Source organism: Pristis pectinata, chromosome 6 (assembly GCF_009764475.1).
Source record: "Pristis pectinata isolate sPriPec2 chromosome 6, sPriPec2.1.pri, whole genome shotgun sequence".
NCBI classification, from domain to species: Eukaryota; Metazoa; Chordata; class Chondrichthyes; order Rhinopristiformes; family Pristidae; genus Pristis; species Pristis pectinata.
The window spans coordinates 18,130,438-18,201,092 of NC_067410.1; the positions used below are offsets into that span (position 1 = coordinate 18,130,438).

The window sequence follows — 70,655 nt, forward strand, 5'->3', positions numbered from 1 at the left end:
TCATCTGAGTTAGCTTTTGTTCGGCCTCTATCTTTAACTGGGTTTGCTCTCGTTCAGCCTCTAATTTCTTTTGTTCTCGTTCAGCTTCTATCTTTAACTGGGTTTGTTCTCGTTCAGCCTCTATCTTGCCAGCTGCACCTGTGCCTCAGAAATTGCTATTTCACTGCCAGGAAACTGTTTTAACACTTCCTTCTCAAACACCTTCTTTTCCACATAATGGCCAGCTATCAATCTCTGAATATCTGCCTTTCTCATAGACTGCTTTACTTCTGTAAGGTTTAGCCTGGTAGCAATCTTTATCAAATCATCCTTTTTCGCCACCTCCAATCCCTTTTGGGTTGGTGACTCCAAAATGCCTTAATATCCATTGCTGCTGGTTTCCACACACACAAGCCAATTAAAAAGAATTTATCAGACCTCCCTCAAAAATCTTTGGATTGAATCTCGAACAAATCTCGTCAATCTGGGGTACAATCCCAGACGACACTCGTTAACCTTGGGAACTATCCCGGACGAGCCCCCAATTTTGTCACGAACCAGCAACAAAAGAAACACACTGAGCATGATTCAGTGTTAAAAACTATTTTATTAATCACTACTTATGGTAATACGTAAAATAAAAGTAAAAAAAATGTTAGTATGTTAGAATTCAAGAATGTTAAACCTCGAACGTTAACCCCAAAACTAAACTCTTCGTGTGTGTGTGTGACAAAGTCCAAAACTCCCAGTTCCTGAATGGTTCTTAAAGTTCAGTTCCGCAAGCCATAAGGTGAAACATGAGCAAGGGCTTCTTCAACAACCACCGTTGTCTGAAGATAAGATGTAGATGTAGAAAAACATAGAGAGAGTACATACGAAATCCAAATGTTCCACGATGGAACCCAAACGACACTTCAGTGTTTACTCGGTAGTGACTTCCTCACCCCGAAAAGCATCCGAACCGTGGTCGTCCACACACAAATACCTGTTTCCTTCTACAGGTCAGCAACAAAGTGAACTCCACCGGATTACTTCCAACTTTTCCATACATGGATTTCAGTGGTAAACACAGTTATTGTTTCTCATCCATCGATAGAGAAAAACAAGCAGGCTGGTGTCTCTTTCCCTTCTCTCTCTCTCTTCTTCTTCTTCTGACCTCTTCAACAACGTCATTACGTCCTTTATCTTCTATTGACGTAAGCACGCCCCACACACACATACACACACACTCTCTATCTTAAAGGGACTTTCACTGAGTCCGTAACAGTTTTGTACAGAGCTCAAAGTGAATTGAACTGAACTGATGACCATTATCTGAGATTACTTTTGGTAATCCATGGACATGAATAGTAGGCTCTGTGTAGTACAGGACCCAACACGTTACACCTTGATCCATCTCAAGTGACTGTCAGTGAATACTAAGAAGTTAACAATCCCCCTTCTCACAATAATCAATGTGCACTCTTTGTAAAACTACCTTTGATTATTTCTAACTCTATACGGGTATCTTTGCTGACTTCACTCTGCGATCTTAGCAGAGAACACACTTGAATGCTAGCTTTTCAAGATGTTTATCCAATCCCAGTCAATTTAATAAGAGAACTTTCACGCTTGCAATACTAGAATGATCACTTCTAAAGCCTGTCTTTTTAGAACACTTGGTATGATATCACTCTGGCCCATTTGATACAACCTTATTCCATTGACAACTCATCAATATTATGGTCTGATGTCATTATCTGAACACCTGCTTGTTTCAGTTTGTTTTTTAAAGACTTTTTGTATACTTATTTTAGTTTGATTTCTTTTTGTGTCTTCTCAGTTATTACTGGAAAGCCATAATTTATTATCTCTAATTTGAAGATCATAATTTCACCCCCGATACCTGAATTCTCACACAGTAACCTTGACAACTATTCACAATTGCATTTGTTTTACACTTTTATGTCCAATCATGCAATCATCCTGAGATCCACCCACCTCAAAGGAGTCATTGATATTGCCAATTTACACCAAGGGCAGCTATCAACAGTTTATGACCTATGAAAGGTCTTCCCAATAGGAAATTGATGAAATGTCTCCACACCTGACCAACTGAGTATTACACACAAAATGCTGGAGGAAACCAACAGCATCTATGGAGGGAAATAAACAGTAGATGTTTCGGGTTGAGACCCTTCATCAGGACTGGAAAGGAAGAGGGCAGAAGCCAGAATAAGAGGGTCGGGGGAGGGGGAGGAGCACAGGCTGGCAGGTGACAGGTGAGTTCAGGAGAGAGGGGCAAGGTAGGTGGATGGGGCAGGAGGGATGAAAGGAAGTGATGTAAGAAGCTGAGAGGTGATAGGTAGAAGAGGCAAATGGCTGAAGAAGAAGGAATCCAGTAGGAGAGGAGAGTAGACCATGGAAAAAATGGGAGGGAGGTGGGGAATAGATGGGCAGGTCATGAGGGCAGGGGAGGGGTGAGGCGGCCACAAGGGAAAACAAAGGTGGTGGGGGGGGGGGAAGGGAAGGGTTACCAGAAGTTAGAGAAATTGATGTTGAGGCCATCAGGTTGGAGACTACCAAGGCAGAATATGAGGTGATGTTCTTCCAACCTACACAGGTAGTGCTACCCACCTATCTTCCCCCTCTCACCTGGACTCACCTATCACCTGGCAGCCTGTTCTCCTCCTCCTCCCCCACCCTTTTTCTGGCTTCTGCTCTCTTCCTTTCCAGTCCTGATGAAGGGTCTCAACCTGAAACATCGACTGTTTATTTCCCTCCACAGATGCTGACTGACCTGCTGAGTTCCTCCAGAATTTTGTGTGTGTTGCTCCAGATTCCAGCGTCTGCAGAATCTCTTGTGTCTCAACTGAATATTGCCACAATTTTCATTTTTTATCTCTGTTAGGGATTATTCCAGAGTTTTGAAATTATGGATAACAGATATTAATTAAAAATAAGAACCAGTCTTCAGGAAATAAAACTTGTTCACAATTCAATTTCCACTGACCATCAACAGCAATCATTGGGTGTGGGACATTCTGATTCTGTACCATTGTAACTATACAGGAGAAGACGATAGATGAATGTTCATGTTAATTGGCATTCATTAAAACCTTCATGATGAGATCAGGGAAGCCACTTAGTGGCCACCTCCAGCATTAACATATTTTTAACAACATTCCCTGCCACTTGATGTACAGGTCAGGACATTTTTTCTGTCACCTAATATTCTGGCCACCAGGGGACTAGATGGACCCGGACCTGCTTGAAGTGTACAATGCTATGCTTCTGTCTGGCAGCATGTCAGAATCCACGAGGAAGGGCATCATTACCCTCATCTACAAGCAGAAGGGGGAGAGGGCGGACATCAGAAATTGGAGACCCATCTCACTATTGAATGTGGATTATAAGATCCTGTTCAAGGCCATCGCCAACAGGGTCAAGTCTGCTCTGGGACATGTGATCCACCTGGACCAAACCTGTGCTGTACCTGGCAGGAAGATCTTTGACAGCCTTGTGCTGCTCAGGGATACCATCGCCTCCGTGCAGAACAGAGGGGTGAACACCTGCCTGGTCAGCTTGGACCAGGAGAAGGCCTTCAACAGGATATCACACACATACATGTTGGACGTGCTCTCCAAAATGGGCTTTGGGGAGGGAATCAGGAATTGGATCCAACTGCTCTACACAGACATCCGTAGCGCAGTCCAAGTCAATGGGTGGGAAACAGACAGCTTCCCCATCAAGTCTGGAGTCAGGCAGGGCTGCCCTCTCTCCCCTGTCTTGTTTGTGTGTTGTATAGAACCCTTTGCCGAATCCATCAGGAAGGATGAGAGCATCAGAGGGGTGACGTTGCCAGGCAGTGAGGTCACCCAGGTGTCTGCTCGGACCCGCCTTCTGCTCGGACCCAAGGTCAGTTCGCAGATTGATCAGCATCTGCGACCAATTTGAGTTGGCATCAGGGCCAGAGTTAACCGTGCGAAGAGCGAGGCCATGCTCTTCGGCAACTGGCCCGACCGATCCAACTGGCCTGATTACCCGAAGGTGCTGGGGATCTGATTCGGAGGAGCTGGGGCGTGCAACGAAAATTGGCGGGAGCAGATTGGGAAGGTGAAGCAGAAACTGAGACTGTGGGAACGGCGCTCCCTATCGATAACTGGGAAGAACTTGGTCATCAAGTGTGAGGTGCTCTCAGGGCTGCTGTACTTGGCACAGGTGTGGCCTGTTCCTCGTTCCTCTGGCTTGGAAATCACCCATGCCGTCTACCGGTTCATCTGGGGATCCAAGATGGAGCGGGTCTGACGGGTCACCATGCACATGTCCCTGGACAATGGGGGTAAAGGTGTCCCCAATGTCGCCCTCATCCTGACGACCACCTTCGTCTGTGGCTGCATCAGGCTGTGTGTGGAACCCAAGTATGTGAGCACCAAGTGCCACTACGTACCAAGGTTCTACCTGTCCCTGCTGTTGCAAAGGATAAGCCTGGCCCCATGGCCACACGGCGTCCCAGTCAGCTGGACGCTGCCGCATTATCTGTCCTTCATGGAAAAGTTCTTCCAGACCAACACCTTTGACCACAAGTCCATCAGGCAGTGGTCAGTACGGAACATCCTGCAGACACTGCAGGAGAAGGACTCAATGGATACTGTGGGGTGGTTCCCTGAGCAGACTGTCCAGACCATCTGGCAGAATGCCTCATCGCCAGAGCTCACCAACAAGCACCAAGACCTCACTTGGCTGGCGGTGAGAGGGGCCCTCCCAGTCAGATCCTTCCTGTATGGTTGGAACCTCACTCCCAGCGCGCTGCCCCCAGGGGGACTGCGCTGGGGATGAGACGGTCGTCCACCTCTTTGCGGGCTGTGGGTTTGCGAGGAGGGTGTGGCGAAAGATGCAGGGGTCCTTGTCACAGTTCATCCCCAGCAGCAGCGTAACAGAGGATTCTCTGATCTACGGGCTGTTCCTGGGGACACACACACAGACGGGCATCAACTGCTGCTGGAAGGTCATCAACTTGGTGAAAGGTGCCCTTTGATTGGCCCGAAACTTGTTGGTCTTCCAGCACTGCGAGATGTCCGTAGGGGAACGCTGTTGACTGGCACATTCCAGGCTGCAGGAGTACGTGCTGAGGGATGCACTGAAGCTAGGCGCAGCCAACGCAAGGGCTCGGTGGGGAAGGACTACAGTTTAGGGCTCTTCTGCCACTGGAGAGGGAGGGGCGGGTCAGGCGAAAGAGCCCCTAAATATTGTAAATACGGGACTGGGTAGCCCCCAGGGAGCCACACATGTGGCATTGGTGCTTCTTTTTATATAAAAAGGTAACACTAATGAATGATCTGTACAAGAATGTAAAGGCTTGCACTGTTTTATAATTGTATATAGTGTGTCTTTTATTATGAATAAAGTTTATTTTGAATAAAAAAAACTGGGATATTCAGGGAGCCATCCCTCAACACTGTAACAAGAGAGGTATTTTTTGGATGTGTTCAGAAACTCTCAGACCAGCCACCAGTATTTGAATATTCAAAGCGATTCTGGCAGTTGGGATGTGGTCCTATTGTAAAAATGTAATTCTGCAAAGCTACATTCAAAATGTTAAAGTTAAATAGGTAATTATAGCCATTGAAACGGTAAATCGTAAATTAATAATTTATAATTGTCTTTGTGTTTAAAAAGTATGAAACATTGTGTGGGGAGAGGAGAAATAGATTCTCCAGAAGATCTGCTGTGTTGAACATCTCTCAGCTTCTATGTGGCTCAGTTCAGTGGTCACAAAAACCTATTACATCTCTCAGCTTCTATGTGGCTCAGTTCAGTGGTCACAACAACCTCCATTGTTCATGTTTACGTCAATAGTATGTGAGACTTCCTTTGTGAAGAGGTGACACCTATTATTGCTTTGACACACTTTTGTTGGCTTTGGACTTGCGTATTGGTGATATGTGCCCTTCTCTCTGTCAGCTGAAATACCTTGCTGATGTAAACAATTAAATTGATAGTTAACAATCCTGATGAAGGGTCTCGGCCCGAAACTGCAGTCTTTCTTGTGGCTCTGAATTGACGTTTTTGCAAAGGGTGACTTTCATTGACAGCAATCTATGCCAGTCTTACCCACATCCTTTAAATCTGCTTTGGCACTCTAGTTATGATATAATCTGCAGTTGTACGTATACCTTACATTGAACTGAAATGGGGAAGAAAAGCAGGGGACACTTGGTGAATTGACATTCTATGTTTCAGCAGTGTATATCCGACAAGCAGGCTTTGGGGTGGTTAAGCAGACAGAATAAGGAACAAGAGGCACAGAGGGCCTCTGGAAGAATGTAGCTGAAGATCTGGGGACTGCTCCTGGGACAATCTGTATGGCAATTGAGGTCATGAATGAATCAAAGGGATATTTTAGCCACAAGGCCACCAGGCTCTGACCAGGGGCAGGAAGAGTGATGTCAGAAGCAGCTGATCACACAGCTTCTCATTTCAGGCTGGTTTAAAGGCGATAACTGAATTGTGGTACATTGTTGAAGTTATTGTACCCTATCTCCAAATTGGTATTGGTATTGGTTTATTACTGTCACTTGTACTGAGGTACAGTGAAAAACTTGTCTTGCATACCAATCGTACAGGTCAATTCATTACGCAGTGTAGTTACATTGAGTTAGTACAGAGTGCATTGATGTAGTACAGGTAAAAACAATAACAGTACAGAGTAGTGTCACAGCTACTGAGAAAGTGCAGTGCAATAAGGTGCAAGGTCACAACAAGGTAGATTGTGAGGTCAGAGTCCAATTCATTGTATAAGGGAACCATTCAATAGTCATGTTCAGTACAATTGGGGAAAGTGTATGGACCACACCTTGTAGATGAATAGGCCCTCTTCTCCTCCAGGGGAAGAATCAATCAAATAAATACATTTCTGCTTAATCAGAGGACGCCATCTACAAATTCACTGATGACACCAGAATCACAGATGGTGGCGAGGAGGTGTACAGGAGTGAAATGGGTCAGCTGGCTGAGTGGTGTCATAAGAACAACCTTGCACTCAACATCAGCAAAACCAAGGAACTGACTGTGGACTTTAGGAAGAGGAAGTCAGGCAAACACGCACCAGTCCTCATTGAAGGATCGGCAGTGGAAAGGGTAAGCAGCTTCAAATTCCTGGGTGTCAATATCTCAGAGGATCTATCCTGGGCCCAGCACCTAGATGAAACCATGAAGAAGGCGCGCCAATGTCTCCACTTTCTTAGAAGTTTAAGGAGATTCAGAGTGTCATTGAAGACCCTGATAAACATCTACACATGTACGGTGGAAAGCATTGTATCACAGCCTGGTATGGAAACGCCAATGCACGGGAATACAAGAGGCTACAATATTGTGGTACGTTGTTGAAGTTATTGTACCCTATCCCCAAATTTCTATAAAAATGTCATTTTTATAGTAGTGGACTCAGTCAGTTCCATCACGGGTGCAGCTCTCCCCACCATCAAAGATGTCTACAAGAGGTGATGTCTCAGGAAGGCAACATTCATCATTAAGGTCCCCCACCATCTGGGCCATGCCCTCTTCTTGATACTGCCATCAGGCAGGAAGTACAGGAGCCTGAAGCCCCACACCTCAAGATTCAACAACAGCTTCCTCCCCACTGCCATTGGGTTCTTGAACCGAACTGAAAAACCCTGACACTACCTTGGACTATATTTCTATTTTTTTCTCACCTTGCACAAATGTCATTATCTTTATTTTAGTTTATTTTGTCATGTAAGTTATGTATAATTCATGTCAATTTAATTCTATGTTAACTTTTATTTGTCCTCGTCTTGTAATGTACTGTGCTGCTGCTGCGAAAAGCTAACTTTCATGGCATTTATACCTTGGCATATATGCGTATGACAATAAACCTAAACTTGAACATGAGTAATTCTTCTGTTCCAAATCAGACCAAATTCTTAAGCATTCTTTGTTGCGTTGTTTATAGGTGTTTGCAATTTTTCATGATGGATGACATGTGAAATTGTGTCTGTTTAATAACTTTGAATAATTGATTAAACCACAGTCTAACTTGCTAAGGTGCCCACAGCCAAAGTTGTAGTGTTGAGATAGGTCCTTCAATGAGGCAATATTCTCCTTGATGATCTCACCTGACTTCTGATTCCAAAACCAAAATCAGTAGTGTTCTACAATTTCTGATAGTTTACGGCTGATATAGTCCTGTAACTTTTATATTACTTTGTTAAAAAAGACACCTATTGCTTTCTGTGTTATCATAAGATTTGCTAACGCAATGTGTATTTCAGAATCCATTTCAGTTCGGATTTTGCCTCAGCCACACTCTTCAGAAGGCTCTCTGTGTCTCTTACTACCTGTTCTGTTGGCTTAACCATCCCAATGCCTGCCTGCTTTGAGAGCCAATAATATATCAATTAATTGTACAATGTTCATTTGCACAGGCACATCCTCACCACCACCACCACATCACCACCACCAATTTCCACTGTGGTAAATTGGTAATTTAAATTGGTTTATTATTGTCACATGTACTGAGGTACAATGAAAAAATTGTCTTGCATACTGTCCATACAGATCATTTCATTACAACAGTGCATTGAGGTAGTACAAGGTAAAACAATAACAGAATTTAGAGTCATAGAGTCACACAGCATGGATGCAGAATAAAGTCTAACAGTTACGGATAAAGTGCAGTCCAGGTAGACAGTAAGGTGCAAGGTCATAACAAGGTAGATTGTGAGCTCAAGAGTCTATCTTATCGTACTGGGGGACCCTTCAATTGTCTTATAACAGCGGGATAGAAGCTGTCTTTGAGCCTGGTGGCATGTGCTACCTGATGGGAGGGGGGGGGAGAAGAGAGAATGTCCCAGGTGTGTGGGGTTTTTGATGCTGCTTTACTGAGGCAGCAAGAAGTGTAGACAGTGTTCATGGAGGGGAGGCTGGTTTCCATGATGTGCTGAGCTGTGTCCACAACTCTCTGTAGTTTCATGCAGTCATGGGCAGAGCAGTTGCCATACCAAGCTGTGGTGCATCTGGATAGGATGCTTTCTATGGTGCATCAATGAAAATTGGTGAGAGTCAAATTTGCTTTAAAAAAATTTCCATTCATTTTATGTACAAACTGAAAGGAGTTGATAACCAGTTCTATGCTCCAAAGTTTCCAGTTTGCCTGAGCATCTGCCATGTCATGTTCCTGTTTTTTCAAGGAGAATTGTACATTGCAACAACGCTTGATCTCCTGCACTTTGTATCTGATTATCATTATTTTTCACAGCAATATTTGCTATGGTTTTAGACTAATCCTTGCTCAAGGTTACAGTTAACGTAAGTGGTTACAGATTTCCACACTCTGAACTGGTTACTCATTCTTGTTCACAGACTCCTGGGCATCACTATATTTTTTGTTGACATTCTCTCCTCATCATCAGTTTGTAAAGCATGTGCATGTGCACACAATCCTTACTTTGCACTCAAGGAACACATGATATGGAGAGAAACATAAGCAGCCACAGGGAGCTGCTAGAACAAGTGTAATTGGTTTATTCAACTCTGTAATGTAGCCAGAACTGCAGAAAGAAAGCATTTAACTCCGAATAAGCCAGCATTAGAGGGGTCAGCTGGCTGTAATGGAAAGAAAGTTTTTGCAGCTTCCACACATAAAAATTAACCAAGCTTCAAATCCCACCATGACATGAGAAGCTAAGGGGCTTTTAAATGAACTTTTAAAAACAGACTGCGGACTGAAAGAAGTGCTGGTGGAATTATTCACACAGAGACACAAGTAGGATGTTGGAATTTAACTGTTTAATTTTCCAATCCCTTTGGGTCTGGCTATCTACAAGACTTACAAATCCACAGAGAAGTAGCAATGTTGATTCCCCCAAGTCTAGATTCATTCCCAAAAGCTTTTAGAAATGTTAATGTTTGTATTGTTGCTGGAATGAGACCCATTCAGGAGCCCTTCAAAATGCTGATAAACCCAGAACCTTGCCTATCAAACATCTTTGCATGACAATGTTAAAAACATCAAACAGGATGACATTGCTCTCAGAGGACAATAAACTAATACACTGAAACTGGAGTGAGAGGGAACCATTTCACAGATTTACAGAAATGAGACAAGATGCACGGTAGTGTAGCAGTTAGTGTAACATTTTATAGCGCCAGCGACCTGAATTCAAATCTGGCCACTGTCTGTAAGGGGTTTGTACGTTCTCCCCGTGACTGCTTGGGTTTCCTCTGGGTGCTCTGGTTTCCTCCCACATTCCAAAGACGTACAGGTTACGAAGTTGTGGGCATGCTATGTTGGCGCCAGAAGCGTGGCGACACTTGCAGGCTGCCCCCAGAACACTATACAAAAAGATGTATTTCACTGTGTCTGTTTCGATGTACAGGTGACTAATAAGGATATCTTATCTTATCTTATAAAGATGGTACCGTCAAAGTGAGGGTTAGGTCAACCAAGTCATGATTTTTGTATCACCAAAAAAAATTAGGGTTCGGGTCAAACTTTGACAACTTGCAAGGAAGTGGCAGATAGGACTGATCCACTGTACAAATGGGAACAGACTTCTCTGAGTGATTGCCATAACAAGTCGTGTTCAAACTTGCACTGCTGGAAGATCACCAGCTCACTGAAAGATGCTCTTTGGTCCACCCGAAACTTGTTGGTCTTCCAGTCCAATCAGATATCCGTAAGGGAATACTTCCGACTGGCACATTCCAGGCTACAGGAGTATGCACTGAATCTCAGTGCAGCCAATGCAAAGGCTTTGTGGGGAAGCATTGTAGTCTAGGGACCTTCTGCCACTGGATATTGGCGGGCTGGAGCTGCTGTAGAAGCCTCTCAAACACCTGAAGTGTTTGAGCATGGCAGTGGTGTTCTGTACACAAATTGTGCAAACACTACCAACGTGTAGAACCAATAACACTGTGAGTGTATAAATGGAACGACACTGCGAATGTAAAGAGAACCACACACTGCATATTTTGTACTTACATATGTTTTTATGAATAAAGTTTATCTTTGGAAAAGAACTTATCTGAAGAGAATTGTACATGTGAATAATATTAAAATTTAAGGGAACAGTGTGTTATAGGGAAGAGTACACTAATTAGTATTTTATATAATATTTGTAAGACTGACAAACTATTAAGGGAACATTGGGATGTATTGCTTTGTACCCATGGATACAGGTTGAAGTCAGAAATGCTAGTATCAGAGTCATAGGATCATACAACGTGGCCCAACTCATCCATTCTGTCCAAGATGCCCATTTAAGCTCGTCCCATTTGCCCGGGTTTTGCCCATATCCCTCTAAACCTTTCCTATCCATGTACAGTCCAAATGTCTTTTAAATGTTGTCATTGTACCTGCCCCAACCACTTAGGGGAGGAGAGGATCACCGTGGATAAGTAGTCATCACACATGTACATGATACATTTGCAGACACAACGAATATTAGCTCAGTATTATTTTTAAACACATTAGGGCAGATTTTACCCTGCACCATCTGGCCTGATGACAGATTGGGTGACTTACTGCCACCATTATATTGCGGAGGCAGCCACCTCTGTCTTTGGTCCTATGCTAGCTATAGGTTCTGGCCTGTTACTGTTAGGAGAAGAGCTCCACAGGGGATTCAGTTTGGAATTTTGAGGTATTTTTACAAGATGTAGAGTCATCAAGCCCAGGTAAAGTATATCCCAGGATATTGAGAGAAATGAAGCATGAGGAAGTAAAGGCTCCGATCCATCAGTTTCCAGTGCTCTTTGACTGCAGGAGGGAACTGGAAGTCTTTCAAAATGTCATTGGTTATCTAACAGGGGAGAAAAGATCTATTTGATTAGTTTACCATCATTGGCAAATCATTGTTGGACATTATATTTTCTTATTTGGTAACGTATAGATTAACCAAAGCAAGTCAGTGTAGATTTATTAAAGGAAAGTTGTCTAAAGTGTCCAATGAGCAGCTGAATTTATTTGACAAAGTAACCAGGTGAGGATAGGGGATGGGGTGGTGAATGTCAGGTGGGGGGAGGGGTCAATGTAGGTGGTGAACTTGATCCTGTCTACATGGATCTTAGCAAGACTCTTGACACGGTCTATGCAATAAACGTGAAATCCAAAGGAAAGTCGTAAGTCGGATCCAAAATTAGCTTCCTTCCAGGAAGCAAAGGTCAACAGTTGATGGATGTTTCAGTGACCGGAAGACTGTTACTTCACCCACTTCAGTTCCACATCCCACTCCCATACCGACATGTCTATCCATGGCCTCCCCTACTGCCACGTTGAGGCCAGATGCAGGTTGGAGGAACAACACCTCATATTCCGCCCTGGGAGTCTCCAACATGAAGGCCTCAACATCAATATCTTTAACTTCTGGTAACCTCACCCCCTCTTTCTCTTCCTCCCCACTCCTTTGTCTTCCCTTATTCCTGTGGCTCCCTTCCCCTTGATGACCTGTCCATCTCCTCTCCTCTCCTCTCCTCTCCTCTCCTCTCCTCTCCTCTCCTCTCCTCTCCTCTCCTCTCCTCATCCTCTATTCCATGGTCCACTGCCCTCTCCTACTGGATTCATTCTTCTTCAGCCCTTTGCCTCTTTTACCTATCACCTCTCAGCTTATTACATCTTCACCCCCCTCCCCCACCCACCTACCTTCCCCCTCTCACTTGGACTCGCCTATCACCTGAACTCACCTATCCCCTGCCTGCATGTACTCCTCCCCCTCCCCCCACCTTCTTATTCTGGCTTCTGCCCTCTTCCTTTCCAGTCCTGATGAAGGGTCTCAGCCCGAAATGTCAGCTGTTTGTTTCCCTCCATGGATGCTGCCTGACTTGCTGAGTTCCTCCAGCACTTTTTGTGTATTGCTCCAGATTCCAGCACTTTTTGTGTATTGCTCCAGATTCCAGCATTTGCAGAATTTCTTGTGTCTACCATTGGGATTCGGCAGGTCTTAGGCTGTTTGGTTGTTGTGCTGTAGGTCGTGGATGTAGATTTAAATCTACTGCGTATAATTAAGAGGTTTTCCCACTTGGTTAGCAGTGAGCAGATAAATAGCAAAATGAATTCAATCTTATACATCTTCTCTAATGCATTTGGACGAGGCAAACCAAAGCAAGGGTTTGCACAATATGTGATAGAACAGTGATAGATGTAGAAGAGAGACCTTGGAGTGCATGTCCTCAGGTCCTTGAGGGTAACAGGACAGGCAGATAAGGTAGTTAGGAGGACAAACAGGATAATTACATTTTATGGCCCTATCATGGCATCGAGAAAGATGGAGGTTATGCAAAAATTGTGTAAAATGCAGATTAGGCCACAGCTAGAGGACTATGTTCTGGACTACAAGAAGGATGTGATAGCACTGGAAAGGGTGCAGAAAAAATTTATGAGGATGTTGCCACATTAGAGAAGTATAGGTGTGAGGAGAAATGAACTAGTTAGTTTAGACTTGTTTTCTTCCTGCTGTGTTAATGCCAGTGGCTTTTCCACCCATGCCACTGGATAAAGCAGCAGTCATGATACAGTGTTGTCATTGGAACCCAGAAGGACCACATTGCCTCCTGACAGGTGTCCCTCTACCCTTCAAAGAACATCAAGTTTAAAGCTCTTTCAAATTGTGGGAAGAGACAGAATTATAGCAGGGCTATTTCCAGGAGCAATTCTATCAGGATTTTAAATCACATCCTTTAACTTCACTCTTTCTCCAAATAAACTTTCTCCACTCTTTCTCCAATGAACATTTCTGTTAATTGCTTTGAAGCTATTTATGAACAAGGTGATAACGTTCATGAACAAGGACCAGGATATTAAAAATCACAGTAGGAGTGATGTTAGTTTGATCTGATTGTCCAGTATGATGGATAATTGTGGAAGTTTTATGGGACAGGTGCAAATTCCACACTTTTGGACCTGTTGGAATTAATGGAGGGTGGACAGTGCAAGGTCAGTACGAGTCATATTTAATGATGGTAACGACTTGTATGTGCGATTCACTGATAGAGTGGCAGAGTTAGAGGCAAAGGCAGACAATGCTGTAGATGTGGGAATAAGCAGTCTTCAGGAGAGATCAAGTAGGGAAATTAAAGTTGAAGCAGATGCTTCAGGGTCTGGATCGGCACAAAATGATGACTGAGGTGGAGTTTTGGAATCAATCATAATGGAACAGGGGTTGTGTAGAGAAGAGGGGTTTATAGGAGATGGGGAAGTCAAGCTGGAAGGCAACAACTCATTCAATTGAGGAAATCGGCTGTAATCAGAATGGATGAATGGGTTGTGCTTGGCCTAGGAAGTGGGGATTCCACAGTTCATAATTCCTCTCACAATTGTTATCCAGTTACTTTTACTGGATAACCAATTTGTGCAGATATTAATCAGGAAGAGGATGAGGGCAATAATTGTTCATAGGGCAATTAGTGAAAATGCTTTCATTTTCAAGACAAGATGAATAAATCCCACAACAACCTGTCAGTGTGAAGAAGAGGAACCAGGGTCAGAGGTAGGTGTGAAATACCTGGCTGAAACAGTTCAACCTCCCAGTGAAAATGGAACAACACCTGTCCATGTTGGACTGGGGAGGAAGGCCAGCATGAATCCCATTTTCTCAGTCTCACCATTAGTACCAAGAGCTGTTACGGAACTGGGGGAGGCAGATGATAGAAGGACGAAGAGTGCTGCACATAAAAGTTCTGGATCCATCACAAAGAAGTATTGACTGAGGTCAGTTTGACTTTCACTTGTTTACCTTTGGCCTCAATCTTCTAACTTATTGGATGGATGACACTGTTCTGCTATGAAATTTCTTTGATAATGATTGACTGTTGTAGACACTGTCACCATGATACTAAGAATAATAGCCATAGAGTGTGTACAGCACAGAGAAAAGGCACTTCAGCCCAAAGGTGTCTATGCCGACCAAGATGTATATTCAAGCTAATCTCATTTCCCAGCACTTGGCCCATATCCCTTTAAACTTTTGTCATCCACATATCTGTCCACATACTTCGTAAATGCATCTAATGTACCTACCTCAACCACTTCCTCTGGCAGCTGGTTCCATATGTCTACCACCCACTGTGTAAAAAGGTTGCCCCTCAGGTTCCAATTAAACCCTTCACCTCTAACCTTAAAACTATGTCCTCTAGTTTTCGATTCCTCAACCCTGGAAAAAAGACCGCTCACCCTATCTGTGCCCCTCATGATTTTATACATCTCTATGAGCTCACCCTTCAGTCTCCTACATTCTGAGGAGTGAAGGCCCATCCTGTCTAACCTCTCCCTATAACTCAGTCCCTTGAGTGCTGGCAACATCCTTGTAAATCTCTTTTGCACTCTTTCCAGTTTAATCGTGTCCTTGCTATAACAGGGTGACCAAAACTGAACACAATTCTCCAAGTGTGGCCTCACCAATATCTCGTTCAATCGCAACATGACCCCCCAATTTCTATATTCAATGCCCTAACTGATGAAGGCCAGCAAGCAAAAAGCCTTCTTCTCTGCCCTGTCTACCTGTGACTACACTTTAAGGGAACTATTCATCTGTACTCCAAGGTCCCTCTGTTCTACAACAGCAATCAGGGCCCTTCCGTTCAACGTAGAAGTGCTACCTTGATTTGTCCTTCCAAAACGTAACACTTCTCACTTTATCTGAATTAAATTCCATTTACCATTCCTCAACCCACTTACCCAGGCGATCAAGATCTTGCTGTAATCCTTAATACTCCTCTTTACTGTCTACACCACCTATTTCAATGTCATCTGCAAACTTACTAACTATTCCTCGTATATTCTCAACCAAATAACAATAAGCTCAGCACCAACCCTTGGGGCACACCACTAGTCACAGACCTCCAGTCTGAGAAACATCCTTCCACTATCACCCTCTGTTTCCTACCATCCAGCCAATTTTGTATCCAGTTTGCTACTTGGATGCCATGCGATCTAACCTTCCAGAGCAGTCTACCATGCGGAGCCTTGTCAAAGGCCTTACTGAGATCCATATATACTACATCTACTACCCTCCTTTCATCAACCTTCCACGTCACTTCCTCAAAAAACCTGATCAAATATGTAAGACAAGATCTCCCATGCATGAAACCATGCTGGCTACCCCTAATCAATCCCTGCCTTTCCGAATGTAAGTGTAACTTATCCCTCAGAATGCTTTCCAGCAACTTAGTTAGGCTAACTAGTCTATAATTACCAGGTCCATCCTTGCAGCCTTTCTTAAATAAAGGCACACCAATTACTATCCTTCAGTCTTCTGGCACCTTGCCAGAGGATAGCGATGTTACAAATACCTCAGCGAGGGCTCCCGCAATTTCTTCTCCAGTGTTCCATAGTATTCTTGGATATACAACAAACACAACAACACGCACAAAATGCTGGAGGAACTCAGCAGGTCAGGCAGCATCTATGGAGGGAAATGAACAGTTGATGTTTCAGGCTGAGACTCTTCATCAGGACTGTAAAGGAAGAGGGCAGAAGCCAGAATAAAAGGGTAGGAGAAGGGGGAGGAACACGAGCTGACAGGTGATAGGTGAGTCCGGGTGAGAGGGGGAAGGTAGGTAGTTGTGGGGGGGGGGGGGGGTTAAATGGAATGATGTAAGAAGCTGGGAGGTGATAGGTGGAAGAGGCAAAGGGCAGAAGAGGGAATCTGACAGGAGAGGGCAGTGGACCATGGAATAAAGGGAAGGAGGTGAGCAGGTTGTGAGGGCAGGGGAGGGGAAAGAGAAGATATACCTTGTCCAGACCTGGGAATTTGTCTACCTTCATACATCCTAACACATGTAACACGTCTTCTACTGTAATATGAAAACACCTCCATTAACTTTGCCAGGTTCCCAAGTCTTCACATCTTTCTCCATGGTAAAAACAGGGGAGAAATAATCCTTGAGAACTCTGCCCATCTCCAGTGGTTCCACATACAGACTTCCATCTTGGTCTTTGAGGGGCCCTATTCTCTCCCTTGTCACTCTTTTTCCTAGTCACTAGTCACTCTTTTTCCCTAATATACTTACAAAATTTCTTAAGATTCTCCTTAATTTTCTCTGCCAAAGCCATCTCATGTCCCGTCTCGTCCCTCCTAATTTCCTTCTTGACTATACTCTGGCATCCTCTATATACCTCCAGTGATTCGCTTGATCCCAGCTGCCTGTATCTGACCCAAGCCTCCTTTTTCTTGACCAGAGTCACAACACCCCTTGACATTCAGGGTACCCAACTCACAAGATCACAACATCACAAGACAAGGGAGCAGAAGTAGGCCATTCGGCCCATCAGGTCTGCTCCAAGGAAAAGGGAAAAAAGAAAAAGAAATGGGGGGGGGGGGGTAGAAGAGAAAAAAAATCTATTCTAATCCCAATTTCCGGCTTTATCCCCATATCCCTTGATACCTCGACTATTTAGATATCTATCTATCTCTTCCTTAAACGCCTCCAATGATCTGGCCTCCACTGCTTTACCTGGCAAGAAATTCCACAAATTAACCACCCCCTGGCTAAAGAAATTTCTCCTCATCTCTGTTTTGAAACTGTACCCTTTAATTCTAAGATTGTGCCCTCTGGTCCTGGACTCACCCACCAAGGGAAACAGCCTAGCCACATCTACCCTGTCCAGTCCTTTCAACATTTTAAATGTCTCTATGAGGTCCCCTCTCATTCTTCTGTACTCCAGTGAGTACAGTCCAAGAGCCGACAAACGCTCATCATACGTAAGCCCTTTCATTCCGGGAATCATCCTCGTAAATCTCCTCTGAACCCTCTCCAACGTCAGCACATCCTTCCTAAGACATGGGGCCTATATATAACTGCTATTGTTGTCCTTTTACCCTTGCTATTTCTTAGCTCCATCCATAAGGATTCCACCTCTTCTGACCCAATGTCCTTCCTTTCTATTGATTTTATGTCACTACTAACCATCATGGCCACACCTCCCCCCCCATCCTTCCTGTACACTGTGTACCCCTGGACATTCAGTTCCCAATCACATCCATCATAAAGCCATGACTTGGTGATTGCCACAATGTCGCATTTATTAACCTGTAGTTGTGCCACTAGGTCATCTACTTTATTCCTAATGCTACGTGCATTTAAATATAGTACATTTAGTCCAGTATCTGCTATTGATTTTGTTGTACTTCTATTGTTCAGCAAATTATCCTGACTTTTCACCTGCCTATCCTTCTTACCATCCTCACTACACACTATCTTAGACATGTTTCTATATACCTCATCCTCTATCTTAACATCCTGTATCCTAACATCCTGATTTGTTGTAATTCTATTGTTCAGCTGTCACGAACCAGCAACAAAAGAAACACACTGAGCATGATTCAGAGTTAAAAACTATTTTGTTAATCACTACTTATGATAATACGTAAAATAAAAATAAAAATGTTAGTATGTTAGAATTCAAAAATGTTAAACCTCGAACGTTAACCCCAAAACTAAACTCCTCGTGTGTGTGTGTGTGTGTGGCAAAATCCAAAACTCCCAGTTCCGGAATGGTTCTTAAAGTTCACTTCCGCAAGCCATAAAGTGAAACATGAGCAAGGGCTTCTTCAACAACCACCGTTGTCTTAAGATAAGACGTAGATGTAGAAAAACAGAGAGAGAGTAAATACGAAATCCAAATGTTCCACAATGGAACCCAAACGACACTCCAGTGTTTACTCGGCAGTGACTTCCTCACCCCGAAAAGCATCCTAATCGTGGTCGTCCACACACACAAATACCTGTTTCCTTCTACAGGTCAGCAACAAAGTGAACTCCACCGGATTACTTCCAACTTCCATACATGGATTTCAGTGGCAGACACAGTTATTGTTTCTCATCCATCGATAGAGAAAACTAGCAGGCTGGTGTCTCTCTCCCTTCTCTCTCTCTCTCTCCTTCTTCTAACTTCTTCAACAACGTCATTACGTCCTTTACCTTCTATTGACGTAAGCACGCCCCACACACACATACACACACACTCTCTATCTTAAAGGGACTTTCACTGAGTCCGTAACACAGCAAATTATCCTGACTTCTCACCCGTCTGTCCCTCTTGCCATCCTCACTGCACACTGTCTTGGACACTGTCTTGACTCCCAACAGTTTTGCCTTTTACTTTATCAGGGACATGTAGTTCTTGAACTCTTGCTATCTTACATTTAAATACCTCCCACCTGCTGGAGGTCCTTTTGCCCACAAACAACCTGGCCCAATCAACCTTTGCATAATGTCCAGTTCGTGTGCACCTCTCATTGTGGAATACTATGTGAATTCAAAATTTATACAGGGGTATATTATGGAGAAGGTTGTCTGATGTAGAAAAAGGCCATGTGCCCCTTTCAGTCCATGCTGTTGTTTTTCTCCTCCACTGAGCAGTGGCCTTTATCCCGTGTGTTACCCTGTTTCCTCATTAAGGAGTCATAGAAGAAAACTGCACAAAAGTGCGCCATTCTTCCCATTTTGCCTGTGCCAGCTCTTTGAGAAAACTGTCCAAGTGGTTCCCTTCCCCTGCATTTTTCCCAAGCCCTTTAAGTGTTTTCCCTTCACATATTTATACAATTGGAAGTTTCTATTAATCTGCGTCCAGCACCCTTTCACATTTCATATGGCAGGGGAGACCATTCAGCCCATCAAGTCTATGTCAGCTTTCAGAGCAAACCCATTTGTCCCATTCCTTAATTTTTTATTTCCCTTGGTCTATTCTCTCTGTCATGCTCATCAAATCTCCCCTGATTCCCCTGCCACTCACCTACATTGGGGGCAATTTAAACTGGCCAATTAACCGATCAGCACACCTTTGGGCTGTGGAAGGAAATTCGTGCATATGGTCAAAGGGTGAATGAGCAAACTCCAAGCAAACAGCATCCAAGGACAGAGTTGAAGTCGGATCAGTGGAACTGTGTGGCAACAGCACTACCTGCTGCACCACCGTGCCGTACTTTCAGGTAGTGCATCTCAGATCAGAACAAGCAGCTACAAAAAGCAAATTCTTGCCTATCACCTTCATTCTGCCACTGAAGAGTTTCTCCATGAGAAGCAAAGGACTGCATATGCTGGAATCTAGATGAAAAACACGATAGTGCTGGAGGAACTCAGCAGGCCAGGCAGCATCCGTGGAGAAAAGTAGGCAGAAGCAGTCCTTAAGAAGGGTCCTGACCCAAAACATTGACCGCCTGCTTTTCTCCATGGATGCTGCCTGGCCTGCTGAGTTCCTCCAGCATCATTGTGTTTTTCATCAGAATTTCTCCATCTTTACTCTATTAGAGCTATCTATAATTTTGAACATCTCCATCAAACCTCCTCTTAACCTTCTGTATAATGAGAAAAGCCTTAGTTTCTCCCACTTCAGTCACACAATTCTAGTCCCTTTAAAGCTTTCCGAATCAGAATCAGGTTTATTATCTCTGACATATGTCGTGAAATTTGTTGTTTTGCGGTAGAAGTACAGTGCAAGATAGAAAGACATAAAAATTACTGTAAGTTACAAAAATAAATAAACAAAACAGTGCAAAGGAGGAATAATGAGGTAGTGTTCATGGGTTCATGGACTGTTCAGAAATCTGATGGTGGAGGGGAAGAAACTGTTCCCGAAACATTGAGTGTGGGTCTTCAGGCTCCTGTACTTCCTCCCCGAAGGTGGTAATGCGAAGAGGACATGTCCCGGGTGGTGAGGGTCCTTAATGATGGATGCTGCCTTCTTGAGGCACCACCTCTTGAAGATGTCCTCAATGGCTGGGATGGTTGTGTCCGTGATGGAGCTGGCTGAGTCTATAACCCTCTGCAGCCTCTTTCTATCCTGCGCATTGGAGCCTCCATACCAGGCGGTGATGCAACTAGTCAGAATGCTCTCCACTGTACATCTGTAGAAATTTGCAAGAGTCTTTGATGACATACCAAATCTCCTCAAACTCCTAATGAAGTAGAGCCGCTGGTTTGCCTTCTTCGTGATTGCATCAATGTGTTGGGCCCAGGATAGATCCTCTGAGATGTTGACACCCAGGAACTTGAAGCTGCTTACTCTTTCCACCACTGACCTCTCAATAAGGACTGGTGTGTGTTCTCCTGACTTCCCCTTCCTGAAGTCCACAATCAGTTCCTTGGTCTTGCTGACAATGAGTATGAGGTTGTTGTTGCAACACTGCCATCTGAGATTCTGCCAACAACAGTGGTGTCATTGGTGAATTTATAGATGGCGCTTGAGCTGTGCCTAGCCACACAGTTATGAGAGTAGAGAGAGTAGAGCAGTGGGCTAAGTACACATCCTTGAGGTGTGCCTGTGTTGATTGTCAGCGAGGAGATGTTCCTACCGATCTACACTGACTGTGGTCTCCCAATGAGGAAGTCGAGGATCCAGTTGCAGAGGGAGGTACAGAGGCCCAGGATTTGAAGCTTGTTGATTAGTACTGAGGGGATGATGGTGTTAAATGCTGAGCTGCAATCGATAAACAGCAGCCTGATGTATGCTTTGCTGTTGTCTAGCTGCTCCAAAGCAGAGTGGAGAGACAGCGAGATTGCATCTACTGTAGACCTGTTGTGGTGGTAGGCAAATTGCAGCAGGTCTAGGCCCTTGCTCAGGCAGGAGTTAATTCTAGCCGTGACCAACCTTTCAAAGCACTTCATCACAGTAGATATGAATGCTAGTGGGCAATAGTCATTGAAGCAGCTCATCCCTGCTCTTCTTGGGCATCAGTATGATTGATGCCCTTTTGAAGCAGATGGGAACCTCAGACTGCAGCAGTGAGAGTTCGAAGATGTCCTTGAACACTCCAGCCAGTTAGTCAGCACAGGCTTTCAGTACCCGGCCAGGTACACTGTCAGGGCCTGATGCCTTGCAAGGGTTCACCCTTTTGAAGGATGTTCTTATGTCGGCCTCTGAGACAGAGATCACAGGGTTGCCAAATGCTGTGGGGATTTGCACAGGCGTAGTCTTATTCTCCCTTTCAAAGCGTGCATAAAAGGTGTTGAGCTTTGCTGGTAGTTTCTCTAATGGTAACTATAACACTCTATTCTGCATTCTGTTATTGCCTTTCCCTTTGTACTACCTCAATGTATTATGTTCTGGAAAGATCTGTATGGGTGGCATGCAAAACAAAGTTTTTCACTGTAGCTCAGTTGCATGAAGCCTAAACAATGTTTTATAAAATGTTTACTTTGTCGTGATTGCATTCCTCTCATCATTAATAAACCCAAAAATATATATACTTCAACAGCTTTCTAAAGTTGATTTCTGATTTTCATCTGCATATTGCAGTGCGACCACTGAGTCTCAGATGACCTTGGTTCTGAGGTGAAGCTGGTAGAGTGAATGGTTTCCTGTTAGTTTTGAATATTAGTTCCTCTTCCCCCTTGCAGCAGTGTGGTGAGTGAGAGTGAAAAGGTGTCAGGTTCAGAAGTGCTATTGATTGTGAGAACTGAGTAATCCCAAACAAATGTGAAACCCTGTTATTGTGCTGTCTAAACATCTATGGAGGCAGAGGCTGTTAATGTCCTTTGCTGCTACCTGTTACTACAGTAATTTACCAGGCTCTCACTACGTCAGCTGCTTCAGAGTCAGAAAGTTATGGTTTCAAGCACCAGTCCAGAGACCAAAGGTCTAAATTGAAATTGGATGAGAGTTCCACCTTGTGTGAGGCACTGTCCTCTGGATGAGACATCAAACTGAGACCCTCTGTCTCCGTAAGCTTCTATGGTACAGTTTCAAAGAGGAACAGAGGTTTCCTGGTGTCCTGGGCTAATATTAATCCCCTGAATAACACACTGAAAAAAAACATTATATGGTCATACAGAATCAAAGGCCTGCAGATGCAGGAATCTAGATGAAAAACACGATGATGCTGGAGGAACTCAGCAGGCCAGGCAGCATCCGTGGAGAAAAGTAGGTGGTCAACGTTTCAGGTCAGGACTCAAAACATCGACCGCCTGCTTTTCTTCACGGATGCTGCCTGGCCTGCTGAGTTCCTCCAGCATCATATGAGTTTTTCATTATATGGTTATATATCTCATAACTTTTTGTAGGACTGTGTTTTGTGTTGCAGGTTATAAAGTTTCCCACAATACAATAAAGAGAGCATGTTAGTTTATTAACTATGAAGGACTCCAGGACATCCTGCGGTTGTGAATAGCGCTAAATCAATCATAGTTTTAGTTCCTCTTTTTTTCTTGGACAGCTGTTTTTTTTCATATCTCTGTTGTGGAGAAAATCTGCACTATTCGCAGAGATACTTACAATAGAAACATAGAAAACCTACAGCACAATTCAGGCCCTTCGGCCCACAAAGCTGTGCCGAATATGTCCCTACCTTAGAAATTACTAGACTTACCCATAGCCCTCTATTTTTCTCAGCTCCATGTACCTATCCAAAAGTCTCTTAAAAGACCCTATCGTATCCGCCTCCACCACTGTTGCCGGCAGCCCATTCCACGCACTCACCACTCTCTGAGTAAAAAACTTACCCCTGACGTCTCCTCTGTACCTACTCCCCAGCACCTTAAACCTATGTCCTCTTGTGGCAACCATTTCAGCCCTGGGGAAAAGCCTCTATCTACCCGATCAATGCCTCTCATCATCTTATACACCTCTATCAGGTACCCCCCCCCCCCCACCATCCTCCGTCACTCCAAGGAGAAAAGGCCAAGTTCCCTCAACTTGCTTTCATAAGGCATGCCCTGCATTCCAGGCAGCATCCTTGTAAATCTCCTCTGCACCCTCTCTATGGCTTCCACATCCTTCCTGTAGTGAGGCAACCAGAACTGAGCACAATACTCCAAGTGGGGTCTGACCAGGGACCTATATAGCTGCAACAATACCTCTCGGCTCCTAAATTCAATTCCACGATTGATGAAGGACAATACACCATATGCCTTCTTAACCACAGAGTCAACCTGTGCAGCTTCTTTGAGCGTCCTATGGACTCGGACCCCAAGATCCCTCTGATCCTCCACACTGCCAAGAGTCCTACCATTAATACTATACTCTGCCATCATATTTGACCTACCAAAATGAACCACTTCGCACTTATCTGGGTTGAACTGCATCTGCCAATTCTCAGCCCAACTTTGCATCCTATCTATGTCCCGCTGTAACCTCTGACAGCCCTCTATACTATCCACAACACATCCAACCTTTGTGTCATCCACAAACTAACTAACACATCCCTCCACTTTCTCATCCAGGTCATTTATAAAAATCACAAAGAGTAAGGGCCCCAGAACAGATCCCTGAGGTAAACCGCTGGTCACTGACCTCCATGCAGAATACGACCCTTCAACAACCACTCTTTGCCTTCTGTGGGCCAGCCAGTTCTGGATCCACATTGCAATGTCCCCTTGGATCCCATGCCTCCTTACTTTCTCAATAAGCCTTGCATGGGGTACCTAATCAAATGCCTTGCTGAAATCCATATACACTACGGCTACTGCTCTCCCTTCATCGATGTGTTTAGTCACATCCTCAAAAAATTCAATCAGGCTCGTAAGGCAGGACCTGCCCTTGACAAGCCATGCTGATTATTCCTAATCATATTATACCTCTCCAAATGTTCATAAATCCTGCCTCTCAGGATCTTCTCCATCAGTTTACCAACCACTGAGGTAAGACTCACTGGTATACTTTCCTGGGCTATCTCTACTCCCTTTCTTGAATAAGGGAACAACATCCATAACCCTCCAATCTTCTGGAACCTCTCCTGTCTCCAGTGATGATGCAAAGATCATCGTCAGAGGCTCCACAATCTCCTCCCTCGCCTCCCACAGCAACCTGGGATACATCTCATGCGGTCCTGGTGACTTATCCAACTTGATGCTTTCCAAAAGTTTCAGCACCTCCTCTTTCCTAATATCTACATGGTCAAGCTTTTCAGCCCGCTGCAAGTCCTCACTAGAATTGTTGTCCCGATTTTGAGTTCCCACTTCTGTCCGCTGCAAAGTAACACAGTGCCACAAGGTTGATTCGATAAAGCACGTTTATTAGCAGTATACTGCGGGAGAATTCTCCTCAAACTCTCATGCAGAGTCTTTATTGGAGTTCTCTGCAGTCCAAAGCAGCAGATATTGTCACACACACTTAATGAATTCGGCTCCACAAGTTTCGGTCAGACCTCAGAGAACCAAAGACAGATATCGCACCTATTATCCAACATAACTGAGTTATAATCAAGAGATTCAAAGACAAGTATCACCCTCATTGTTTAAAACAAGCTTCCTGCAGTCTGTTTATTACACCCACCACCCTTATCGTCTAGTATATTTGCCTGCCACCAAGGTCCCGGACACAGCAATTAACACCTTGAGTCAGCAGCTTGCATGCCCTTGCTCGCGAGGTACTTTCTTCTATCAGCTATAGGTACGGTTACAGTTTTTAACCCTTTACTTCCTCACAATCACCCAGATCTTTTTCTGTAGTGAATACTGATGTAAAGTATTCATTAAGTACCTCCGCTATTTCTTCTGGATCCATACACACTTTCCTACTGCTGCACTTGATAGGCCCTATTCTTTCGCATCTTATCCTCTTGCTCTTAGCGCAGCAGTTAGCGCAACGCTATTACAGTGACAACGATTGGGTTTCGATTCCCGCCGCTGTCTGTAAGGAGTTTGTACGTTCTCCTGTGTCTGCGTGGGTTTCCTCTGGGTGCTCCGGTTTCCTCCCACATTCCACAGACGTACAGGCAAGTTAATTTGGGTTTAAAATGGGCGGCGCAGACTCGTTGGGCTGGAAGGGCCTGTTACCATGCTGTAAATAAAATTTTAAAAATTTAGATACTTGTTGAATGCCTTGGGGTTTTCCTTAATCCTGCCCACCAAGGCCTTCTCATGTCCCCTTCTGGCTCTCCTAATTTCCTTCTTAAGCTCCTTCCTGTTAGCCTTATACTCTTCCAGATCTCTAACATTACCTAGCTCTCAAAACCTCTTGTAAGCTTTTCTTCTTCTTTTGACTAGATTTATTATAGCTTTTGTACACCACAGTTCCTGTATCCTCTCGTGACTCCCGTCTCATTGGAACATGCCTATGCAGAACTCCGCACAAATATCCCCTGAATATTTGCCACATTTCTTCTGTACTTTTCGCTGAGAACATTTGTTCCCAATTTAAGCTTCCAATTTCCTGCCTGAGAGCCTAATTCCCTTTACTCCAAGTAAATGCCTTTCTAGTCTGTCTCTTCTTATCTCTCTCCAATGCTATTGTAAAGGAGATAGAATTATGATCACTACCTCCAAAATGCTCTCCCACTGAAAGATCTGACACCTGACCAGGTTCATTTCCCAATACCAAATCAAGCACAGCCTCTCCTCTTGTAGGCTTATCTACATATTGTGTCAAGAATCGTTCCTGAACACACTTAACAAACTCCACCCCATCTAAACCCCTCACTGTATGGAGATGCCAATTGATGTTTGGGAAATTAAAATCTCCCATCACAACTCTGTTATTATCACACCTTTCTAGGATCTGCTTCCCTATCTGCTCCTCGGTATCCCTGTTACTATTGGGCAGCCTATAAAAAACACCCAGTTAAGTTATTGACCCTTTCCTGTTCCTAACCTCCATCCACAGAGACTCCGTAGATAGTCTCTCTATGACGTCCACCTTTTCTGCAGCTGTGACACTATCTCTGATCAACAGTGCCACTCCCCCACCTCTTCTGCCTCCCTCCCTGTCCTTTCTGAAACATCTAAAACCCGGCACTTGAAGTAACCATTCCAGTCCCTGAGCCATCCAAGTCTCTGTTATGGCCACCACATTGTAGCTCCAAATATTTATCCAAGCTTTAAGCTCATCCGCCTTGTTCACAATACTCCTTGCGTTAAAATAGACACATCTCAAACCGGTCTGAGCACATCCCTTCTCTATCACCTGCCTATCCTCCCCCTCGTACCTACAAGCTTTCTCTATTTGAGAGCCAAAACACCTCTTCCCCAGTCTCTCCAATTCGATCCCACCCCCCAACAATTCTAGTTTAAACTCCCCCCAGTAGCCTTAGCAAACCTCCCCGCCAGGATATTGGTCCCCCTGGGATTCAAGTGCAACCCATCCTCTTTGTACAGGTCATACCTGCCCCAAAAGAGGCCCCAATGATCCAGAAATATGAATCCCTGCTCCTGACTCCAATCCCTCAGCCACACATTTATCCTCCACCTCATTCTATTCCTATACTCACTGTCGCATGGCACAGGCAGTAATCCTGAAATTACTACCTTTGAGGTCCTGCTTCTCAGCTTCCTTCCCAGCTCCCTATAGTCTTTTTTCAGGACCTCATCCCTTTTCCTACCTATGTCATTGGTACCAATATGTACCATGACCTCTGGCTGTTCTCCCTCCCTCTGCAGGATATCTTGGACACAACCTGAAACATCCCGGACCCTGGCACCTGGGAGGCAAACTACCTTCCGAGTTTCTTTCCTGCGTCCACAGAATCGCCTGTCTGCCCCCCCAAACTATAGAGTCCCCTATCACAAATATTACAAATGTTTCTCAAGATTATTAATTGCCACACGAAAGTTATTTGTTCTGTGTTTTAATATCATTCACAAGCAAATCAGCTCTGGAAAACATTACAAAACCCAAAGTACAAAACAAGGTCTGAATAAAAATAAAGTAACAAGTTTATTGAAAAAGCATAAATCTGAAAAAAATCAGTTTCCAGAACAGACTTTAAATTTGCAAGAACAAAAATAAAATCATGTAAACTAAAGCAACATATATAGTGTCACCACTCTGTCACTGAAGCTCACAGACTAAATCCAGTTTACTCACTTATCCTAAACGCGCCACAATTTCCTTTGCTTGTGGCATGTCAAAAAGCTAGGAAATGGCAAGCAATATTCACATTGAAATAAAGACTTATAAGGAAGGTAAAAAGCCTTATTATTGGAAAATTAACATGGTAGCTTGAAAATAAGGTGGAAATTTTTACCATTCATTTGTCCAAATAAATCATTCCTTTACCTCAGTTCCTTTGTGTGTTGAAGTCTTCCCTTAATTAATTTAGTAGGCCCATTGCCTACATATGTACATGTCAGAGGAATGGTCTGTGACTTCTCAGCTCCAAGTTCTTTGGTTTGCTCTGCTATTGCATTTTCATTGCACGTAAAGAGGCAATAGGGCAGCTGACCAAAAGTATGGCTAAGGAGGTGGATTTTAAGGAGCATTTTAAAAAAGGAAAAAGAGAAAGATGGTCAAGTCGAAGTGGTCAGGCCCAGTCCTGAAATGATGCAGCAAGTAAATTCAAGAGGCTAGAATTGAAGGGAAGTGGAAATGTCAAAGAAGGGCTGGAGGAAGCCACAGATGCAGGGAAAAGAAGAGCCCAGGGGATTTGAAACCAAGGATGAGAAGTTTAGGTTTGAGTCACCAGAGTTACAGATGCTCAACTTCATGGAGGCTGTGTGGTTGGAGGTTGGCCAGGAGTACTTTGAAACAGCCAAGTCTAAGGATAACAAACAAAATGAACGAAGGTCCCTGAAGGAACACAGTTGGTGCTAAGGACCGAAGACCTTTGCTTCAGTCTGGAAACTAGTAGGAAAATACTTCTGCTTACTTGTAATGGATTTTGGAACTACATGGCAGAGACAGGCAAATTTGTTCAACTGGGTAACTTATAAAGACTTTTTTCTGACTATATTTTCCCCCAACTGCTTCTGGCACGTTCATCTGTTTAGATTTTCACCAAAACCTCCCACCACGCACACACCCTAGGTCACCTAGTAGAAAACTATTGCGAAGAATGAAAGCAAACAGAAGGATTTTAGTGTGTAGCTGGTGGTATTTTCACATTCCGGGTTGCACTACGTCGACAAAGGTTGGATTATCATTAGCAGTTCTGGCAGAAATGTATGAAGGATGCCCCATAGTGTGACATAAAGGTTGTTCAGCTATAACAATAGAAGAAAAGTAAATTATTGTTAGCATTGGATGATGGTCAAAATAGGCTGTAAAGTTGCTGTGCTATTTAAGTTTGCATGCAAAAGTGAAAGGATTCAACTTACTCCAAATCCTTCACTGTATATTGAACCAATCAAAGCCTTATTTTAAATCATGCTTTCAGGCCATGTTATCTCATGGAAAATAAGTGTAAACTAAGGACCTGCCCATCCCTTCCCCTGCCCTCATGACCTGCCCATCTATCCCCTACCTCCTTCCCTTTATTCCATGGTGCACTGCCCTCTCCTACCAGATTCCTTCTTCTTCAGCCTTTTGCCTCTTCTACCTATCACCTCTCAGCTTTACATCTCCCCCCTCTCCCACCCTCCTACCTTCCCCCATCACCTGGACTCACCTATCACCTGCCTGCATGTACTCCTCCCCCTCCCTTCTTATTCCAGCTTCTGCCCAGTTCTGATGAAGGGTCTCGACCCGAAATATCGACTGTTTATTTCTCTCCATAGATGCTGCCTGACCTGCTGAGTTCCTCCAGCATTTTGTGTGTGTCTTGCTCCAGATTCCAGCATTTGCAGAATCTCTTGTGTCTCTGAATTTGAGTTTATGTTGGTCCTTGAGGGTTCTTCAGTAGATGTTGAGTGGGGTAGCACCAGACTGCACAAATCCAGACTGGCTCACCAATACCCCAGCCCCTTCCATCTTCAGTAATGGGCTTCCCTGCCCCACCGCCCACAATGGTGGTTGCCACCTTCACTCAATGGGAAGCCGGCATAAGTGTGGGTGAATATTTCAGTGCACTGTCTCTCAGGGTGCCAGAATTTTGTCCACTGCCTGTTGTCCCAGTGCTCCCAAAGACTCCCAAAAGGACACATGCATCCAGCCACAATTAGATTACATGCTAACAGCCATGCCCAGATATATGTTCAGAAGTTAATTCACTCTTATATTTTGCTGAGTAAGTGTGGGAAATTAAGAAGATGCAGAGAGCAGTGGACTCAACCCATGGGCACACCCCTCCCCACTATTGATAGTATCTACATAAGGCTCTGCCTTAAGAAGGCAACATCTATTATCAAAGAGCCCCACCATCTGGGCCATGCCATCTTCTCGCAGCTACCATCGGGCAGGGGGTACAGAAGCCTGAAGTCCCAAACCACCAGGTTCAAGGACAGCTACTTCCCTTCAACCATTTGGTTCTTGAACTAACCTGCACAACCTTAATCAATACCTCAGTATAGCAACAGTTTTATCACTTTGGACTTTTTTTTGTTCTGTGTTCTTTCTTGTAAAAATTGTGTATAATTTTATGTTTAATTGATATTTTTCGAGTGCTGCCTGATGCTATGTGCCTGTGATGCTGCTGCAAGTATTTCATTGCACCTGTGCATACATGTACTCTACATTTCAAATTAGTATTCATTGAAATTCCTCATCTTCTCCCTTTTAATCAACTTTGTGGGGTGTGTTACATTGCTAATAACTTATCAATAGCAGTCACAATATAGGGGAAAAGATGTGGGATTCAGGATATTAAAAAATGTGACTTGGAACCAATACATGAATAAATTCTATATAAACTAATATCTAGGAGGTTTTAAGACTTTCCCCACACAACAAAGCACATTTTTTTATTTGTGGTTTCTCCACTTTGTGAGTAGATCCAAAAAACATCAATGCAGACCTTGTTATGCAAAGTTTATTTACCAGATGCAGCTTCTTGGTATGACGGTGGTTGTCCTTGATTTTGATTTGCCGGTGTATAAGGATTAGAGTAAGGAGCTGCAGTCATAGGCAGGTGTCCAGGAGGTAGATGAGCAGGCACAGGTTGGTACCCCTGGCAGACTGGATACGTCTGGATAGGTTGTGCATAGTTTACTGGCACCACAGTGGTGGCTGATGTGTTCAGAACAGCTTAAGGAACAAGAGGAGATACCAGAGGAGAGCATTGTTAATTAAGCAAAAGGAACTACATCTAATTCAAAGATTTCTAACAATGTTTGTTTACAATATGCAAGCATAATCTTGATTTCTCTCTTAATTAGACATTATGGATAATTTTAAGAGCCATATATTTTACAACATCAGCACATAAGTAAATAGGAACAGGAGTAGACCACTTGACCCCTCAAGCCTACCCTATTCAATACGATCATAGAGTCAAAGTATACTACAGCACAGAAACAGGCCCTTCAGCCCATTTAATCCATGCTGACCAGATCTTCTGCCAAGTCCCATCTTCCTGTACCTGGATCATATCCCTTCAAACCCCTCCCATCCATGTACCTGTCCAAACTTCTCTTAAATGTTATAATTGAACCTGCATCTACCACTTCTGCTGGCAGCTCGTTCCACACTCACACCACCCTCTGAGTGAAGGTTTCCCCTCAGAATTCCCTTAAATATTTCACCTTTCACCCTAAACCTATGACCTCTAATTGTAGTCTCACCCAACCTGAGGGGAAAAAGCCTGCATGCATTTACCCTATCTATACCCCTCATAATTTTGTAAACTTCTATAAGATCTCCCTTCATTCTTCTGTGCTCCAGGGAATAAAGTCCTAATCTAATCAACCTTTCCCTGTAGCTCAGGTCCTCAAGTCCCAGCAACATCCTTGTGAATGTTCTCTGCACTCTTTCAAGCTTATTGATATCTTTCCTGTAGGTAGGGCACACCGTACTCTAAATTCAGCCTCACCAACGTCTTGTACAACTTCAACATAACATCCCAACTCCTGTACTCAATGCCTTGATTTATGAAGGCCAATGTGCAACCTGTGATGCCACTTTCAAGGAATTATGGATCTGTATTCCCAGGTCCCTTTGTTCTACCGCACACCTGAGACCCCTACCATTCACTGTGTCTTACCCTGGTTTGTCCTCCTAAAGTGCAACACCTCACACTTACCTGCATTAAATTCTATCTGCCATTTTACAGCCCATTTTCCTAGCTGGTCAAAATCACGTTGCAAGCTTTGATAGCCTTCCTCGCTGTCCACTACACCTCCAATCTTGGTGTCATCTGCAAATTTGCTGATCCAGTTTACCAAATTATCATCTAAATCATTAATATAGATGATAAACAACAACAGACCCAGCACTGATCCCTGCAGCACACCACTAGTTACAGGCTTCCAGCCAGAGAGACAACCATCTACTACCATTCTCTGGCTTCTCTTGCTAAGCCAACATTGAATCCAATTGACTACTTCGTCCTGGCTGCCAAGTGACTTAACCTTCTGGACCAGTCTCCCATGCGGGACTTTGTCAAAGGCCTTGCTGAAGTCCATGTAGACAATGTCCACTGCCTTTCCCTCATCGACCTTCTTGGTAACCCCCTCAAAAAACTCCATAAGATTGGTTATACATGACCTACCACGCACAAAGCCATGTTGACTACCCCTAATCAGGCCCTGTCTATCCAAATACTTATATATCCTGTCCCTTAGAATACCTTCCAATAATTTCCCCACGACCAATGTCAGGCTCACAGCCCTATAATTTCCTAGTTCATTCTTAGAGCCTTTCTTGAACAATGGGACATTAGCTATCCTCCAGTCCTCTGGCACCTCACCCATGACTAAGGACGTTTTAAATATCTCTGCCAGGGCCCCTGCAATTTCCCACTAGGTCCAAGGGGACACCTTGTCAGGCCCTGGGGATTTATGCACCTTAATTTGCTTAAAGACAGCCAGCACCTCCTCTTCCATAATCCGGAGACGGTCCATGACCTCACTACTCTTTTGCCTCATTTCTATATTCTGTGTCTGTCTCCAGAGTAAATACAGATGCAAAAAAATTTAAAGATCTCCCCCATCTCTTTTGGCTCCATGCATAGATGACCACGCTGATCTTCAAAAGGACCAATTTTGTCCCTTGTTAGCCCTTTGCTCTTAATACAGCTCCAGAAACCCTTGGGATTCTCTTTCACCTTGTCTGCCAGAGCAACCTCATGTCCTCTTTTAGCCCTCCTGATTTCTCTCTTAAGTGTTCTCTTGCATTTCTTATACTCCTCAAGTGCCTCATTTGATCCTAACTGCCTATACCTGATATGCACCAACTTTTTCTGTACCAGGGCCTCAATATCCCTCCATAACTGAAGTTCCCTAAATCTGTTAGCCTTGCCTTTTATTTTAACAGGAATATACAGACTCTGTACTCTCAGTATTTCACTTTTGAAAGCCTCCCATTTATCAAGCATCTCTTCACCGGAAAACAACCTATCCCAATCCACGCCTGCCAGATCCCTTCTGATGCCATCAAAGTTGGCCTTACTCCAATTTAGAATTTCAACCCAAGGACCTTCTCCATGATTATCTTACAACTAATGGAATTATGATCACTGGATCCAAAGTGTTCCCCTCCACACACTTCTGTTACCTGCCCTGTCTCATACCCTAAGAGAAGATCTTCTGTGCCTGTTCTCCGTAGCACTCAGTTCTTCTGAATGTATCTACTTCCATTTTAAATACCTCCAATGGTCTGTACTCCACAACCCCCTCGCATAGCGAATTCTGGAGATTCACCACCCTCTGTGAGAAGAAGTTCTGATGCACGTCAGTTTAAAATGACTTTCCCCTTTCAGGGACATAGAAGTGTTTGAGGACACACTGAGCAATAGCAGAAGGCACTTTATCACTTGATAGGCAGCAAAAACCTCAAACTCTCTACATGAAAAACATTCCTAATCATTTCCTGCAGGCACAGTAGTGTAGCGGTTAGCGTAACGTTGTTACAGCACCAGCGACCCGGGTTCAATTCTAGCCGCTGTCTGTAAAGAGTTTCTACATTCTCCCCGTGTCTGTGTAGGTTTCCCCCAGGTCCTCCGGTTTCTTCTCACATTCCAAAAGGTGTACAGGTTAGGAAGTTGTGGGCATGCTATGTTGGCGACAGAAGCATGGTGACACTTGTGCGCTGCCCCAAAACACTCTACGCAAAAGATGTATTTCACTGTGTTTCGATGTACATGTGACTAATAAAGATATCTTATCTCTTATTCCCATGCAGATTCTGGATATCTGACAATGTGGAGTGCTCCATTACAAGTCCAGGTCTCTTTCAAGAGTTGAGCCTGGCTTGTCAATGTACTTGGAATGAACAAGGTGCCAAGGAAAGGCCTTATATCTCTTTTCCAAATGGAGGTACCTTGCTTGATTCCTTTTATATTGTTAGTTGCCATAAATAAGGGAAATCTGGAAAAAGGTCTTTGAAACTGTGAACAGTGCAGACGTGCAGGCAACTTATTCATGCAAGCATCTGTCCATCAGATCAACAGTTTTAAAAACATTCAAGGGATGTGGGCTTCACAGCAGAGCCAGTATTTGATTGCCCATCCCTAATTGCCCGTGAGAAGGTAGTGGAGTCTATCGTTGGTGGTGACTGACTACCATTGGTGGTGACAGTTTACTGTTGGTGGTCAGCTGCCTACCATTGGTGGTGACTGTAACATTGGTGGTGACTGCCTACCATTGCAGTCCTTGAGATGTTGCTATTAGGGAGGGAGTGGATCACAAAGTATGGAAGTTGCAATATACAAAATTATGAAGAAAACATTTTACACAGAAAATTCTTCTGTGGAAAAGAAGAAGCTAGAAAGGTGTACGATAACCGGATTACAATTGGAGAAACAAAGGACTGCAGATGCTGGAATCTAAATGAAAAAACAAGATGCCACAGGAACTCAGCAGGCCAGGCAGTATCCGTGGAGAAAAATAGATGGTCAACGTTTCAGGTCAGGACCCTTCTTCAGGACTGAAGATAGGAAAAGGGCAAGGCCAATATATGGGGGGGGGGGTGAAATGATTACAATTGGTGAACAATTTCATTCTGCCACTCTAATTTATTCATCCAGTATTTCCCAAATAATCCCAACCTCAGTATCCTGTACACGCTAGGATGGTGAAAGGATCTTCACCTTTACTACACCGATGAATCTATCCTGCCCATGGATTGATCCTTCATCCTTTACTAGTTTCTGTTTCAAGGTATCCATCTCTTGCAGTTAAATTCATAGCAGCTGCCACTAACCATCATTGGAGATGTGGGGGCACATCCCACTGTTACACTGGGACATTCTGAAACCGCTGTCATTTTATTTTTTAATGTAATGTAACTGCATACATCCTAGCAGTAAGTTTGAGAAGGCAATTCCAACAGAAGTTTTTTTCCCCTTGTTTCTTTGTCCACAGGATGTGGGTGTTGCTGGCAAGGCCAGGTTTTATTGTCCATCCCTCATTACTCCTTAGCTGAGTGGCTTGCCAGGGCAATTCAGAGAACAGTTTAGGGTCAACCACACTGGTGTGGCTGGGGTCACAATCAGTCAGACAGGAGAGGGAGAAGGCAAGGGGTTGAGACTTGGGGAGGGGTCAAGGGACACAAAACTTGGGGAGGGAAAAGGGAGTAAAGAATTAGGGAGGGGGCAAGGAAATTGAGATGGGATAGAAGGAAATGACAGGTTCGAGACTCAGAAGGGGATAAGGTATTCCAGACGTGGTGGATGGGATGAGGGCTCAAGTCGTGTGGGGAGGGGATGAGGGGCTTGATACTTGGGAAGGGGATGAAGGCTTCAGACAAATTTCCTTCCTTAAGTTACATCAGTGAACCTGCCGGGTTTTTATGACATCTGAAGTCTTTCCCTCTCTGAACACCGTGACGCTGCTCCCCTGCCCCTGACTCAAGGAAGAAGGCCCCTAACACCTCTCCGAGGGTCCCACCCCACCAGTCACAGCACAGAGCCGATGGGGTCTCCGGCCACCAGCTTGAGCCCTGTCCACCACAGACCTGGCCTGAGTATTACTGATTCTGGAACACACATTAGTCAATTTTGCAGCAGAGTCCATTGACTGAAACAGTTATTGGCACCCTGCTGAAATGCCTGTCCAGTGCACTCTTTGGCAACAGATCTTCTAGGCCAACATATTTATAGAAGATCACAAAGTGTTAAGATTAAACCTTCTTGCTACAGCTTCTTTACAATAGAGCAGCTTATCGTTCCTCCTGGTTGCTAACAGAATCCTCTGCACTGCTTCTATCTGTACTGTGTTGTATTGGTAATGAGATCAAAGAAACAGCAGGTGACACTCGCTATGATCATTTCAGTATTGATGTATCAAGTAGTGACACAACTAACTATTCATCTGGGCCAATCTTCTGGCAGTCTGAAGAGATTTAAGATGACGTGACATTCAAGCGTAAATAATAGGCATATTTCCCTATTGTTGTACAGATCTACATTCTGTACAAAAGCTGGAGCTCATTTGAATCAATTGGATAGCAGCTTAGAGAACTATATTGTTTATAATAGGCTGGTGTAGTTTAGATTATTCCTTTCTGTTATATTCCGGCAACTGGCTAACATACATTGTATCCCAGAGCTTTGTTAGTGTTCATTGGTTCATTGCCTCCTGCAGTTCAGTTTCTGTACATATATCTTGAGTTTTTGAATGTTCCCTCATGGCTGCACCCCACCCCCCCAACTATGACTCAACTCTGGAGTAGCTGGAAGTAATCAATGATGCACGCATGCTGTTGCCACAGTATGATCTTTTCCTCGGGGTCATGTGGAGAGGTGTTGATGTCAGAGACTAGCAAGGAGCACCAGTTTCCCATTTGTTCTGAAGCCACAGGTAAGACTTGAGGCTTTCGGGATGACAGTGTGTCAGAAACAGGAATTTAAGGTTGTCTCCTCCAGATTACAAATATCATAAGACACCAAAACCCTGAAATAAGAGAGGGAAGGGCTGGAAGTGGGCGAGATGAATGGAAACAGTAAATGGATTTTCTAATGGAAGTTCATCATCCTGAAACGTTAACTTTGTTTCTTCCTCTCTGACCTGCCAAGCATTTCCAGCATTTGCTGCCTTTGCTTCTGAAATACATTAAAATTATTGAAGCCTTTGCTATCAAATTGAATCATTCTGATATTTGTTAATTGTTTTTGAATTTTTCTGAATGTGACATAGCTTTTGACAGCTGGAACAGCTATCAATGTTTTTCTAGCTGTTTTGTGGTTAGGGCTGGTTCTGCCTCTCCCCCTCCCCCCAACTAACACAAAACAGCACATGTCATGGAAAGGTCCGTCAGAATGTAGGGTCCTTCTGCGATCAATCTAACTGACTTCTCAGCAAGCTCCCAGACGGGGTGTCATCAATGCAAATGTGATTTTTCTTTGCCGACTGCAAATACAAGGCCATGATCACATTGCTGTTTGTGGTGCTTGCTGTCTGCAAATTGGCTGCTCTTTTTCCTACATCACAGCAGTGACGTCCAAAATACTTCATTAGCTGTAAAGTGCTTTGCTTGATAAACAAAAACATGTTTTCTTCAGAAGAAGCATTCATAAGTTTTCTGAGAAACTGGCCAGGTCCCTTTAAGACTCAACCCTCAACGTTTAGTAACAGTGGAAGGAAGGTATCTGGGTGCAGCCTGTTCATTAACACATGGAAGTGGAGTTGTATCCTACATTATCAAATAACCAAGCTCAAACCTTGAAAGAAAGACACCCACTGGCTGAACAGTGGCTCAAGTCAAGATTTTGTCCTTAACTTCTCTGCAACAGCCATTTTCAGTGGGAGCTGGGCAGATACCCCATTGAATTTTAAGCGACTTTAATCACATTTGTTCCTTTACATCATGCAGTTACTCACTGGAATGGCGTGGTTCAGATCGGCAACAGGCACAGCAACCACAGCAGCAGCAGGACAGGACTGCACCAACCACTATGACAGAAAGGACCACTCCAACTCCAATTAATATCTTTTGACTGATGGAAAACAGAAGGGAAGATGTATTAAAATATGAAAAAAGACTGAAAAGTTGTTGCGGACATTGGGATTGGAAAGGTGTGGGTATGTAAATTCCCATGGTTTTGTTTCTCGGTTGAGAGCAACATTAAGGATAAAGTCCTTGGATTGACCTGTATGACCCTAATCCTACCTCAGCAACGGAACACTACAGACCACCTCTTGCACTCCCATGGACTTGTCTCTGATTGTTTTTTTTTGCACTGATGTCTTGTTTTGCAGTCTTTTCTTTCTCTTCACTGTCTTAAATAATTCATGTATATTTTATGTACAGTTTAGGTTTTGTGTGTTGTCTGAACCTACGTGCTGTGATGCTGCTGCAAGCAAGTTTTTCATTGTACCTGTACCTCACTGTGCACATGACAATAAACTCAACTTAACATGAAGTAAAGGGATGGTTGGTCCAAAGGAACTTAAGACTTAAGCATTGCTGGATGAGCTGCTGTCAGGGAGCTTTTATAATTGACTTGGATGAGCCCTGCTGCTTCATCCTCCTAGGGGTCTTCTCACCGCACATACTGTTGGACCTTCATGTCGTCCTCTGTGTCTGGCTTGCTGGGTTGGGCCCTTCTGCGGGGCAGGACACTGAAGGCAATGATGGTCGTGGAAACTCTCGCTGGATTATGCTGGAGCGCACCTCTAGACAAGTGGTGTACTGGCTCTAGGGGACACATCGCTTCAGAGTGCCTATGGCCTTGGAGAGGATAACTTTTCTTTCCAGCACTTGCCCTATTACAGACCTGTAAGTGAGCTTGAAGAATTTTCTGACCATTTTAAAAGGAAGGCTGCTGATTGGGAAGGGGTGTAACTATGATTTCAACAGGGAGGGACTGGAATATAGGATGAAACTTAATGATACTGTAATCCTTCATTTCAGCTGAACCTTAATATTTCCAGACCAACGGTAAAGGATCAATATTCCCTCTGCAGTAAAGCACCTTCCACAGCAGGAGGATGACTTTATTCGAACAAATGGATTCGTTTTCAACAGCAGGGGGTACTGTCTGAAGGGAATCCTTGCTGTGAGTGTCCATCAAACCCTCCTCAAGCAGAAGGGAAGTAAGTGCTAGAAAGTAGCTGAAGCGCTTTGGGGGCTCATTTGCATTTTTCCTCCTTTCCTCTCTCCCTCTCTTGCACACAGATGGGAAGTGGGGGGAGGAGAAATTGAGGAGCTTTGGATGGGAGCATTGTTGTTTGCCTTCTCTTTCGTGTGTGTGTGTGTGTGTGTGTGTGTGTGTGTGTGTGTGTGTGTGTGTGTGTGTGTGTGTGTGTGTGTGTGTGTGTGTGTGTGTGTGTGTGAGAGAGTGAGATGAGTTAGATGATGGAATTTTAAAAATTATCTCATTCAGCACCTACGAATACACTTGGTTATAACAATATTACACAATATTTTGACAGGAAGCATAGTCATGTAGAGAGAAATGTAGACAAGATCTCAAAATGCCTGGTTTATTAACGTAGATTAATAAAATAGTTAAGTGACAAACGTGAAGAATTTGTATGAATTTCCAGTCTAGCATGTTAAGTTATATGATCTTCGAAGTTATGGGAAATTTTTCTAACCTATTCTGTAAAATGCTTCAGCATATCCTGCATGACGTACAAATGAATACTGAGTTCTTTTTGTTTCTCATTTTCTGCTGGATGTGCCTTGTAACTTTTAAACTGCATGTAGAAATGCTTCATATATTGATGACATTATAAAATGCCTTTGTCGATGTACCGATTTACTTACATCCTAATTATTGATGTTCAGCTTTGTATCTTAGTTGTTAATGTGTTTCAGCATTACATATTAGCGTTATTAAGTAACTAAGGTTTTTTATGAAAAGGAAGTATGTTAAAAGTATTGGGTCAAATCAGTGCAGTTTAGAAGCATTTTCTTGGAATTATTTATGATTGTCCCATATAAAGAGGAACTGAAGGAAATAAGCATGAGAAGAAAAAATACTGGAGAAAATAATGGGAGTGAAAGACCATTAAATAGAGTCATAGAGTCATACAGATGGAAACAGGCCCTTTAGTTCAACTCGTCCATGCCGACTGTGTTGCCCAGCGAGCTCAAAAAAAATCTCAGGATCCAATAACCTGTATCCCAAAGTTTGGAAGGAAGTGGCCATGGAGATAATAGATTTGTCATCTTCCAAAATTGCACAGATTCCAGAATAGTCCCCACAAATTGTAAAGGCGCTAGTATCTGAGAAAGGAGGGAGATAGCCAATGGAGATTACAGACCAGTCAGCCTGACAGCAGTTGGTGATAACAGGGCACTCAGGAAATAATAATAGGATTGGGCAGTAGGCATGGATTTATGAAAGAGAAATTGTGTTTGAATAATCTTTGAGAGTTTTTTGAGGTTGTAATGCGCAGAACTGATGAAGGGGAACTGGTGAATGTGTTCTATTTTGACTTACAGAAGACCTTTGATGAAATCCCACATAAGATGTTATTCAACAAAAGTAGGACATATGGATTTGGTGATAATATACTAGCTTTGACCAAGGATTGGTTCATGTACTTGTTAGGTCTGGAGATGATGTTGGGGAAGTCAAGAATGAGGTGCAAATCTTATGGTTTCAGTCACTTTATTAGATGTTCATTATAGTACAGGTCAGACAGGGTCAGTCTGTACCAGCAAGCAAGGTATGTAAAAAAGTAACAAAGCAACTTCAGCACATGTACTGCAAACTGATCTGAAACGGTTTAGATAAGAAACCTGTTAACAGGTACTGAGTCACACTTCAGCTTTGCAGACAAAGAAACTATAGGAGTATAAAACCAAATGTACTACAAGTTCCTAAAAGTTTACAGACAAACATACAAGCAAGTGTAAAGAAAGCTATAACTACAAGGAAAAACACATTGAGAATAACAAACTGGACCCTAATCCAACATACTGAAAACAGAAAGCCAGAATAAATGGAGCAATACACAAAAAGTGCTGGAGGAACTCAGCAGGTCAGGCAGCATCCATGGAGGGAAATAAACAATCGATGTTTTGAGCTGAGACCCTTCATCAGGACTGGAAAGGAAGAGGGCAGAAGCCAGAATACGAAGTTGGGGGGAAGGCAAGGAGCACACGCAGCCAAGGGATAGGTGAGTTCAGGTGATAGGCAAGTCCCAGGTGAGTGGGGGAAGGTAGGTGGGTGGGGGGGGGGCGGTAAAATGTAATAAACTAAGAGATGGTAGGTAGAAGAGGCAAAGGGGTGAAGAAGAAGGAATTCAGTAGGAGAGGGCAGTGGACCATGGAATAAAGGATGGAGGAGGGGAGAGGAGATGGGCAGGTCATCAAGGTGGGAGTAGGGAGCCACAGGAATAAGGGAAGACAAAGGGGGGGGGGGGAAGAAAAAGAAGGGGTAGAGTTAACAGAAGTTAGAGACTAAATGGTTCTGTCTTGGGAGTCTGTGACTAGTGGAGTGTCACAGGGATTGGCACTGGGAACCCAGACGTTTGCAATCAATTTGAATGAGGTGACCAAGTGTAACATATCCAAGTTTGCTGATGAAACAAAGCTGGGTGCGAATGTGAGTTGTAAGGAGCATGCAGAGGGACTTTGAGGGTTATAGACAGGACAAGCAAATGGCAGATAGAATGTAATGTGGAAAAGTTTGAGGTCATAAACTTTGGTAGAAAAAACAAAGTTTTTGGAACAGTAAGACTTTGAAGAGTGCTGACATTCAGAAGGACCTGGGTGTCCTTGTACATGAATCACTGAGAGTTAATATATTGGTTCAACGAGCAATTGGAAAGGCAGGCAGTTGTTGGCCTTTCTTTCAAGAGGATTGGAGTAAAGATATCTTGTCTTCCTAATGAAATTACATAAGGCCCACTTAAGACCTCAGTTAGATTCCATGTATACATTTGGTCTCCTTTCCTAAGGAAGGATATTCTTGCCATAGTAGGGATATAAGAAAGATTCAATAAATCTTCAAAATGGGAGATGCTACCAAGAGGAGTAGTGTCCCACAGGGATTGGTGCTAGGCCCTCAGCTTTTACAATTGATATATATGATTTGGATGAAGGCATCAAAGGTATAGTGGAAGTGCTAGTAGATAACGTGGTTAAGAAGGTACATGGAATACTGGCCTTCATTAATTGGGGCACTGAATACAAGAGCAGGGAGGTTAAGCTCCAACTTTATAAAACATTGGTCAGGCATCAGCTAGAGTACTGTGTGCAGTCACCACACTATGGGAAAGATGTGATAATGCTGGAGAGAGTGCAGAGGAGTTTCACGAGGATGTTGCCTGGGATGGAGCATTTTGGTTACGAGGAGAGACTGGGGAGACGAGGCCGGTTTTCCCTGGAACAGAGGAAGTTAAGAGGGGATATATTTGAGGTCTATAAAATTATGAGAGTTATAGGTTAGGGTAGACTGCATGAAACTTTTCCACATATCAGAAGTAGAAAAAAATCTCAAGGACATAGATTTAGGATAAGGAGTAAGAGAGTTAGAGGGCATATGAGTGTTAGAGATTATTCTGGAGTTATGAAATTATATGGATAGCAAATATTGATTAAAATGAGAACCAGTCTTCAGCAAATAAAACCTATTCACAATTCAACTTCCACTAGTATTTTAAGGCCATCAAAGCCAATCATTGGGTGTGGGACATTCTGATTCTGTACCATTGTAACTATGCAGGGGAAGACAATAGATGAATGTTCATGTTAATTGGCATTCATTGAAACCTTCATGATGAGATCAAGGAAGCCATTTAGTGGCCATCTCCTGTATGAACACATTGTTAAAGGCATATTATTAATTCCAAGTCATTTAGAATTTGAGAATAATTAACATTTAGGTGGCTTGCAAGGCGACTGGGAACAGGATTGACCACCTGTAGGGAGAATGGTAAGGTATAACATACGGAGGTCATATTAGAGGGCAATAGCTTGTAACGTTTCATATCATACCTTTGGTAATTTCATGTAACTTCAGGTGTAATATCATCTGTAGTGATTTTATTTACATTATTCTCTTTGTGGTGTGACATTTGGTTGGGTTTAAATAAACTATTTGAAAGAGCTCTGAGTTGTGTTGCTTTGTGAGCCTTATCTGATTTTCCTCACCTGGACCAATTCAGACCAGACTCAGAGAGAAAAAAAATCGAAGTATGTCAAACTACCTAGTCATAATGTATTTCTAATCTAATTCTAATACTTTCAAGATTATGTCCAATTCACTGAAACTCATAAAACTCATTTAACTCATAAAACATGAGGAAAACACCTAAAATCAGACGAGGATTCAAACCCTACATTTGATTAGTACTTACATGGGGTTGTTCTCTCTGCAGTTCACTCCACTGAAACTGAAGGTGCATTCTATGTTGTTAATTGCATCTAACAAAGTAAAGTAGAGATGAAGAGAGATCTCAAATCTAATCAAATTGATCTTAAGCAACAATCACTATTATAAAACCAGCAATTTGCAGCCAAGCTGAGTCAGATCATTCTAGCTTTAAGCCTGAGGTTCTAGTGCAGTGCTAGGGAGGTGCTGAACTCCCAGAGTTGCAGTTTTATGGATATAGAGTCATATAGCATGGAAATAGGTTCTTTGGCCTGACTGGTCCATGCTGACCAAAGTGCCCCATGCAAGCTAGTCCCGTTTGCCAGCGTTTGGCCTATAACCTTCTAAACCTTTCCATTCTATGTACATGTCCAACTGGCTTTTAAAAGTTTTTATTGTACCCACCTCAACCACTTCCTCTGGCAGCTCATTCCACATGGATACCACCCTTTGTGTAAAAAAAAAAGTTGCGCCTCATGTTCTTCTTAAATCTTTCACCTCTCACTTTAAACCTATGCCCTCCAGTTCTTGATTCCCCAACTCTGGGAAAAAGACTGAATGCATTCACCCTATCCATGCACCTCCTAATTTGGAGTTCTGGCTGCTCATTCTGATTGACAAATGAGATCCCATGGAACTACTTTGAAGAAATGCTGGGGACTTATCCTTGCTGTCCTGCTCAATGTTTAACCCTCAATTTACATCACAAAACTCAGATTATCAGGCCATTATCACATTGCTGTTTGTGGTAGCTTGCTCTATGCAAATTAGCAGTTGCCTTTTATACATTGCAACTGTGACTACTGCTTCACAGAGACACAAGAGGTTCTGCAGATGCTGGAATCTGGACCAAAACACACAAAGTGCTGGAGGAACTCAGCAGGTCAGGCAGCATCTATGGAGGGAAATGAACAGCCGACTCCTGATGAAGGGTCTCGACCCGAAACAGCGACTGTTTATATTTTCCTCCATAGATGCTGCCTGACCTGCTGAGTTCCTTCAGCACTTTGTGTGTGATTACTGCTTCATCGGGTGAATGTTTCAGGATGACTTTCGCCTGTGAAGGGCACCAATTAAATGCAAACCTTTGATTAGTACACCCAGGGTTCAGTTTATTCATTGGAAATATTTTTTGCAACATATTGCAGAGTAAATTATGATGTAGGTGGAGTGATAGGCCAGTAACATACAGGCTGGTTAATCTTTATATATGATCTTATGTAGAAAGCTCAGTTACAGTCTAATTTTTGGATGTCCGACGCTGATGAAGGGTCCCAGGTCATTCATGTCATTAGTTTTATGGGGCTGAGTTTGAACCACATCTTTCCAGCAGAAAGCTTCCAGTCATAATTGGCACCACTGATGGGCCTGCCAGTCTCTCAGCTAAGGTTCTGAAAAAGTGTCTCAGACCTGAAATGTTGACTCTGTTTCTCTTTCCACAGATGCTGCCTGACCAGCATTGTTTCCAGCATTGTCTGTTTTTATTTCAGATTGAGGCTTCTGGCAAACTGTGTGACATACATCAACCTACTTACTCCCTACTCTACTCTACTCCCTATACACTCACGACTGTGTGGCCAGATTCTGCTCTAACTCCATCTACAAGTTTGCAGATGATACCACCGTTGTAGGCCGTATCTCAAACAGCGATGAATCGGAGTACAGGAAGGAGATAGAGAGCTTAGTGGAATGGTGTCATGACAACCACCTTTCCCTCAATGTCAACAAAAGAGCTGGTCATTGACTTCAGGAACGGGGGCAGTGTACATGCACCTGTCTACATCAACGGCGCTGAGGTCGAGAGGGTTGAGAGCTCAAGCTCCTGGGAGTGAACATCACCAACAGCCTGTCCTGGTCAAATCACGTAGATGCCACGGCCAAGACAACTCACCAGCGCCTCTACTTCCTCAGGAGGCTAAAGAAATTTGGTTTGTCCCCTTTGACTATCACCAACTTTTACCGATGCACCATAGAAAGCATCCGATCTGGATGTATCACGGCTTGGTACGGCAACTGCTCTGCCCAGGACTGCAAGAAGCTGCAGAAAGTTATGGACACAGCCCAGCACATCATGGATACCAGTCTCCCCTCCTTGGACTCTTGTCTTTACCTCTCGTTGTCTTGGTGTAGCAGCCAGCATAATCAAAGACCCCACCCACCCGGGACATTCTCTCTTCTCTCCTCTTCCATCGGGTAGAAGATACAGGTGCCTGATGGCACGTACCAGCAGACTTAAGGATAGCTTCTACCCCACTGTGATAAGACTATTGAATGGTTCCCTTATACAATGAGACGGACCATGACCTCACGACCTACCTTGTTGTGACCTTGCACCTTATTGCACTGCACTTTCTCTGTAGCTGTGACACTTTACTCTGTACTGCTACTGTTTTTACCTGTACTACATCAATGCACTTTCTACTAACTCAATGTAAATGCACCGTGTAATGAATTAACCTGTACAATCGGTTTGTAAGACAAGCTTTTCACTGTACCGCGATACAAGTGACAATAATAAATCAATACCAATACCGACCTTTGGCAAGGGGTGGTGGCAGGGTGGGGGACAGCATGTAACTGGCTCCTGCAGTAGTGATGATACTTGATCCTCTCAGCAACTGAGCAAGTTTCTAAGCAGTGTCCCTTTTTTCAGTTAGGAATGGTCTCCCGAAAAGTACACAGTTGAGAAACATTGCCAAAGTTTTCTGTGTCAGTCATCTGGTGGGGGGGGGTGGGGAGTGGGATAGTCTAAAAATGTGAAACGATGAATCATGTGGCCGGCTTCTTTTAAACCACATTAATATCTCCCTCCACACTCTCAACACTGTATTCTTCCCTGAAGCCACAACCCTGATTTTCCCCTAGAAGCCCTTCCTAAATCCTCCTTCCAATCCAGGTCCTGTACCGGGAATACCCTATCCACACTGAACCACAGATTCTGTTCCTGCTTGAGCTCTTACTCAGTCAACGCCTCTAATGCTGGTAGAGCTGCTGTCTCACAGCTCCAGTGACCCAGGTTCAATCCTGACCTCCAGTGTTGTCCATGTGGAGTTTGCACATTCTGCCTGTAACTGCATGGGTTTCCTCTGGGTGCTCTGGTTTATTCCCACAACCCAAATTCATGCCAGTTGGTAGGTCAATTGGCCACTGTAAATTGCTGCTAGTGTGTGGCTGTGTAGTAGAATCTGGGGAGAGTTGACGGGAATGTGGGTAGAATAAAAAATAGGAACAAAAGCAGAAAATGCTGGAAATACTCAGCAGGTCAGGCTGCATTCTCTGGGATGACAAAGTGAATTAACGTTTCAGTTCGAAGACTCAGAATAAAATAGGATTCGTGTAAAGAGATGCTTGATGCTGGTGATCGGAGGGTGGGGGGTGGTGATCGGTGGCTGGTCCTATAAGGGTATCAGTACCCATCAGATCTGGAGAAGATCATGGTTGAGTGTGAGTGCCAGGTGGACTGAGAGAGACATAGGTAGGCAGTGTAAAGGAAGTGGAAGTAGGCACCTAATAATGCGGGAAATGTGATTTTGAAATCCAAACCAGACGTTGAACAGGATATGGAAATTATGGTTGTTCTCAAGTTAGCCACAGAAAGGAGAGTGCAATAAGGTTTGAGAAAAGTCAAAACAATGGAACATAAGAAATAGGAGCAGGAGAAGGCCATCTGGCCCGTCAAATCTGCTCTGCCATTCAATAAAATCATGGCTGATCTGGCCGTGGACTCAGATCCACCTACCTGCCTTTTCCCCATAACCCTTAATTCCCCTACTATGCAAAAATCTATCCAACTGTGTCTTAGATATATTTAAAGAGGTAGCTTCTACTGCTTCCCTGGGCAGAATAGGACAAAATCCCTTCTCCCCCCCATTACCTATATTCACTCCCCTCCCCATCTGGTTCTATCTGCCCATAATGCCTACCTTATCTGGTTCCATTTATCACCTTCAGCCTCCGTCTCTACCATCTCATCTCCCCTCTCCCCACTGGTTCCTCCTGCCTATTTTTCTTTCCTTACCTGTTTCTACCTGTTCTCAGTAGTTTCCAGTATAATTTATGTACAATTTATATTCTGTGCGTTGCCTGTACCTATGTGCTTGTCATGCTGCTGAAAGTAAGTTTTTCATTGTAGCGGTACCTCACCATACTTGTGCATGTGGCAATAAATTTGACTTGACTTGCCTATCACCCACCTTTGTCTCAAAACTCCACCCCCATCCTCCCCCCACACACCTGGCACATCTGTCCATCAGCTTCCACCTCACCTGGTTCCACCTACCAGCCCCTGTCTCACCCCTCTATTACCTCTCTATACTGGCTACCTTCCCTCTAAATTCTCAGTCCTGATGCATGGTCTCATCCCGAATGTTCAACCTCCTCTTTGCCTCCACAGATGCTGCATGATCCACTGAACTTCTTTAGCAGTTTGTTTCCTGCTCCTGTTTCCAGCATCTGCAGTTTCTTGTGTTTCCAAAAACATAACCCTGTTCTTTTAGGGGATTTTGCTGACTATCCCTGTAGGCTCTAATTTTAAGTCTAATCATGACTTTGCAAAAGATCTGCCCTTTGGAACAGTGGTTGGGCAAATACAATGTTTTCATGCCTTGATGATCTATGCAGAGAAGTGGCAGGATCTGAATTTTCCTGCAAATTTCCAAACATTGTCGAGAATGGAGATGCTTATTAGGCCAGAGGGTAAAGCTGGAAACACAGCCCTCTCCATTGGGATTCAATCGTTAGTCTGGAAAACAGGTACATTATAGGGACTTTGATGGGTAAGTCTGAAAATGCTCTTTTGCTACTGATTTTAAAACCATCCCAAGACTCTGGAGCAATTCCTTTCTCTTTACAGGAGTGTTGCAAGGACTGGGGAAATTTTAGCTGTTTAGAAGGATTTACAAACTGGTGGGGGGGGTGAGTTGGAACAAAGGAGGCTGAGGGTGGATGTAATTGAGGTGGAAAAAATTAATGAAGCATCTACGTGGAGTAAATAAGAAGAATCTATTTCCCGTTGCGGGTCAGGTGGCATAGAATTAAAATAATTGTAACAGTCTGGAGATCTCTGCCTGAAGGGGTCATGGATGCAGAAACCCTCATCATATTTTACAAACTAGTCGGTTGTATAGTTGAGAAATTATGACCTGCAGGACTATAGTTAATTGCATTAGGCTGGGTAGCTCTTTTTTGACTGGGATAGACATAATGGGCTGAATGCATCATTAATTGTCTCAGCTTTGCATATGTAAAGTAAATATTAACACCTGCTTAAGCCATGGAAAAGACATCATCCCCTGTTTGCTCCTGCCCACATTTTCATCCAGAACCTCACATCTGCTTCCTTTCTGCCATTTTAGGGTCTAAAAAGGCTTTTAGTACCCAGAACCTGCCCGCGACATTGCCAGTCACTAACTCCAGGAGCACAATTACGTGGGAAATTTCAATTTTACTGTATTTGTTGATGCTAAAAAAAAAGGCTCCCAAACGGAATCCTGATTTTTGTAGGAATGGAATAATGTGCCACATTGGACCTCATTAAGCCACACTCTAAAAAGTTTGCGTGGATTTAATATTTTAACAAACAAATTTGAAATGAGGGGTTAGTATATAAAAAGATACTAAGTTGTTGATTACATTTGCGGTTTGGGACAGTCAGAGGAGGAGTGTGACGATTTTTGAAACCTCAATAGCAGCTGAGGATGGAAAAATGCCAATCACTTTGATGTAAACTTTATCATAACTTGTGCGAAAGGTTACGAGTAGAGATCTGACCTCCTCAGGGCAGACTCTGTGAGTTTAAGCCACAGGCAAGTTAGATGAAAAAACGTTCACATACGAAGTGATTCTAACTAATAAGTCCCCTAAGGAAAAGGAACCAAATCAAGGGATAAATTTGTATTCTACAAATTAATTCAGAAAGTTTAAAGTCTCTCATAATTTGTATTCTACAAATTAATTCAGAAAGTTTAAAGTCTCATAATTAATTCAGAAAGTTTAAAGCAATTTTGTTTTGTAAAACCGTTGTACCTTTGCCAACACAGATTTAACAATTGAATTAATTAACTAGACTAGTACTGAGCTACCCAGCACAACTCAATTTTACTCTCAGTTGCAACATTATTTCAGAAAATCAGAGGAAGGTTGTTTGATTCTTTAAAGAATTGTATTGAACCTACTCTAGAACTATTACTAAGTGGCCGAACATCGCGTTTGTAGAATTTGCACAAAAATAAAATTCCACAATTTTGCAACAATTGCCCCGTAAATGCTCCAATATATTTCTTAAGTTAGGAATAAAATTTATTTCCAAACTTACCAGAAGACTGAATTGCCAGGCAAACAATCAGCAAACATGTGGTCTGCAAGCCCATCATTTCTATTGAGATTCAAGACTTTTTCTTTCAAGTTTATGCCTTGTGCTTCAGACCTCAGTTAAAACGTGTTCCTCCTTGTGTACTCAGAAGAGCAGAATGAGGAAGTTACTATGGCCAATGCACGCTACTATGAGTTACAGTTTGGTAGGGAAATTGTTTATGACAGAATCATGTTGGAAAACTGGTACAGTGCCCTCGTCCGTTTAATGATGAAAACGACAGTCATAAAACAGCTTTTGCTCCCCTGCTGGAGATTGTTTAACTTGTATATATAACTCAACGTTTGGATAGTTAATAAAACTATAAGTGATGCATCACTAACTAGATCAAAAGTTAACTAGATCAAAAGCTCCCAGAAAGTAACTACGCAGGTTGATAGGGTGGTAAAGAAGGTGTATGGCAAACTTGCCTTTATTAGTTGAGGAACTGAGTCCAAGAGTCAGGAAGTTATGTTGCAGCTTTATAAAACACTAGTTAGGCTGCATCTGGAGTGTTGCATTCAGTTCTGGTCGCCCCATTACAGGAAGGATGTGGACGCTTTGGAAAGGGTGCAGAAGAGGTTAACTAGGATGCTGCCTAGAGTAAAGAGCATTGATATAAGGAGAGGTTGGAAACTTGCGTTGTTTTCTCCGGAGTGGCAGAGGCTGAGGGCAGATCTGATAGAGGTTTATAAGATTATGAGAGGCAGAGGTAGAATAGACAGCCAGTATCTTTTTCCCAGGGTTGAAATGTCTAATATCAGAGGACATACACTTAAGGTGAGAGGGGGTAAGTTCAGAGGAGATGTGCGGGGCAAGTTTTTTACACAGAGAGCGGTGGGTGCCTGGAATGTGCTGCCTGGGGTGGTAGCGGAGGCAAATATGATAGGGGCGTTCAAGAGGCTCTTAGATAGGCACATGAATGTGCAGGTAGTGGAGGGATATGGGCACTGAGTAGGCAGAAGGGATTAGTTTAGTTGGGCATTTGATTATTAATTTAATTAGTTTGGCAAAACATTGTGGACCAAAGGGCCTGTACAGTTCTATGTTCCTGGAAGCCTAGCAAAACTTGTACTTGCAAAAACTTACTTACAAGTTATTACGTGGCAGATCACAGAAATTAAGAACTCAGTGTTGGATTGTGTCTTCAAACACCTCACACCAGACTCCAGAGAGCAGGCAAATGTTCTTCATGCAGCTCTTCTACTGAAGGCAATTGATCAGCATTGCCCTCACCCACAGTTTGGGTCTGGTAAAGCTGATCAGGCCACAGAAGCTAGAACTACAACCACAGCTCACAGCTGAGACCTTCCTCAATTGTTTGGCCAGAGAAATAATCTCTTTACCGTACCAATGGAGCCCTTGAGTAGACGTGGGCTTGCTGGCTTTCTTGGCCTCCCTTATTTCTGCCATTATCCACAGGAACAGAAAGTAGACTTGGTCACCTATGAACCACATCTTTAAGCTTGCTTCCTTTGTTTAAATTGGTCAAGCTTTGAAGGACGCAGATAATGTGACTCTTCTTGGTGCATCCCCAGTAATCTGCAGGATCCTTCTGTCATTGAACCATGGAATTATAAACAGGAAAGGTTCAGAGGGATATGGGCCAAGCACAGGTAAATGGGACCAGCTCAGATAGTCATCTTGGATGGCATGGATGAGTTGGGGCAAAAGGCCTGTTTCCATGCTTTATAACTCTACAACTCTATGAGCCCATTCAGCTCATCAAGTGAATGCCGGCTCCTTGTCAGAGCAATCCAAATGGTCCCATTCCCTAGCCCCTCTTGCTCCGCAATTCTTTTCTGCCTCGGGTATCCATCCAAACCCCTTTCACTCTGGTTCCACCACCCTTCAGCAGTGAGCTCTGGACTCACTATTTGGAAAATCAGAATGAGAGTCAGATTTATTATCACTGACTTCTATAACATGAAATTTCTTGTTTTGTGACAGTAGTACAGTGCAAAGACATAAAATTATTATAAATTACAAAAATAAATAAATAGTGCAAAAAAAAGAATAACGAATGAGTGTTCATAGGTTCACGGACCGTTCAGAAGTCTGATGGTGGAGGGGAAGAAGCTATTTCTGAATCGTTGAGTGTGAGTCTTCAGGCTCCTGTACCTCCTTCCCAATGGCAGTAACGAGAAGAGGGCATATCACAGATTGTGAGGGTCCTTCGCGATGGCTGCTGCCTTCTTGAGACACCGCCTCTTGAAGATGTCCTCAATGGTGGGGAGGGTTGTGCATTGGAGCCTCCATACCAGGCCGTGATGCAACCAGTCAGAATGCTCTCCACTGTACATCTATGGAAATTTGTAAGAGTCTTTGGTGACGTACTGAATCTCCTCAAGCTCCTAATGAAGTAGAGCTGCTGACGTGCCTTCCTCATGATTGCATCAACATGTTGGGCCCAGGATAGATCCTCTGAGATGCTGACGTCCAGGAACTTGAAGCTGTTCACCCTTTCCACCGCCCACCCCTCAATGAGGACTGGTGTGTGTTCTCCCGACATCCCCTTCCTGAAGTCCACAATTAATTCCTCGGTCTTGTGACTCCCGGCTCTTTTGCCAATCACTTGTACATTTGCCAATCAGTTTGTGAATCAGAAAAGGTCCTGGGATGAGAGGAAGTTGGATGTGAAAGGGAAGGTTAGTAACATGAATGTCACCGATTTTTCTGCAGGGACTCCAATGATAATGAGTGCAGTGTCCTCTGTGAGAGAGGGAGAAGGGTTAAGATTATGCATCTGCTTCCACCACCTCTGGTTAGTTGCTGCTGCCAGTATCACATGATTTGCTTTGGTGGTGAGCTTTATGTAGTTGAAAAGCTGATAGTCTGTGCAAGCTGTGAGATGTGGATGGAAGATCTGAGGCAGTGCTATAGGTGTGGGGTATGCTTTAATTAGGTGTCCTAAGCGACAAAGATTATCGATAGGGAATTATTGGGAGTAGCCAAGTCTGAGGATGATGCTGCACATGTTGGGTATGGCATTTGAAGATACATTCACTCAGCTTGCCCAGGCATGACAAATCATTGAACTGCTTGCAGTACCCCATCATGGTCTTTTGGGTTTGACTTGTAGCATCATTTGCTACAGCTATCCATTCCCATTGCCACTGGGGAGATTGTCAGGGGAACCACTAGCCTCTGGACCAATCAGATCATTGTTCCTCTCCACCTTCACCACCAAAGGCTTCCAGCATAGCACTAGAGCCTGCTATCTGTGAGCTTCACACGAGCAAGGAATTTCATTGTACCCTTGTGTATATGACAATAAACTAGTTTGAATCTGAATCGCAATCTGTCTTTCATATTTTCCAGGTTAGAATGATATCCAGACTATAAAGAAACGACAACAGATGGCGTCTCTGACTGAGGTGTGGCATTGATGCCTCACAAAAGATGTTACATCAGTTTTAAAAGGTTACTATGAAAACTTGTTCTGCAATATAAGTACTGAATACCTTTTTGCACATGTTGCCCGCTGGAGGCCATCAAAGCTAAAGCATAGTAAATGAGGGCCATTGTCAACTTCACAGCCATTGCCAAGGTCCTGCATGGTGTAGCCTGCAGTTTCTGATCCACAGTCAGCACTTCAGAGGTGGCCCACTGTCTTCACACTGAGATATGACAATATCGTCATAACTCGTCTCCTGATTGTCCTGCAAACTGCAAGATGCTTCACTGAATTAAATACATGCAAATTATGTTAATGCATCATTCTAATGACACAACTTCCCAAATGTGTCGTCAACAAATGCTGATCTGTATAATTTGGCACTTGAAATTACGCAGACATGATGAAAGATGATGCTATTTTCTAACAGTCACAATCAGTTGCCAGTAAAGGTCTGTGTGGCTTTGATACTCTCAGATAGAACCAAACGTATTAAGGGAACTACGCATGGTTGGACCTCAAGGTTTTATTCATATGCTCTATTTCTCTCTCTTCCGCTTCTGTGATTAAGAACGATCTTCAATGAGTGTCACTAACAACAGAGAGAAAGCTATATCCCAGATATCCAAAAACTTAGAATGTCATTCTTTAATCTGACACATTTGCTATCAAGAACAGTTGAATGACAAGGTTCAGGATTTTTTATATTGAGGTTTTTTTTATTGCCCTTCACCGTCTCACTTTACTATGTGCGAGCATTGGGGGAAGGGGCAACATCACCAGATATCACAATAAACCACACAGAAACCATATGAGGAAGTTAGTCCAGGTTGCATTCTCTGAAAGGATAATTATACCCATTATTGGACAAGATGCTGGCAGGGTGTGCTGGCTTGGGGATTTCCTTTTTGCAGTGCAAGATTTGTAACAAGCAGCAGAGGGGGTATCAGTAGTTTGGGGCATGCGCTGTAATTTAACTTTGTTGGCTTCTTGATGGGCACCTTTAATGTTAAGGTGTGCAATTATGCCAGTGTGCCCATAACCACACTCCAAAAGCCCCAGACCTGAACATCACCCCACTATCAAAGGCTGGAGGTTTCAACGTTGACATCAGTGTCCTGAATAAAAGACAATGGGCAAGGATGGCCAGTTAAGGCGGTGGGTACACCCTCTTCTGGAAGAGAGCACGGAACAAGAACACAGTCTTTATGGGGGTGGTTTTACCATCAAGAATAAACTAGTCCGGCCAGTTGGTAACACCGCCCTGTGGGATTAATCAATGCTTTATGATCCTCCAGCTCACTTTATCTATTGATATCAACACATATGCCCCTTCAAGGCAACATAATCACCAATCAGCAGCAGTTCCTTCTGATATCTGGTTGTACAAGCCACATATGTAGCTCTGAAAATCTCTGACATTGGTGGGTTAACATCTCCCTGCAGAACATGGACAATGTCCTCACAGGAGACCTGTGGTTCATGGTACTGGTAAGCTCACCAACTTCTCATAAGTCCCTTCCCCTACTATGACTGCATGAGGCCATATTTTTATGTCTGTGTCCTCTTCTGAGGTCTTGACGATATTGTTTGTTCTCAAGAACATCTCCACTTATTCCACACACGGTCCAAATGCTGACACCCCTCATATTTCTTCAGGTCTCCAATACGTCCTCTATGTCAACTGGCTGCCAAATTCATTGCTCTATCTAGAGAACTCCATACTCTATTATTCACAATTGTGGTATCCTTTATTTTGCTGTTTAGTAAGGAAAGCAATAAAGATAGAGCCACCAAAAGAACACCTTTTTGTGAACGAAGCTAACAACAGAGGCCAGTACAACAGTGTATCAAGAGTCAAACCATATGTTCTTAAAGGTACAGATTAAATAATGTATACTAAACTCATGACTCCCAAAAGAGTTTCCATTATGCCTGGTCTGCACTGACATCCAATTTAATTAACGACCTTTAGTTTTTCAATCAGAAAACACAAAGACTGACATGCTGAGAATGATCGGAAAATCCAGCAGCTGAGAAATCATAAACATAGAACATAGAACACTACAGCACAGTACAGGCCCTTCAGCCCACAATGTTGTGCCAACATTTTATTCTGCTCTAAGATCTATCTAACCCTTCCCTCTCACATAGCTCCCCATTTCTCTATCATTCATGTGTCTATCTAAGGGTCCCTTAAATGTCCTTAATGTATCTGCCCCACAACCTCTGAAGGTAGTGCGTTCCACGCACCCACCACTCTCTGTGTAAAAAACTTACCCCTGACATCCCCCTTATACTTTCCTCCAATCACCTAAAAATTATGTCCCCTCATGTTAGCCATTGTCACCCTGGGAAAAAGTCTCTGACTGTCCACTCGATCTATGCCTCTTATCATCTTGTACATCTCTATCAAGTCACCTCTCATCTTTCTTCTCTCCAAAGAGAAAAGCCCCAGCTCACTTAACCTATCCTCATAAGACATGCTTTCCAATCCAGCCAACATCCTGCTAAACCTCCTCTGCACCCTCTCTAAAGCTTCCACATCCTTTCTATAATGAGGCGACCAGAACTGAACACAATACTCCAAGTGTGGTCTAACCAGAGTTCTATAGGGCTGCAATATCAGATCGTGGCTCTTGAACTCAATACCCCGACTAATGAAGGCCAACAATCCGTATGCCTTCTTAACAACCCTATCGACCTGCATGGCAACCTCGAGTTATACAGGGCATTCAAGTTATATTCAATAAATACAGGGCATTCTTGGATTGGGAACACCATCATGACTTAAGGGTGAAAAAAGAGATCTGTAGGCATCTAAAGGCCAAGGTCTAACAAGATAGCTGGGACGTAAGAACTGACAGTGAATGGAGATCTACCAATTAGCTGACAACTATGATGTGCATGGATTCTTCAGTAGTGTCAAGACCATCGACAGAGTCAAACACCCAATGACCAACCCTACTAAAGGCAAGAATGGAAGAGACCTCATCCAGGGCACCAGTCAGTGCCCACTCGGAGGATCACTTTGAAGATTACCATAGGCTCTGCCTTTGACATGAGCATCCTTGACTTCATTCCACACTGTCTACTGAGGCTCCAGCATTGCAAAACAACAAGGGTCCTGGAGCACACAGCATCCCTGCTGAAGTACTAAAACAGGGCAGAAAAATACTTCTGATGGATTTGTGACCTCATTTCCCTCATCTGGAAAGAGACGACTAATCCAGGGGATCTCAAGAATTCTGAGACTTCTAAATATGGAGAACAGCATTTCATTAGCTTTTAGATTATATTTTGTGCTTGCCCAAGGAGTCTTAATCATCCATGTGCATGGATCCCTAAGTGACCTCCAGCTTTCCACCACTTAGAAATTTTCTGTTCTTTCCATCATGTGTCCAATATGGATGACTTCACAGTGGGCCTGTTTCTATTTCCAAGTGCCCATCTGTACAGGTAGAAATGACGGGGGGATCCACACCTTTGAAGCAAATGACCTGACTATCTGTTGTAGGGGTAATCCCTGGGACAGGCTGGACGGGTAGAAATCCTACCCATCTACATGTCTGGTGAGGCTGCCGCTCATTCGAATCTGGACAGCTGGCTGGAAAGTGAAATGGGGACTTGACATTATTGGGGCTGAAATCACAGGGATAAGCAATGGCCCACCTGTTCACCGCAGAGGGATACACCCCAAATACCTCCAAACCACTGCTTGAAACGCAGCTGGGGTTAGAAGGTGTTGGCAGTGATGGTGGGACAAGAAGAGTAAAGGAAGATGCTCCACTTTTCCTGGGAAAACTTTAGCATTTGAGCTAGGGCAGGTTCAAGCATTTTGGAGACAGATGGATTTGCCTTGAAAGACAAATGAACTATTCCTAGGGAATGGACTGTAAACTCAAAGTAGTTACAGGGACCCCAGAATAAAGCATGTCAACCCTTGGGCCGAAACCCAATTAGCTCACAAACCCTTTACAATTCCATTGCACTTATATTCCACACACTAAGTCTGAACTGGGCTTCCAGAATATCTGTTCCTACCAGTAACACCATATCAGCCCAGACTGTTAGGGATTCAGGAGTTATAGGATTATGTGAATTAAACCAGGGGTTAATTCAATGAGACCAGTCTTCAGTTCTTAATGTAAGTTGCAAGCAGTAATCAGTTTTAAGTTAAAAGGGCAGCTATGTAAACAAACAGTACTGTCTGCAGAGCACAGGCTACTGGCTCACAGCAGGGGGCTGGCTGCTTAGAGATGGCTTGCAAAGTGATGTAGCCATGAGATGTTCTTGTGTCCTTCAAACAAATGTAAGACAATGGGGCATGTTAATTGGCCTACATCAAACCAGGCTTATTTTGCATCATTGTGATATAGATCAAGAAAGCTTTCAGACCAGCACAACATGCACTGTCAGAGGTGTATTTATTCTGTCTATCAATAGTTGGGGTATTTGTATACTCAGAGAGTCAGCCCTCACAATACCGTCTAGGTTCCTCCGTCCTCAGAAGTTTTTAGACCATCTATGTGAATTACTTTGTCTCAGCAAAGGTGTTTGAACATTCAACGGTGTCTTGTCAGTAACAGTGTGCTCCCATTGTAAATATGTAATTCAATGGAACCATTTGTCAGACTCAAGATATTGAACTAAATAACGTCATTGTAACTATTGAAATTGTACTGAATCGCCTGCTGTTACCGTTGTACTTAAGAGCATAAAAACTTGATGGAGACGCAAGAGGTTTTTGCAGATGCTGAAATCTGGAGCAATACACAGAAAGTGCTGGAGGAACTCAGCAGGTCAGGCAGCACTGATGGAGAGAAATAAACAGTTGACATTTCGGGTCGAGACCCTTCATCAGGATTTGACAAAATTTGAGTTTGGGAAGACTCTACTGAGGAGGGTCTTGCAAGAGAATCCCTGCTTGTTGTGATGAATAAATAAGGGCTAACACTACTGATCAAATGACACTAAGAATGTAAGAAGATTTGTACTGTGTTTATTCTTTTTGTATATACTTTTATTATGAATAAAGTTTACTGTTGAAATATAAAAAATAAAGACTTTTTATATCAACCAGCTTCGGGATCTCTCCAGCAACTCAGTTCAGTGTTCAAGATTTCCCTGGAAAATTAAAATTCTGAAAACAATTGTAGAGTTGAGTTCCAGCAGAGTCATACCAGTTATTAATGTGTTCTCTTACAGACACTGATCAACAAAACCATAAGCTTATTTTCAATAATGTATGACATTCCCCTAATGCCTATTGGAAATGAACTCTTTACCTGCGTGTGGCTGGTGTTTTCTCCCATTCTGAGCAACCCACCCCATCCCCTATCTGGCTCTATCTCTGCTCTCTTGTGTTGTTGGGGTGGTGACAAGTATATCTGCTATACCCGTCCAATATCAGATCTGGTTGGACCAATCACTCTTCCACATCCAACCATCTCCTTAAATTCCTTTTCCTTCATCCTCCCCTTCAACAACTTCAAGAAGCCACTGCATATGGTAGCCTTGAGACTGGGCTGTGCTTTCTATGTGAAAGTTGCACATGAGCAACTTTATCCGGGTAGATCATTCCTGGTATGAAACTACCTGGTCACTTTGATGTGTTATTCACTTTAGCTTGCCAAAGGCTTCTCCGGCAGTGGTTGGACACCCCATGACATCACTACTTGTTTCTCCCTTGCCAGAGTGAATTGGAGCTTTTGGATGCGACCTATGACCTTTGTTGAGCGCTCAAAATACAACTAGCAGCACATCTTGCTCCCCTATGGCACTTGTGTCTGGTTAAAGAGAGACTACTGACTTTGGGAGACCAAAGATGTTTAAGCAGCCCATAGTTAGATCTGACTCTGAATGGGCAGATTCAGATCTAACTATTGGTTGCTTAAACATCTTCCAGTGTCCACAGAGTGTTCTCAGACTAACAGGGAGTTCTTTCTGTTGCATTTAACTGCTGAGATACTCTGTTCAGTGGGTGAGTCATTGTTATTCTACTGACAACACTTCCCACTACTGGAGGCATCCATACGGCGGGATGGTTTGGGACACTGGGACAGGAGGCCCACCTATGCAGATTTATTTCCACAAAGCCTTCCTAGCTGGGACCTCCCCAGTGAACAATGCAGTTGCAGGCTCAGACATTCCAAGCGTGTCACCTCAGAGATATGTAGCAAGAGCTTCAGCCACAGTGTCGAGGCCACACTGTTCTCTCTGTGGAGATTGATGTCACCTTGAGTCTCCACTTCCTCAATGCACAAACCTTCTAAGCAGCCACAACAGACCTCTGTTACGTTTCCCCATCTGCTGCTCACCACAGTCCCAGAGAAGTCACCCAGGCCCTGCATTCACTCAGAAATCATTTCTTCTACTTTGATTTTGGTGAGGACCCGGTGGAATATTGGGCACTGGGGATTGCTGGCAGCACTGCTTCCTAGGAGCCATTCAAAGTCAAAGTTTATTGTCAGACGCACAGGTACAATGAAAAACTTACTTGCAGCAGCATCACAGGCACATAGCATCAGACAAGCTGCATTCACAAGCAGTATTCACGTTGGCTGCAGTACTCTACTCATGAGGCCTCCCATGGATAACACGGATCAGTTCAACAATGAGAAAGGCTTCTACTCCCTCAATGTTCAGGTGGTCAAGGATCATCCTGACAACTGTGTTTCTAGCAAGCCATCCTCCTCAGCGAGACCAAACTCTCGAACATTTTCTATGGCCAGCAAACCACGGAGGGGTAGGTCCAGGGGCACGGCCTACACTCCTCTTCCCTGGCTCCAGGCTAATTCACTGTCCTATTACAGGATCTGTGCATTGATACAAGCTGCATGAGTCCCTGAAACATTGTGGTGGATGTCATTGTTCCTCTGAGACTAAGATTCCGTGCCTGGATGTGAACAGGAGCACCCTGTGGTACATGCCCAACCGGAACAGAAACTTCGTCATTGTGAGCCGTACCATGCACAAACCAGCCAGCTGCAAACAGCAGCCCGTTCTGGATGACGAGCAGCACATGGACCCAAAGCCTGAGGCAGCCCCAGGCTGAACAACAGCAGGAACAGCAAGAACAAGAGGAGAAGGAGGGGTGAGAAATCCCAGCAGACCGCCTCATCTCCCAGCAGAGCCCAGGACACTATTACAGTGTCAGCGATCGGGTTCAATTCCCGCCGCTGTCTGTAAGGAGTTTGTACGTTCTCCCCGTGACTGCGTGGGTTTCCTCCCAATGCTCTGGTTTCCTCCCACATTCCAAAGACATACAGGTAGGTTAACATGGGTTGAAATGGGTGGCGCGGACTCGTTAGTCCAGAAGGGCCTGTTACCATGCTGTATAAATAAAGCTTTCAAAAAAAATAATGAGGATCTATCCTGGGCCCAACACATTGATGCAATCACAAAGAAGGCACGCCAGCGGCTCTACTTTGTTAGGAGTTTGAGGAGATTTGGTACGTCACCAAAGTCTCTTGCAAATTTCTATAGATGTACAGTGGACAGCATTCTGATTGGTTACGTCACAGCCTGGTCTGGAGACTCCAATATGCAGGATCGCAAGAGGCTGCAGAGGGTTGTAGACTCAGCCAGCTCCATCACGGCACGACCCTCCCCACCGTTGAGGACATCTTCAAGAGGTGGTACCTCAAGAAGACAGCATCCATGACTAAGGACTCTCACCATCTGGGACATGCCCTCTTCTTGTTACTACCATCAGCGAAGTACAGGGGTCTGAAGGCTCACACTCAACTGTTCAGAAACAGCTTCTTTCCCTCCGCCATCAGATTTCTGAGCGGTCCATAAACACTACCTAATTATTCATTTCTGTCTTTGTACTGTACTGCTGCTGCAAAACAACAAATTTCATGGCATACAAGTCAGTGATAATAAACCCGATTGTGATTCTGATTCAGCCCATTCCAGATACCCACCACTCTCCGTGTAAAGAACTTGCTCCGCATATCTTCTTTAATCTTTCTCCACCTCACATTAAATGCGTATCCTCTAGTATTTGAAATTTCAGCCCTGGGAAAAAGTTTCTGACTGTCTACCCTATCTACACCTCTCATAATTTTATAAACTTCTATCAGGTCTCCCCTCAGCCTCTGATGCTCCAGAGAAAACAACCCAAGTTTGTCCAACATAGCTCATACTCTCTAATCCAGGCAGCATCCTTGTAAGCCTCTTCTGCACCCTTTCCAAAGCCTCCACATCCTTCCTGTAATGTGGAGACCAGAATTGCACACAATACTCCAAGTGCAGTCCTAAACAAAATTTTATATGGCTGCAACTTGATGTTCCAACTCCTATACTCAATAACCCTGCCTATGAGTGCAAGCAAGCTAAGTGCTTATTCACTGCCCTATCCACCTGTGCCCAACTTTCCAGCTGATCTATGTCCCTATGTAGCACTTGGGTAACCATCCTCACTGTCTACAACTCCACCGATCTTCGTGCTGTCATCAAACTTACTTACCAGATCACAGACTCATCCAAGTCATTTCTATATATATGACAAACAACAAAGGTCCCAGCTCCCATCCCTGTGGTAATATTACTGGTTACAGACTTCCAGTCAGCAAAACAACCACCCACCGCTATCCTCTGCCTCTTATTACTACACCAACCTTGGGTCCAGTTTTGCCAAAACACTTGGAATCCCAACGTAATTAAAATAAATCTATATACAAATAAACCTCTACAGTAAAACTCAGATAATCCACTGTCTCACTATTCGGAAATCTTGATGATCCAGCATCTGGCTCATGGGGACCCCAGTCTCCATGGTCCCTTACACCACTGGGGCCCAGGTTCCCACATTTCTTTCACTCACCAGGACCCCAATTCCCACTCTCCTTTTAAACTCACCTGTTCTGTTTCCCACGGTCCTTTGAAATTACCATGGCCTTGTTTCTGCGCTCTTTCAAACTTACTAGGCTCAGTGAAAATGTGTTATTCTACTGCGTAACATTTTTAAAAAAGTGAATGAAAAGCACGTTGAAGCTTTAATAGAATAATATCCAATAATCTGGAACATCTGCTCATCTGGCACCACCAAATTCTCAAGAGTGCCAGATTAATGTTTTGTGGTACATCATTTCATTTACAAGCTGACCCTGGGTTACAAACACATCGCTTACAGACACCTGCACATACAAACAAGCTCCCACATTATTATTAAATTCAAGAGTACATACATTCATTCCTACAAACAGTAGAACTAGTTTCCTCTGTCTCTCTCTCTCTATCTATCTGTCTCCCTCTCTATCTCTCCCTGCCTCTCTCTCTCTCTCTCTTTGTCTCTCTCTACATCTCTCTCTCTGTCTCTCTCTTTCTCTCCCTCTGTCTCTCTCTCTGTCTGTCTCTCTCCCTCTGTCTCTCTCTGGCTGCCTCTTCTCTCTCTCTCTCTCTCTCTCTCTCTACTTTTAGTAATTCTTCTTTCAAACCAGTCGTGTGCTTTTGATGCCATTCATTATAATACTCTGGAGGTATGGTTACCATCTCAAGTGATCTTTGTGTATTTTCTGACTTATGGTCACAATCGGCCTATGGACACCAGTAAAAACAGACCACATTCGTTACCTGGGGACGGCCTGTATGTCTAAGAAGAACATATATTGTAGCTTAATGTTTCTGTGAAGACATTACAAATGCTAGGTTGACAGGAATTCATTGGCATTTTTTTACTTCATTTCCTGATTGCTGGCTGGTCAAATTGCCTCTATTTACATGTCTCCAAAATCCTTACTGTCCTGAAGGCTCATGGAAATGGGGTTCAGTGGGTAGAGATTACAGGGCAGGCTTTGAACACAGGGGCAGGGAGGGATGAAAGGGGTGGCGTACTGTTGGGCCCAGCTGCCTTGACTCCATTGACTTGCCTTGGCTTTCTTGAGACCTGGGAAATGTGGCCCATTGCTGTCAGATCCAAATTACAGTACAAACCTGAGGTATGGAAAGCTCATTTAAATATCACAATTATCAACCCACCCCCTGCTGTGCAAGGCAATCTGCCCCCTTAAATTCTTGATGGTTAAACCAGGAGCAGATAAGAAGGCGGAAGGTTTTCCATTTGTTAAACTTTCAAACATCCCACGTTTCAAGCCTCAGTCTTAAAGTATTTGTGAGAAATATACATGAGCAAAATTTATGAGCAGATTAAAGGATATTTAGTTCTATGAAGTGGTAACAAAACTGAAGCCCTGCAAAATTTAAGAATTGTTGACAAGAGGGCCCTCCTGTGGTGGCTTTGGTTTAACACCAACACTCAATGTACACTGCAGAAAATAACTAGTTGAAAGGCATTTAATAGCTTACTTACTATGATAAAGCAGGAGACCATTTGGCCCCTTGGGTCTATGATAGTGCCCAGCAGAGGAATCCCTTCATTCCCATTCCCCCCTCTTCATTTTCCTATAGCCTTGCAACTTATTCTTTCTCACATACTCTTCAACTCCCCTTTGATTCCTTTGCCACCTACCTATACTGTGCGGGTAATTCACAGTAACCAATTAACCAGTAACCAGCTCATCTTTGGGATGTGGGAGGAATCCAGAGCGCCAAGGGGAAACCCACATAGTCATGGGGAAAATGCGCAAAATCCACACAAATTAGACCCGAAGTCAGCATTGAATGCAGGTCCCTGAAGCTGTGCGGCAGCAGCACTACTGCTGTGGCTCTGGGGTACTTGATTTCATACAGTTTTGGAAGAACGTGATTGATGTGTTAATTTGTGATTGATTGCATAACCTAAATGCCATTTTATGCCTAATTCTACAGGCAAAATTTGATTTCTTGTTTCAAGGAATTATTCAACTGCCTCATATTTCAATTTGTTTTGTTGGTGATGAAATCACCAAAATTCATTATCATCATTTTATGAAATTAACAGCAATTTCAGGATACCTGCACTTGTATCAAATACCATGGAAAACATTAAGTGTTGCTCGTGATTTAGGGCTTTGGCTGTTTGTAGACTTCTCCACCACAGTCAAGGTAAGCCACTTGAAGTGACGTATATTGTATTAACCAATTAGGACAGTTGTTAAATGCTCTAAAAACCTATGCTTTTTTTTGCATGGGGACCGTACATTAAAAATGTATAGTCCTCATGCAAAAAAGCATAGGTTTTTAGAGCATTTAATAAGAATATAATTACTGCTTAGTAACTATTTTGTCTGAAAAGTTAAATATAAATGAGATATCAGTTTTAGAATGGTTTTTTTTATGATATCTCAAAATCTATGGTTCTGTATATATATTCCTATTTTTATTTAGGACTCTGCAAAATGTAAGAATTCTTGAATGTGATTGGGTGCTTGATGACATCACAGCTGGTGGACCCAAGGGATCATGCAAACAAAGGTTTTTCACCGTATGTTGGTACATGTGACAATAATAAACCAATTACCAATTACCCAAAGGATCCTTTGACACCTGACAGCACCAGGGCAGTGGAATGGGGAAGTTCTTGTCAAAGAAGTTGCAAGGGCATTGTGGAGAGCTTTCTTCAGGGCTGGTGCTACTAACCACTGCAAATTCTAGGCCTTTAATTTGAAGATTAGAAACGGTTTCTGTTTTTTTCAAAGGTTGTAGTACAGTGCAGATTATTCGTATGTAATCCTTGCAGATCCCAGCACCTAGGCCTAAGGCAGCAATTTCCTGATTCCTTGACAGTTTATAATGTGCATTTGGCAATTGTTTATCCTTGACACTCAGTATGACTATTGTGGTGTTGTTTCTCGACATCAACTGTGCTTTGATTTCATCAAGAGTGTGTGTGTGTATGTGTGTGTGTGTGTTTGTGTGTGGTGTGTGTGTGTGGTGTGTGTGTGGTGTGTGGTGTGTGTGTATGTGTGTGTGGTGTGTGTGCGCGCGCGTCTGTGTGTGTGTGTGTGGTGGGTGTGTGGTGTGTGTGTGTGTGGTGTGTGTGCGCGTGTGTGTGTGGTGTGTGTGTGTGGTGTGTGTGCGCGTGTTGTGTGTGTGGTGTGTGTGGTGCGTGTGTGTGTGTGGTGTGTGTGGTGTGTGTGTGTGGTGTGTGTGTGTGTGGTGTGTGGTGTGTGGTGTGTGTGTGTGTGTGTGTGGTGTGTGTGTGTGTGTGTGTGTGTGTGTGTGTGTGTGTGTGTGTGTGTGTGTGTGTGTGTGGTGTGTGTGGTGTGTGGGCTCAACCTGATGGCCTCAACATCAACTTCTCTAACTTCTGGTAACTCCACCCCTTTTTCTTCCCCCCAACTCCTTTGCCTTCCCTTATTCCTGTGGCTCCGTTCCCCCGCCTTGATGACCTGCCCATCTCCTCCCCTCCTCCATCCTTTATTCCATGGTCCACTGCCTTTTCCTACAGGATTCCTACTTCTTCAGCCCTTTGCCTCTTCTACCCATCACGTCTCAGCTTATTACATCTTTCCCCCACTCCCCCCACCCACCTACCCTTCCTTCCTCACCTGGACTTCGCCTGTCATCTGCCCTGCGTGTGCTCCTCCCCCTCCCACCACCTTCTTATTCTGGCTTCTGCCCTCTTCCTTCCAGTCCCGATGAAGGGTCTCGGCCCAAAACATCGACTGTTTATTTCCCTCCATGGGATACTGCCTGACCTGCTGAGTTCCTCCAGCATTTTTGTGTATTGCTCCAGATTCCAGCATCTGCAGAATCTCTTGTGTCTCAATCTAACTTCATTAGGTCCCTGTAACCTTAACACCTTTGCCTCAGTTGAGGTGTGAAGTTTTCAATCCACCAAACCTCAACAACCTTCTGGGACAAGAGGACTGGATTTCCACTCCCTTTCTGTGAAGGAGTGCTTCTGAATGGGCCAGTGGCCCACCTCTAATGTTTAGCCCTTACACTCATTGCTGTTGTAGCCCCTTCTTGCGGTGAGCATGACATGTTTTTTGTGAGAAACAAAGGACTGCAGATGCTGGGGTCTAGGATGAAAAATGCGATGATGCTGGAGGAACTCAGCAGGCCAGGCAGCATCCGTGGAGAAAAAACTGGTGGTCAATGTTTCGGGTCAGGACCCTTCTTCAGGACTGAAGGTAGGAAAAGGGGAAGCCCAATATATAGGAGGGAAAAGCAGAGCAATGATCGGTGGACAAAAGAATGGAGGCAGGGTGGGCACAAAGTTTTTGTGAGCACTATTTTGCAATGGAATTTCAGTAGTTCTGCAGATGCCAAAAACATGCATGCTCACTGCTCGTCTTTGCTGAAGCTACATACAGAGAGCAAGTGCGGTGCACTCAACTAACATCGTGTTCCTGACCACAAGGCAGCCAAGGAAGTAACTTCTCCAGTGTGTGGACCCTGAGACCTATCACAGGCTGTAGCACCAACCAACCCAGAGTCTGCAGTAAGTCCCCAGAGACCCAATGAGTTCTATTAATTACCAGAGATTGTGGGAAGTTCCTGTGTATGGTGCAAATTGAAAGTTCAAACTGTTTCTCCCACTCTCATTCTGTTTAAATGACTTCACTTTGAGTTAGCTGCAAATTCCTAGTTCTACATTTAGCTCCAATTTATACAGTTTCCTCTTTTCCCTACACAAGTCCATAGTTACCTGCTGGACAAATTCAGTGCTGTGTAAGGGCGAGTGTTCAGGAAGCAGGTTGACTGCGTTTCTAACACGGGGGACAAGCTTACTGCTCTGGTCTCTCTCCTGATCTGGGTGCATCACTTTTTGAAAGGACATTGCAGTCTAATAAATGGGGGAGATAATCAAGGCTAGATACTAGAGAGATACAAGAGATTCTGCAGATGCTGGAATCTGGAGCAACACACACAAAATGCTGGAGGAACTCAGCAGGTCAGGCAGCATCTACGGAGCGAAATAAACAGTCAACATTTCAGGTCGAGACCCTTCATCAGGACTGGAGAGGGGCAGAAGCTGGAAGAAGAAGGTCCAGGGAGGGGGGAAGAGCACACACAGGCAGGTGATAGGCGAAGTCCAGGTGAGAGGGGAAGGTAGGTGGGTGGGGGAGGAGGGATGAAAGGGAGTGAGGTAAGACGTCTGAGAGGTGATAGGTAGAAGGGGCAAAGGGCTGAAAGGAGAGGGCAGTGGACCATGGAAAAAAGGGAAGGAGGTGGGGAATAGATGGGCAGATCATGAGGGCAGGGGAGGGGAAAGAGAAGGGGTGAGGGGGCCACAGGAATGAGGGAAAACAGAGGTGGGGGGGAAGTGGGGGGGTTAATGGAAATTAGAGAAATCGATGTTGAGGCCGTCAGGTTGGAAACTATCAAGGTGCAATATGAGGTGTTTCCTCCAACCTACATCTGGCCTCAATGTGGCAGCAGAGGAGGCCATGGATAGACATGTTGGTATGGGAGTGGGATGTGGAATTGGAGTGGCTGGCCACCGGGAGATCCTTGCTTTTGCGGCAGATGGAACGAAGGTGCTCGATGAAGCAGTCACCCAATCTGCATCGGATCTCACCAATGTAGAGGAGGTTGCACCGGGAGCACCAGATGCAATAAATAACACCCTCAGATTCACAGGTGAAGCGCTGCCTCACCTGGAGGGACTGTCCAGGGCCCTGAATGGTGGTGAGGGAGGAGGTGTAGGGACAGGTGTAGCACATTGCACCGTCGCAGGGATAAGTGCCGGGAGGGTAATCAATGGGGAGGGACGAGTGGACGAGGGAGTCTCGTATGGAGCGATCCCTGCGAAAAGAGGGGGGGGAGGGGAAGATGTGCATGGTGGTCGGATCCCGTTGGAGGTAGTGGAAGTTGCGGAGAATGATGTGTTGGATATGGAGGCTCGTGTGGTGGTAGGTGAGGAGATGGGGAACCCTGTCCCTGATATGTCTGGGGGCTGGGGGGAAATGGGGTGAGGGCAGACGTTCAGAAAATGGAGGAGATTGCGGGTGAGGGCTACAAGACTCTGCATCAGGACTGAGACTGTAAAAGGGAGATAGCCAGTATATAGAGGTGAGGGGAAGGTGCGAGGCAGGGGCTGGCAAGCGAAGGAGCCGGGGGAGGGGGTGCGGGGTGGAGATAGTGACTATCTAGAATCTAGATCTAGATGAGATGAGATGAGAGATATCTTTATTAGTCACGTGAACATCGAAACACACAGTGAAATGCATCTTTTGCTTAGAGTGTTCTGGGGGCAGCCAGCAAGTGTCACCACACTTCCGCCGCCAACATAGCATGCCCACAATTTCCTACCCCAGATCTTTTGGATTGTGGGAGGAAACCAGAGCACCCGGAGGAAACCCACATAGACACGGGAAGAATGTACAAACTCCTTTCAGACAGTGGCCGGAATCGAACACAGGTCACTGGCGCTGTAATAACATTACGCTAACCACTACACTACCGCGCCTGATTTCTAGTTATTTCTAAGGGATCACAAACATCAAGGATCATTCCTTGAGGCTGCACTGACAGACTTGCCAGCGTCTTACCACTGTCCTCATACCTACCAAGACAGACTAGGATACTTAGTAATACATATCAGAGAAACAGGCCATTCAACCCAACCACTACATACTGGCCTGGAGTCAGTGAGCTGCATTTTCCAGTTGGACAACACAATTTTTTTGCTGACAGCTTACACCCAAATGTTTTTTACTTCTCCCATTGCAGAAGATTTTCTTCCACAGGCAAGCCCTTCCTCTTTCTGATCTGAAATACAATCACAGGCATGAAGTACTCCATTATAGCTCACTAGACACGTAATGAATCTTTTCAATGTTACAGGAGAGAATTGCATCATATCTTGCAGCACTTCAGAAGTTAGATAATGTTACCCTTCTGTAACAAACTGCATTATTAAACAGCTTCAGTCACAAGCAGGATTGTAGTGTAGCAGGGCAGGCATGGTAGTGTAGCGATTAGCGTAATGCTATTACAGCACCAGCAATCTGGGTTCAATTCCAGCAACTGTCTGTAAGGAGTTTGTACGTTCTCCCCATGTCTGCAAGGATTTCCTCCGGGTGCTCCGGTTTCCTCTCACATTCCAAAGATGTACGGGTTAGGAAGTCGGGGTCATGCAATGTTGGCGCCGGAAGTGTGACGACACTTGCGGGCTGTCCCCAGAACACTCTCCATTAAGTTGATAATGGGATATTGATTTAGCAATCTAGAGCCAGTTGCAAAGGATTAAATGAACAGACCAGACTTCTGAAATTCCTTCAAAGTTCCTTAAAAGGGTACAAAAGAGCTTTCAGAAATTGAGACAGAAGAGACCGCAGAATCTGGATCCTGGAGCAACAAACAATCTGCTGGAGGAACTCAGCAGGTTGAGCAGCATCTGTGGAGTGAAAGGAATAGTTGACGTCCTGATGCGGGGTTTCGACTGGAAATATCGAATGATAAACTTTGCCCTCCCCCACCTGGTTCCATCCACACAGCCTCCCCTCCTTGGACTCTGTCTACACCTCTCGCTGCCTTGGTGAAGCAGCCAGCACAATTAAAGACCCCACCCACCCGGGTCATTCTCTCTCCTCTCCTCTTCCATAAGGTAGAGGATATAGGAGCCTGAGGGCACGTACCACCAGGCTCAAGGACAGCTTCTACCCCACTCTGATAAGACTACTGAACGGTTCCCTTATAGGATGAGATGGACGATCGACCTTGTCGTGACCTTGCGCCTTATTGCACTGCACTTTTTCTGTAGCTGTGACACTTCACTCTGTACTGTTATTGTTTTTACCTGTACTGCCTCAATGCACTCTGTACTAACTCAATGTAACCGCACTGTGTAATGAATTGATCTGTATGATCAGTATGCAAGACAAGTTTTTCACTGTACCTTGGTACAAGTGACAATAATAAACCAATACCAATACCAATACTTGGACCGTTATCCCCTGCCCCCACCTGCCCACCCTACTTTCCTTATCTGCTTCCACTCACCACCGTCCTTTCATATCAGACTCCATAACATGCAGCCCTTTGTTGCCTCCACTATCACTTTGCAACCTCTATCACTACCTCTACCCCCCACCTGTCTCCTTCACTTGCCAGCTCCTGCGTCACCCCTTCCCCTCACCTCTTCATACTGACTATCTCCCCTTTACACTCTCAGTCTTGATGCAGAGTCTTGACCTGAAACATTGACGTCCCTTTGCCTCCACAGGTGCTGCCTGACCTTCGGTTTGTTTTTCGGTACGTCAACAGCTGTGATGGGCGAGCGAGCAGGCGTGGGAAGAGCTGGCCTCACTGACTCGCTCACTGTGTGAGTGAATGGGTCTGCTCAGTGCTCCCTATGCAGCCCCTATTGTTGCGGGGGAAACGGCACACGGAAATGCCCTATTCCCACTGGCAGAAGATGCCTGCAGCCCCACAGCAGAGGGCAAGACCATCCCCATCCATCCCGCTGATCTCCCAAATGCTTGTTCGGATGTACTAGCTGTCCATCAGTCCAGTGCTTATAACCTGGGGAGGACCTGTATATCATTGCTGTACTGAGTGCTCATTATACATGGATAAGCAAGGCACCTTGTCAGCAGAGATACAAATGCTGGTAAATTGGTTTATTATTGTCATTTGTACCGAGGTACAATGAAAAACTTGTCTTGCATACCGTTCATACAGATCAATCCATTACACAGTGCATTGAGGTAGTACAGGGTAAAGCAATAACAGAATGCAGAATAAAATGTTACAGTTTCAGAGAAAGTGCAGTGTAAGTAGACAATCAGGTGTAAGGCCATAATGAGGTAGATTGTGAGGTCAAGAGTCCATCTTATCATACTAGGGAACCGTTCAATAGTCTTATAACAGCAGGATAGACATTGTCCTTGAGTCTGGTGGTACGTGATTTCAGGTTTTTGTATTTTCTGTCTGAAGGGAGAGGGAGAAGAGAGAATGTCTGGCATGGGTGGGGTCTTTGACGATGTTGGCTGCTTTACTGAGGCAGTGAGAAGTGTAGACAGAGTCCATGGAGGTGAGGCTGGTTTCCGTAATGTGCTGAGCTGTGTCCACAACTCTCTGCAGTCATGGGCAGAGCAGTTGCCATACCAAGCCATGATGCATCCAGATAGGATGCTTT

General features: G+C 44.0%; 1 protein-coding gene across 2 annotated transcripts; it reads right to left on the bottom strand.

Annotated features, from left to right (window-relative positions):
• Positions 1-27,460: 27,460 nt before the first annotated feature.
• Positions 27,461-49,431, bottom strand: LOC127571559 (protein shisa-5-like). 2 transcript variants are annotated; one of them, XM_052018045.1, is made up of 5 exons: positions 49,243-49,431; positions 42,916-42,982; positions 37,480-37,595; positions 30,542-30,748; positions 27,461-28,830 (listed from the first exon to the last, which is right to left on the bottom strand). In XM_052018045.1, exons 1-5 carry the CDS (start codon positions 49,298-49,300, stop codon positions 28,727-28,729), a joined length of 552 nt encoding a protein of 183 aa, XP_051874005.1. In that variant the 5' UTR covers positions 49,301-49,431; the 3' UTR covers positions 27,461-28,726. The 2 variants fall into 2 exon arrangements, with proteins under 2 accessions (XP_051874005.1, XP_051874006.1); XM_052018046.1 differs by lacking the exon at positions 42,916-42,982 and having other exon boundaries at positions 49,243-49,410.
• Between the last annotated feature and the right edge of the window lie 21,224 nt (positions 49,432-70,655).

Excerpts from the sequence above, each read along its gene's own strand:
- LOC127571559 (XM_052018045.1), bottom strand. The coding sequence starts at position 49,300 with ATGATGGGCTTGCAGACCACATGTTTGCTGATTGTTTGCCTGGCAATT. Across the intron at positions 30,749-37,479 it reads ATCTGAACCACGCCATTCCA|CTGTTCTGAACACATCAGCC; the intron begins GTGAGTAACTGC and ends TTGTTCCTTAAG. Across the intron at positions 28,831-30,541 it reads ATACCAAGAAGCTGCATCTG|CTGAACAACCTTTATGTCAC; the intron begins GTAAATAAACTT and ends CTATTGTTATAG.